The following is a 72,089-nucleotide window of genomic DNA, read 5'->3' as shown; positions in this document are numbered from 1 at the left end:
CTGGGAAGGTGGGCGGAGCCTCACACTCCCTTTGCAACTGGCTGTCCAATGACTGACAGGCACGAGGGAACTGGGAGCATTTCATCCCTGCCTAGGCCCCATTTTCACTGGAGGAGGAACTACAGGCCAATCTTGTTTTGCTTTCAAGGCCTAACGTCAGATCTAAGCATCTCATGGCTAAATCCGGCCTGCGAGCCTTGAGTTTGACACCCTTCTCTAATGGTACTAGATGGGATAATTTATTTTATTTATTTATTAATTGGACTTGTATGCCGCCCCTCTCCGAAGACTTGACATATCACAACATATCAAAAAACAATATACAGTGTTCCCTCAATTTTTGCGGGGGTTGCGTTCTGAGACCACACACAAAAGTCAAATTTCCGCGAAGTAGAGATGCGGAAGTAAATACAGTGATCCCCCGATCATTGCGAGGGTTCCGTTCCAGGACCCCCCGCAATGAGCGGGTTTTCGCGAAGTAGCGCTGCGGAAGTAAAAACACCATCTGCGCATGCGCAGATGGTGTTTTTACTTCCCAGCAGCGAGGAGCCAAAGATTGGGGTTTCCCCGCCGCCCACGCGAACTCCTCGCTGCTGTGTTTTTTTTCTTGCGCAAGGCAAGGAAGGTAGGGGCAGTACAAATTTATTTTATTTTATTTATTTTTATTGTTTTGTATTTATTCATTTGTCCAATACACAAATACATAGGAAGAAAAATAGACATGTAGTAATATATGTAAGGGTAAAGTGAACTTAGAGGAGAGGATATATGAAAGAAAGAAAATATATATGATAAGTGAGAGAAAGGAAAGACAACTGGACAGGGGACGAAAGGCACACCAGTGCACTTATGTACGCCCCTTACTGGCCTCTTAGGAACCTGGAGAGGTCAATCATGGAGAGTCTAAAGGAGAAATGTTGGGGGTTAGGGGTTGACACAATTGAGTCCAGCAATGAGTTCCACGCTTCGATAACTCGATTGTTGAAATCATATTTTTTACAGTCAAGTTTGGAGCGGTTCGTATTAAGTTTGAATCTGTTGCGTGCTCTTGTGTTGTTGCGGTTGAAGCTGAAGTAGTCATTGACAGGTAGGACGTTGCAGCATATGATCTTGTGGGCAATACTCAAATCGTGTTTTAGGCATCGTAGTTCTAGGCTTTCTAGGCCCAGGATTGTTAGTCTATTTTCGTAGGGCATTCTGTTTCGAGTGGAGGATCTCTGGGGGGAGCTGATTCCAGAGGGTCGGAGCCCACACAGAGAAGGCTCTTCCCCTAGGCCCCGCCAAGTAACATTGTCTAGTTGACGGAACCTGGAGAAGGCCAATGCTGTGGGACCTGACCTCTAATTACCTGAACATCCAAGTTTTTTGTTACCCATCTTCCTTGACTGATAACTAGTATTTATGCATATACTGTAGCTTATTTCCAGCTCTGTCCCCCAGCTGCCCTTCTGAATAACAGCTTATGTATAAGTAAAGAATGAGGATAAAGTAATAAAAAGGAATAACATTTAATTTCTAAACCTTCATTTGTTAAATAAAATTTAAACAGCCTTTTTATCCCGGAGAGCTCTTCTTTGCCTGCCAAAAAGCTGTCGAGCAAATGATAAGGAAGATAAAATGAAATTAGATGAGAGGACTTGATGGGAGCTTAAAGCAATATAGCAAGTTAAGCAAATGGAATTAGAAGACTTTAAATAAGATTGTCTGCTTAGGCAGAGGGATTTAAAATGGTAATAGGAGAATATACAAAATAAGCATTGCAATAACTTTAGCAAATAAAGATGTTCGGTCTGGAAAATGTTGTAATTAAAGGTTTTCAGGCTGTTAGTAAGATTGGGGGAAAAAAGGTCTTGAGAACTAGTTTCTTGTACAGAGTTAGTATATTACATTACCAGAAATGGGGAGGCACCAATTTAAATCCTCTCTCGGTCAAGAAAATCTATCTGATGACCTTGCTTAGGCCTTTTTTCCAGCCTAGTCTGAAGATTAGGCAAGTTATTTTTAAATGTATTTTCTGTTTTCCCTTATAAAATAAAGCGTTTTCAAGTTCACAGGATGCAGAACGTAAGATAAAAACAGTCCCAATTATGGAAATCAACTTTATACAGTAATTGTAATTTTGCAGTTTTTAACATGCTATTTATGAACAATATTGAAACCCTAGACATATCTATCTTATTTGAAATTATCGGATGGCATTGCTTTAATTTTTAAATCACAATTCTGCCAACATGTGAAAAAAAATGAAATATTCATTTTTTCAATTAGAAAAAACCTTTGGTGTGACTTGGATTGAAGTGGAGGTTGCATCTAAGTAAACAACTGTAAGATCAAACTAGTCACTGGTGAAATTGACTGTTACAAGTTTCTTTCAATTTCTCGCCTTAGTGAATCTGTCAGTTTCAAATTTTCTCCCTTCCCATATTAGTTGTGATTGTTTTAAAAAAGTTTACATTTCAAGCATATACTTCCCTTTCTATTATACATATACATATATGATATTTTTGTATCATGTTGTTTTATTAAAATATACTTTTCTCTGTAAATTTCCCCATTTTAAATTTATATATATACAATATATATTTATATATATACAATTTACATATATACAATATATATACAATATATATATCAATACACCAGGGTGATTCGACACAAAAATATGTAACCCTTCCCTGGTGCAAAGCTGAAGGGATTGGATACTGTAGACTAGAGCAGTGTTTTTCAACCACTGTGCCGCGGCACACTAGTGTGCCGTGAGACATGGTCAGGTGTGCCGTGGGGAAATTAAACATGGGTCCCCAAACTACCATTCCTGCCAGGATATCCCTTTTGTGTTCATTGAAACAGGCCCAGGTTTCACATTAAGTGAGTATAAATACATTTAGAAATTATATTATTAACTATATGTATGACATGTACTGTGTTAGAGTGTCATTTTGCGTCATTTTGGTTGGTGGCGTGCCCCAGGATTTTGTAAATGTAAAAAATGTGCCGCAGCTCAAAAAAGTTTGAAAATCACTGGACTAGAGGATAATTCCCTGCCTTACAAGGCAAAGGTTGCAGGTTCAAGTCCCAGTGGGTATGGCTAGCTGATGAGGCAAAAATAAGGCCGAAATAGATCTATCCTAGTCTACCTTAATTTTCAAATTCAGCAAAAAAAAAAAATCACCATGTGACACATACAGATAGAATTGTTGGCTATCAATAAAATTAACTGCCATGGAAATGGCCCTGGGTTGGGCCGAGAGGCAAATAAGGAGCTGTGATGTTCCTTCAATACACCAGGGTGATTTGACACAAAAATATGTAACCCTTCCCTGGTGCAGAGCTGAAGGGATTGGATACTGTAGCCTAGAGGATAATTCTCTGCCTTACAAGGCAAAGGTTGCAGGTTCAAGTCCCAGTGGGTATGGCTAGCTGATGAGGCCAAAATAAGGCCGAAATAGATCCCTTAATTTTCAAATTCAGCAAAAAAACATGTGACATATATATATAAAAATTATATATATATATAAATTAAGAGAAATGCAAGTTTTAAAGATTAACTGACCTTCATTTGACTTATGGCTTGAAAAACCTGAAATGAAATTTCATTTTAATGCCAAATAATTGCACTTTTGTCCATCTTTGAAAGAAAAAACCAACTCTATGTACCAAATAAGTTATGTTACCAGTGATGTTATAATTTTTCTTTCCCTTCAGATCACCACTACTATTCTTTTTTTAATGTTTACACACACATATCCACTTTTGGGATACTCTATACAAATAACTCAGAGTTGTTTAAGGTTCTCAGGCATCTTTCTGCTTTAATAGTTGAACCACAACTGTGTCGTCGGTGTTGCTTTCTGAGGAATGTTCTTTTTAATTAAGAGGAGATAATAAATAACCTGTGGCACAACTTTAAAGCACTGCAGCAGATGCTTCCGACCTGCCTCATGATTTTAATTTAATTAATATGCCTTAATATTGCATTACGTTTGCACAGATGCAAAATGGAGTGAATACATATGCTTTAAAGCTGTTTGTTTTAAAATAAATAAATAAATATATAAATTATGAGAAAAGCATTCAGTTTGGAGCTATACATGTGGAGATCATCTCGGCATTCTGTAGACATCCCATGAAAATTACTTTTATTTTTCTTGATGCATAAAAGGGGAAGCTGTATTTCTGAGAATTTATTTCCTTGTAAAATGCTCTTTACAAAAAAAAAAAAATTCAAAATCAAAATACAAGACAAAAATGAAAATATATCAAAAGACTGGCAAGACAAAAACAAAACGTTTCAATTGCACATAAAGGATAGTAAATAAACTATCCTATCTGGGCATGGCTCCAGCTGTCAAAAGACTTTAACCAAAAAAGACCCATCTTCCTTCCTGAGCAACTGCATTATCTTCACTGGTGGAAATCAGAGAACATCTGAAGATGTTCATCACCAATGAGCAGGTAAATGAACTAGAGAGTAAATTTTGTAATATGTACTGTATCTCCCATGCTAATGATTAGATTAGAATTAGAATCCCAGCGACCGATTAGGTCCCACAGAGTGGGCCTTCTCCGGGTCCCGTCAACTAAACAATGTCGGTTGGCGGGCCCCAGGGGAAGAGCCTTCTCTGTGGCGGCCCCGGCCCTCTGGAACCAACTCCCCCCGGAGATTAGAACTGCCCCTACTCTCCCTGCCTTCCGTAAAGCTCTCAAAACCCACCTTTGTCGTCAGGCATGGGGGAACTGAAACACCTCCCCCGGCCACGTACAATTTATGTATGGTATGTTTGTGTGTGTGCTTGTTAATATAGTGGGGTTCTTTTTAAAACTATTTTAAATACTTAAATTTATTGAATTTATTTGGATTTGTACGATTGTTTATATTTTTGTTGTGAGCCGCCCCGAGTTCGCGGAGAGGGGCGGCATACAAATCTAAATAATAAATAAATAAATAAAATAAAATAAATAAATTAGGATTAGGGTTAGGGTTAAGATTGTGGTTGTGATTGTGGTTATGGTTATGGTTATGGTTATGGTTATGGTTGGGGTTGGGGTTGGGGCTGGGGTTGGGATTGGGATTACATTAGAATTCTTTATTGGCCAAGTGTGATTGGGCACACAAGGAATTTGTCATTGGTACATATGCTCTCAGCAACAAGTTACAGTCATACAGTCCTAAGTGGGAGGAGATGAGTGATAGGAACGATGAGAAGATAAATAGTAGTGCAGCCTTAGTGAATAGTTTGACAGTGGTGAGGGAATTATTTGTTTAGCGGAGTGATGGTGTTCAGTGGAAAAACTGTTCTTGTGACTAGTTGTCTTGGTGTGCAGTGTTCTATAGCATCATTTTGAGGGTAGGAGTTGAAACAATTTATGTCCAGAATAATTATGGATTGTATAAAACAATCAACTATTCATAAGGCCAAGGAGCATCGTAGCTCACATGGTTAGGATGCTGGGTTGAATTAGTGAAGCCCACGTTTGAGACCTGTTCTGTCGGGCTCTCTGGTAGACTCCTCCCAAAAATTCACAGGTACAAATTTCAGACACACATACGTTTGAAAATTCAAAACAATGTTCTATATAATGAAAATTCACATAAACTAAGCCCTCTTTTGGTATAGCAGAGAGCACTGGTCTCCAAACAAACTGGTAATTTGTACAAGTCCCTTATCAGTTCTGTGATACTTAGCTTGCAGCTGTGAGGTAATTCACAGTCCTTCTTTCACAAAGTGAAACACACTTTGCTCTGGTTTAGTTTCAAAGTGGGGAAAAATCAGCACACAAAAAGTCAAAGTCAGTAAAGCAGTCACGAAACACAATGATCAGATAATCCTCCACAATGGCCAAACCCACAGGCTGCTATTTATAGCAGCCTCACTAATTACCACAGCGCCACCCAACCACAGGTGGCCTCATTTTCTTTGATAATAATCTCTCAGTTGTTGTTGCCTATGCCTCGCTCTCCTCATGCGTGGCTGTATCATTAACTCTTGTTCTGAATCCAAGGAGGAGCTAGATAATTGATCTCCTTCTGAGCTGTCTGCCACACTCTCCTCCTCCCTGTCACTCCTGTCTTCTTGGTCAGAGGAGCCTTCATCATCAGATTCCACTGGGGGCAAAACAGGCCTGCAGCATGTGGATGTCTCCCCCACATCCACAGTCCTTGGGGCAGGAGCAGGGCCAGAGCTAACCACAACAGAGACCCAAGTGCTGATGTGAGGTTGAGCTCCCGACCTTTACTCTAGAATCCTGCTGGGGATATGAAAAGAGACCCCATCTGGCTGCCCACCAGGCTTCGCTGGTGTTACAGACTAATCCTTTCAACCCAGAAGTGCCTCAGTGTTTCTGACAGAAGTACAATGCAATTCATAAGGCCAGTGTGATTTTGAGCTTTATTATTTAATGGGAATTTCATACCCCTTGATTGGTGATTGAAATTGTACCTAATGCTACCTAACTACTGGATTTAGAGGCTAAATTATAGATTCAATATAGTGCAATGGTTAGATTTAGATTTGGAGATAACTTTTATTTCTAATACCTGGTTTGAGCTCCTACTAAACTCTGAGGTTTCTATTTTACCTGAGGTGATTGCTGACTAAGTGGAGGCAAAAATCAGATCAATTAAAACTAATATCTAAAAAAGCATTATCTTCGTTCACCTGAGCACTATAAACCAAATTTTTAAATCCCACATCTCACTTTTTATTTTAAACTATTGAATGCAGCACACTTGATCCACTTCTAATTACGACCATAAAAGAAAAGAGTATTTAGTCCTGAGTGTTATTATAATAGCATTCCTTCTGCTCCTCCAGATGGAGCAAAATTTATGGGCAAAGAAGGAATGGTTAATCCACCAGTATGAGGTACAAAGGTTTAATGTAATAAAATGTACTTGGAGTCTTTTACTGCGTATTATTATAGCAAGAAAGATCCATTTCCTAGTTTTACAAGGTGGAGATTTGAATGGCAGTGACAACGTATCAGGTTTTATTGACGAAGTATACTTGGTATGTTAGCCATGTTGGGTTTTTTCATTCTGATATCCAGAAAAGGAAGTTTTCTGACTGTGACAAGAAGGTATTGTGACTAAGCAGAATAGAAACATAGAAACATAGAAGATTGACGGCAGAAAAAGACCTCATGGTCCATCTAGTCTGCCCTTATACTATTTTCTGTATTTTATCTTAGGATGGATATATGTTTATCCCAGGCATGTTTAAATTCAGTTTCTGTGGATTTACCAACCACGTCTGCTGGAAGTTTGTTCCAAGGATCTACTACTCTTTCAGTAAAATATTATTTTCTCATGCTGCTTCTGATCTTTCCCCCAAATAACCTCAGATTTTGTCCCCTTGTTCTTGTGTTCACTTTCCTATTAAAAACACTTCCCTCCTGAACTTTATGAGTCCATTAGTCCCTCGCTATACCACGCTTCACCTACTGCGGCTTCACTTCATCGCGGGTTTTCAAGAAATATTAAAGAGAAAAATCATTCGCGGATCTTCGCTGGTTCGCGGGTTTCTGAGGAAGTCGATCGGCAGATTTAAACAGCCCGCGGAACTCGATCGGCAGGTTTTTCAAAAAACATATATCTAAAATTGTAAATACTGTTTTTAAATACTGTATCTAAAATAAATACTCTGTGGTAAGGGTTTATAAACACTTAAAACAATGAAAACTTACCAAACAATTACAATATAAATACTTAAATAAGTACTATCAGTCGATAAATTCCCCATCGCGGATTTCACCTATCGCGGCCGGGTCTGGAACGTAACACCAGCGATAGGTGAGGTCTTACTGTAATGAGTAAAATTTGTAAATGAATATGTAAAATGAATATGAGTAAAATTTAAAAAGAAGGATTAAATGCAACTACAGTGACACCTCTACTTAAGAATTGAATTCGTTCCTTGACCAGGTTCTTAAGTAGAAAGGTTTGTAAGTAGAAGCAATTTTTCCCATAGGAATCAATGTAAAAGCAAATAATGCGTGCAAACTTATTAAGAAAGAAATAAAAGCTCGGAATATGGGTGGGAGGAGGAGGACGAAGAAGAGGAGGAGGACAGTCGCTGCTGAAGGAAGAAGGTGAGGTGAGGAGAATTAAAAAAAATCCAAAATTTAAAGGCTTAAAAAAAAAGAGGTGGCAAAGAGGAGCACACCCCTCCCATATATCTGGGGCGAGGCTGCCAGGGGAGACAGGATAGCAGCGTTCCAATATCTCAGGGGTTGCCACAAAGAAGAAGGAGTTAAGCTATTCTCTAAAGCAGTGTTCGCTGGCTGGGGAATTCTGGGAATTGAAGTCCAAATATCTTCAAGTGGCCAAGGTTGGGAAACACTGCTCTAAAGCACCTGAGGGTAGAACAAGAAGCAATAGGTGGAAGCTGAACAAGGAGAGAAGCAACTTCTGACGGCCGCCCCGAGTCCTCGGAGAGGGGAGGCATAAAAATCCAATTAATAAACAAATAAATTAATAAACTTAGAACTAAGGAGGAATTTCCTGACAGTTAGAACAATTAATCCATGGAACAGCTTGCCTCCAAAAATTGTGAATGCTCCAACACTGGAAGTTTTTAAGAAGATGTTGGATAACTATCTGTCTGAAGTAGTGTAGGGTTTCCTGCCTAAGCAGGGGTTGGACTAGAAGACCTCCAAAGTCCCTTCCAACTCTGATTGGTTTAAAGGTCATGTGACCGGCTTAAAAGTGGCCAACTTGACGTCACTCACATCAAGAGTTAGGGTTAGGGTGCCTGTCCTCTCCTCGCCTCAAAGAGATACAATTTCCCTCTCTATTTACTATTACTGAACATCCAGAATATACTATGTATATATGCCATATGTGTACATACATATTACACACAGGCACACAAAACAAACATTATCTACTATATAAACTGTATCTGCATGTACACACGCACGCACAGCTCTTCTAAAATTATACACATCCAACCTCTTTTACTATGATAGGAAAAACATACCCTGAGCCCAGAAGGGGGGGAAAAAGAAAAAAATTCAAAATTTTTCTACCGGTCCTGCGTACCTGACTGTACCTGTACGAACCCATCACTTTCTATGTGTATATAATCTCACTACAGAAATCATATATTGAAATTATATTTCATGGCTTATTGAAATAACCTTCTATGACTAAATGACTACACAACTTCTCAAGATTGGCTAAGCTATCATTATTATTATTATTATTATTATTATTATTATTATTATTATTATTAATTAGATTTGTATGCCGCCCCTCTCCATAGACTCGGGGCGGCTCACAAGAATAACAAAGACAATGTAAGAACAAATCTAATAATTTTAAAAAACACTAAAACCCCCATTATTAAAAGCAAGCATACACACAAACATACCATGTATAAACTGTATAGGCCCGGGGGAGATGTCTCAGTTCCCCCATGCCTGACGGCAGAGATGGGTCTTAAGAGCTTTACGAAAGGCAAGGAGGGTGGGGGCAGTTCTGATCTCCGGGGGGGAGCTGGTTCCAGAGAGTCGGGGCCGCCACAGAGAAGGCTCTTCTCCTGGGTCCCACCAGACCACATTGTTTAGTCGACGGGACCTGGAGAAGGCCAACTCTGTGGGACCTAACCGGTCGCTGGGATTCGTGTGACAGAAGGCGGTCCCGGAGATATTCTGGTCCGATGCCATGAAGGGCTTTATAGGTCATAACCAACACTTTGAATTGTGATCGGAAATTGATCGGCAACCAATGCAGACTGCGGAGTGTTGGTGTAACATGGGCATACCTTGGGAAGCCCATGATTGCTCTCGCAGCTGCATTCTGCACGATCTGAAGTTTCCGAACACTTTTCAAAGGTAGCCCCATGTATGGAGCATTACATCTTGATATTCTGGATACAAGATCATCTGGAGTACCAAGGGTTTTTCAGTTGCTTTCCAGAAACAATGTAAAGTTGTGTATTTTTAACTGTTAAACAGGGACCAAATCATTTTGGTCATTGTCTTCAGAATTGACTGTCTCAATATTAATTTGACTATTGCGTACATTAAAATCTGGAAGAGAGGATCTTCTGAATGCATTTATGGATAACCAAAGAAGGAGACAACTTTGACAACACTGGATTTCTGACCGAACCTCTTTACTTTTAGAAAGCACATCAACATTTAGATCCAACAGTTTAATGTTGGAGTTCAAGCATCAAATTCTGGTCTAGTCCAAGTATCCCCAAGAACTCAGACGCCATTGTCTTTATTTCTGCAAGTAAAATTACTTGGTGGAGAAGCCTCTGAGATATTTTCAGACAGCTACGTTAGAGTTGAATATTTTATATAATCATTTATATAAGCTAAGCCTTGGTGTTCGGCAAACAAAAGTAAATATACAAGACAGGTTGGAATAACCTGAACCTGGAAGTGTTTAATGAAAAGGCCACTTTAAAATTTGGCTCAGGAGAGCCACTCAAAATATTTATATTATCGGAATGAAAATAGCCCAGAATAAATGAAATGCCAGTGATGATATTATGCAAAGAGTGACTTTGTTTTCAGAATCTGTTATTTGGTGAAGTTTTGTTAAATTAGTAATAGTTTCCTAGAAATGGTTTTAACAGCACTGCGATGCATTTTGTATAAAAGTGATATATACAATTTTTCTTTCCTTCCTTTTCTTGTGCCTTCCTATTCATAATTTATTAAGATGTTTTTCCATACTGGTAGGCAGGGGTGGGCTGCTGCCCAGATGGGGGGGGGGCACAGTGGGGTAGCGAAAATGGAGCTCCACCCCAGAAAACCGAATTTGCACTGATAGATGTTGAAAGAACATGCAGGGCGTCCTGCATAAGCCACGGCCACAGTGTGGTAGTAAAAATTTTGGTAGCCCTTCACTGCTGGTAGGGAACAATTCTCCAAACTTTTAGATAGACTCTCCAGCCTTCTTCTCCGCCCAATTTTAAGGTTTAAAATGTCCGTGTTCCAAGTAATGTATGCATTGAAAGCAGAATTCTGAAGCAGGTAGATTCATCAACGAACATGTTGATTGGACACATCATATCAGCACAGCCAATGAAAACTGACTCTAACAGTTCCCACGGTTTTCACCTAATTAAAAGATTAAAAATCCCCCCTTCCAGGTGTCACCGGTCACATTGTCCAATGAAGATGGATGGCAGGCTCCTCTCCTCCTTCAACCGCAACTTGTTACAATGTGTCACGCTGTGTATTGACAGCCCCCAGAGACATCCAGAGACATTCAGTAGTTAAATAGTTAACTCATGTATGTTAATTTAGCTCCCCCCATTTATGATGTAAACCCTGTCTAGTCACTTCCTCTCTGTTCCGGAAGAGAAGGAAGAATCTATCTTTGAAGGAAAACTTTCTAACTATGTAGACGTGTTTTTCTGAGCCTGTGATCAGGCATTTTGACTTTATACTTTTATACAAATAAAGTAACTTCGTTTTGAAGCTTTTCTCTCATCATATCCATCGACCTCCGCAGTTAGTTTCATTTCAGCTCATGCGAGCTGTGATTGATGATTCTAATCGCATCACAATGACCTTGGTTCCCACAGGAAAACATTTTGCTTTGACCGAAGCCAGTCTATCTATTTCCTCCCTCCCTTCCCCTCTCAGGCTCCGAGGCAGCACAAGATGGCTTCCGGCAGAGTCGCTTCAGAGTTGACATCAAAGAGGAAGGAAAGTGAGCACTCAACTCCATGGACTAATTCAAAATTTGAATTAATGTGATCTAAAACAAAGATCAAATTTCTTCTCTCCCTTCTGCCACTCCACAAGCAATTCCATCAACAGACACATTCAATTTATTCAATTCAATTTATTAGACTGGTATGCCGCCCCTCTCCAAGGACCCAGAGCGGCTCACAACATGCAATATAAACAATATGTATACAAATCTAATTTAAAAAAAACCAATAAACTAAAATCCCATTATATAAAAAACAGTCAGTCTACTCGATCACATCCATACATAACATTTAGCGGTCATACAAGAATGGGCGTGATTTAGCTGCCCCATGCCTGGCGACATAGATGGGGCTTAAGTGTCTTGCGGAAGGCGAGAAGGGTGGGGGCAGTACGAATCTCAGGAAAGAGCTGATTCCAGAGGGATGGAGCCACTACAGAGAAGGTTCTTCCCCTAGGTCCTGCCAGATGACATTGTTTGGTTGAAGGGACCTGCAGAAGGCCAACTCTGCGGGATCTTATTGGCTGCTGGGATTTGTGCGGCTGAAGGTGGTCCTATAAGTCCATTCAGTGAAGCACTGCTGTCTTGAGCACTACCTTCTGCGTACACGCAACAAGCAAAATCTCACATGAGGACATGCGCACGAGTAAGATTTCGGCGATTTTTGCGTATGCACAGAAGCAAAAAATTGGCGAAAATCACCAAAATCTCGCTTGCATGAACGTCTTTGCATGATATTTTGCTTGCTGCGCATGCGCAGGAGCCCAATCTCACACGGGAGCATGTGTGAGATGGCCCCTCCCACAACCAACCCATGCATACCCCCCCCACCAGCAGTTCACCTCCCAATGATGTAATCTCCTTATCAGAAGACCCATCACAAGGCACACTGATATCTTACACTTGACCCATATAAGACCCATCACAAGACCCTCACCTGACACATCCACACCTGAAGCAGCATTGAGTTGCTCCCACGCCAGTTCGGACCAGTTCTTAGAATCGGTAGCAGCAGTGGTGAGAGGCTCTGCCCACCCACCTAGAATAATGATTGAATTTTTTTTCTTTTTTTCCCCTTCTGGACTCTGGATATGTTTTTGCTATCACAGTAAGTGTTCTGATTTCAGGCTGATTCGTATAATACTTAGAATACCTCCGGAACCACCTGCTACCGCATGAATCCCAGTGGCCGATAAGGTCCCATAGAGTTGGCCTTCTCCGGGTCCCGTCGACTAAACAATGTCATCTGGCGGGCCCCAGGGGAAGAGCCTTCTCTGTGGCGGCCCCGGCCCTCTGGAATCAACTCCCCCCAGAGATTAGAACTGCCCCCACCCTCCTTGCCTTTCGTAAACTACTTAAGACCCACCTATACCGCCAGGCATGGGGGATTTGAGACATCTTCCCCCAGGCTCATTATTATTTATGTTTGGTATGTATGTGCTGTTTGGTTTTTAATTATGATAGGGTTTTTAGTTATTTTTAATATTAGATTTGTGCCATTGTAATATTTTTTTTATCATTGTTGTGAGCCGCCCCGAGTCTTCGGAGAGGGGCGGCATACAAATCTAATAAATTGAATTGAATTGAATTGAATAAAGGAATTCTCAATGCATCTCAATATAAAACACATCCTCTTTATTTTCTCCTCTACATTTCAACACTGCACAAGCAGTTTTCTTTCCTCGTCATTTTTATCTCAGCAATTAAGTAGATAAGCTTGGGAGCAACATGAAAGACATTCCACAAGTCATTCTAAAATTTATGGCTAATTAGGGCTAGCCAGGCGTCATAAAGAAACAAATAATAAACCACACATCATGCTTACGCTTCAGACTAAGTTCAGGAGGCAGACATTCTCTTTTTTTGCAAGATTGAACAAATTCAGCGTCTCTTCCGTTTCACACCCAGATTTGATATAATTCATTAATTAATTACTCTCTAATATCTCCACCCTCTTTCTTCCTGGCGTTTCTGCAACCTTTGAAAACGAGCGCCCCTCCATCTGTGATCTCCCCCACTTGAGTCACTCAAACTAATCTCTATGTCATTAGCTCCGTGGTCTACACTAACATTTCTAACTGTCGGTAGAGCAGGGAGATTTATGATCTCTAAATCCCAGTCATCCTCCGAATCTGAAAACTTGTCACGCTGCAAGGGAGTACACACAACAGTTAAGTGAGGTTGAATGTGTATAATTTTAGAAGAGCTATGGGTGTACATACACCTACAGTTTATATAACAGGTAATGTATATTTTCTGTGTGTAATATGGTTTAGGTTTAGGTTTAGGTTTATTGGATTTATATGCCGCCCCTCTCCGCAAACTCGGGGCGGCTCACAACAATAATAAAAAAACAGTACAGTACATAATACCAAATCCAATGCCCACCCATCTAGTTGCAATTTAAATTAATAATCTCATAAAAACAGTATATATAAAAAACAGGCACACAGTCAATCAATCAACAAAACAACATGGGCAAGGGGGAGGTGTTTTAGTTCCCCCATGCCTGACGGCAAAGGTGGGTCTTAAGAGCTTTACGAAAGGCAGGGAGGGTGGGGGCAATCCTAATCTCAGGGGGGAGCTGGTTCCAGAGGGTCGGGGGCCCCACAGAGAAGGCTCTTCCCCTGGGTCCCGCCAGACGACATTGTTTAGTCGACGGGACCCGCAGAAGGCCAACTCTGTGGGACCTAACTGGTCGCTGGGATTCGTGCGGCAGGAGGCGGTCCCGAAGATATTCTGGTCCGGTGCCATGAAGGGCTTTATAGGTCATAACCAACGGGACATTGACGGGACATTGTTTAGTTGACGGGACCCGGAGAAGACCCACTCTGTGGGACCTAACTGGTCGCTGGGATTCGTGCAGCAGAAGGCAGTCCCTGAGATAAATAATCTGGTCCGATGCCATGAAGGGCTTCATAGGTCATAACCAACACTTTGAATTGTGACCGGAAATTGATCGGCAACCAATGCAGACTGTGGAGTGTTGGTGTAACATGGGCATATTTGGGAAATTCTCTAGAATAAATTCAATCTTATGATCATGAAGTTAAGAAATTTCTACTGGATTTTCATTTCTAACCCTCTGTTTCAATTTGAATTGTGACCGGTCACAATTTGAATTGTGGTCAATTTGAATTGTGACCGGTCAATTTGAATTGTGACCGGAAACTGATCGGCAGCCAATGCAGACTGCGGAGTGTTGGAGTGATATGGGCATACTTAGAGCAGCCCATAATTGCTCTCGCAGCTGCATTCTGCACGATCTGAAGTTTCCGAACACTTTTCAAAGGTAGCCCCATGTAGAGAGCGTTACAGAAGTCATATGTACACATATGGCATATATACATAGAATTAAAGAGTCTATTTTGGATGTTCAGTAAATAGATAGGGAAATCTCTCAGAGTCTGCGGAGAGGGGCGGCATACAAATCTAATAAATAAATAAATAATAAATAAATAAATAAATTGTATCTCTTTGAGGCGAGGAGAGGCCAGGCACACTCACCCTAAGCCAAACCCTTGAGGTGAGTGACGTCAAGTTGGCCACCTTTAAGCCAGTCACATGACCTTTAAGCCACCCCCACAGTCACATGATCATCAAGCCACTCCCATCTGGTTACATGGCTGGCAAGCAGCTCCCACAAAATAAGCCACACCCACAGTGTGGTAGTAAAAATTTTTGCAGCCCTTCACTACCTAAACTCTGCTGCCGATGTTACTTTGCCTGGTAATGAAACATTCAGAAACCAGCCCACAAGCTCAGAGAAGGAACTTTCCTTCTTTCTTCTTCTTTCTTTCTTTATTGGATTTGTATGCCGCCCCTCTCTGTAGACTCAGGGCGGCTAACAACAGTAATAAAAACAGCATATAACAATCCAATATTAAAGCAGTTAAAAACCCTTATTATAAAACCAAACATACATACAGACATACCATGCATAAAATTGTAAAGGCCTAGGGGGGGGAAAGTATCTCAGTTCCCCCATGCGTGGCAGCAGAGGTGGGTTTTAAGAAGCTTACGAAAAGCAAGGAGGGTGGGGGCAATTCTAATCTCTGGGGGGAGTTGGTTCCAGAGGGCCGGGGCCGCCACAGAGAAGGCTCTTCATTGTTTAGTTGACGGGACATTGTTTAGTTGACGGGACCCGGAGAAGACCCACTCTGTGGGACCTAACTGGTCGCTGGGATTTGTGCAGCAGAAGGCGGTCCCTGAGATAATCTGGTCCAGTGCCTTGAAGGGCTTTATAGGTCATAACCAACACTTTGAATTGTGACCGGAAATTGATCGGCAACCAATGCAGACTGTGGAGTGTTGGTGTAACATGGGCATATTTGGGAAATTCTCTAGAATAAATTCAATCTTATGATCATGAAGTTAAGAAATTTCTACTGGATTTTCATTTCTAACCCTCTGTTTCAATAGCACTTTGTAATATTTTTTTTCTTTTTGTTTATTAAAAAAATACATGAAAGGGAATTGCCAGTAAAGTCTATTGAAACTGTAATGCATACTTATTAGTACCTGCTAGTAATGGTAGAACGCCAGTGGTACATTATTCTGGGTGTGCAAGTTGCTTAAGTGTGTTGCTGCTTAGTTAAGCTGTGGGTTTGTTTTAAAATAGAACTAAATGGACCATGTGATTCTTAAAATTAAAAAAAAGGCAGAATACTTGTTATGAGGCTTTTAATCAAAGCAGCAGAATGCCTGTTGGTGAAATATGAATGCTGAGAACCCAAAGAAGCCTCGACTAATAGAATAGAATAGAATAGAATAGAATAGAATTTTATTGGCCAAGTGTGATTGGACACACAAGGAATTTGTCTTGGTGCATATGCTCTCAGCGTACATAAAATAAAATATACATTTGTCAAGAATCATGTGGTACGACACTTAATGATTGTCATAGGGGTCAAATAAGCAATGAAGAAGCAATATTAATAAAAATCTTAGGATATAAGCAACAAGTTACAGTCATACAGCCAACATGGGAGGAAATGGGTGAAAGGAATGATGAGAAAAACTAGTAGAATAGAAGTGCAGATTTAGTAGAAAGTCTGACAGTGTTGAGGGAATTATTTGTTTAGTAGAGTGATGGTGTTCGGAAAAAAACTGTTCTCAGGGCGACTTACAACATGTTTGCAATAGCACTTTTTAACAGAGCCAGCCTATTGCCCCCACAATCCGGGTCCTCATTTGACCCACCTCGGAAGGATGGAAAGGCTGAGTCAACCTTCAGCCGGTGATGAGATTTGAACCGCTGACCTGTAGATCTAACAGTCAGCTTTAATGGCCTGGAGTACTGCACTCCACTCACTGTGCCACCTCGACTCATATGTACTGAACAGACGAAGGTTTAAACATTTATAGATAGTTAGGGCAACTGATTCTAACGTCTTTCCATGTGTTTCTCCTTTGCCAAACCTTTCAAGACTGAAGCATTTTACTGATCTGAGATAAAAATAGGCAATGCCATCTAGTGGGCACGAAAGAAGACTCAACCAGGAATTGCCGACAGGCCAATAGTTTTCAACAAAACTGACATTTTCATTATCAGCTGGCAGAACAAATTGGACATTTTAGCCAAACATTTACCACTATGCTCTGTGACGTTGTTCACCTGAACTTTGCTTGTTGTCTGAACCTCGTGTCTTCATTGCATTTATCAATCAGTTGTAAGTTATTTAAATATGTCTCCCGAAGTTAAGCAAACAGGCTCCAGGCATGTAGGGAAATTAAGGAAAACTTTATCCATTCAGCGTGGGAAATATATTTTATTCTGATCCACTTTTAAAATTTGATCTTTCTTAAACGTAGATCCTGGTTGTGGGTGATCTTACTTCTTCTATCATGTCTGTCTCTTGGCCTTACTGATAGGGTTGCAGTGGAAATTGAAATCCACTTTCTGGATATAACAATTTGAACAAAATGGCATCATATTACAATATTTTATACCCAGTGAATTGTTTGTAAGTCCCTGATGATAAAGGATTTTGAAACTAAGCAAATATTTGCCTTCTAAATGTCAAAGATCAGATATTGTTAGGAAGGGAGAGAGGGAGGGAGGGAGGAAGGAAGGAAGAAGGAAGGAAAGAGGCAGGAAGGAAGGAAGGAAGAAGGAAGGAAGGAAGGAAAGAAAGAGGGAGGCAGGCAGGCAGGCAGGAAGGAAGGAAGGAAGGATGGAAGGAAGGAAGGAAGGAAAGAAAGAGGCAGGAAGGAAGGAAGGAAAGAAGGAAGGAAAGAGGCAGGCAAGAAGGAAGGAAGGAATGAAGGAAGGAAGGAAGGAAGGAAGGAAGGAAAGAAAGAGGCAGGCAGGCAGGAAGGAAGGAAGGAAAGAGGCAGGCAGGCAGGCAGGCAGGCAGGCAGGAAGGAAGGAAGGAAGGAAGGAAGGAAGGAAGGAAGGAAGGAAGGAAGGAAGGAGAAATACACACACAAATTCTCTGATAACAATATTTGCTATTTACAGTCTGTATGATAGCTATGGCCACTCTGGAATCCTCAGTGTGAGAAAAATATATGAGATTGAGACATCTTTGTTAATGTATTATGGATATGTTTCAGAGAATAAACCCAACGTCTCAGAAGAGGAGACTCCTGTGGTAGCACAGACAATGAGTGAAATGTAATTAAGTCCTCTGCTAGCAGGGGGAAGATTACTTATTCATCATCTTCAACTGTTTGACAGCCACATCAGATGTTAAGGGAAGTTAGGGACCACTTGAAGTGTCTTCAAATTTGATGGCAGAGCCCCCAGCCAAAAGTGATCAGAGACCCACGTCTTTAAAAAAAAAAAGGATGTTTAGAACTGCTTGCTCCATCGATAGGGGAGGAAGCAAAAGAAAAGTTGTTTATAAAAGAAGAACATTCCCCAACTTTGTCCCAAGATAAAACTCAGTTCTTGAATTGAGATCTCCATCATCTGGGAGAGATTATTTCCTCGCTTCCAAGAAAGCTACCATTGCTACCATTGTTCCTTGCATTCACGTTTTAAAAGTTCAGATTCCAAATCTTAACATCTAGCTAGGTACAGATGGGAAAATGTCTTCTATTTATGGAACTCTCGTGGGCAGCATTAAATTAGGAAACATTTTCAAGGTCCGTCTCAGCCTCCTACGAATGGCATCCAGAGGAGTGAACCTTTCTCATTGCAATGAATTATGCCCCTTAGGAAGCTCTGTTGTCATTTTTAGCCGACTCTGCCCACCCGGAAGCATTTTATTAAATAAGTGCAAGAAGGAAAATATGCGAGCTGCTCTATGAGAAACCATCCTATCACAGTTCTGAAAAAATTACGTGTGCTTTATGCTAAGAGAACACGAAAAAACCTCTGTGGCTGGCTATGACTCTTGGATTCTTTCGTTCTGAAACTTAGCCGATCACCAATTCCTGAGGATAAATCCATTTAAGGTAGGTGGTCCATTATTATCCAGTGGAAGATGCCTGCAACCAAAGACTTTGTAATTTGTCTTCTATACAGTAGTACCTCTAGATACGAGTTTAATTCATTCCAGACCCGAGCTCGTAAGTCGATCAACTCGGATCTCAAACGAATGCCTTTAGACTTTGTTCTTCCGCACCGAGATAACCAGAAGCAAGGATTCTTGCGCCACCTAGTGGAAGCTCGGCTCGTATCCCGAATTTGAGCTTGGGTGTCAAACAGAAATTTCGCTCGTGTCGTGGCTCGTAACTTGGAATACTCGCATGTGGAGCAGCTCGTATCTAGAGATACTACTGTACTTAGAAGGGGGGGAGGGGATCTACTAAAATGACTGTTTCATTTATTCATTTATTTATTTATTAAATTTATATGTTGCCCATACCTCACTGCAGCCAATAAGGGCCCACAGAGTTGGTCTTCTCCAGGTCCTGTCTGCCAAACAATGTCGGCTGGCGGGACCTCGGGGAAGAGCCTTCTCTGTGGTGGCTCTGACCCTTTGGAACCAACTGCCTCCAGAGATCTGCATTATTTCCACCCTACCGGTCTTCCAGAAAGCCATTAAGGCCTGGCTTTTCCAGCAGGCCTGGAATTAGGCTGATTGTAAGTATGTATGTTTTTTTAATATTATTCTTACTATTGATTTTTATTATTAGATTTTAACTGGTTTTTATTGTTGTTGTATTTATTCCGATTGTTAGCTGCTCAGAGTCCTTTTGGAGTGGGCGGCATATAAATACAACAACAGAATAAAATATTAAAAACTGTTGTGGTTGGATCGCAGCTAGGTCCTTTGATAACAGACTTCGAGCCAGATGAACTGGGTCCGTCTGGACATGGTTTGCCTGTGTGGCTGTCAGAGGAGTTGGACAGTGAGGACGAGGGAGAGATGGAATGTGAGGGTCCTGCAGAGATTATAGAACCCCCAACTGGGGCTTTGCCTGGGTCTGATGAGGAAGAGGAGATGAGGGATCCTCTCCTAGACGCAAGAGTGAGAAGGATGTGGGGGAGGCAAGAGCAGTTATGCAGACTCAGAAGGAGGACTTGAGTACAGCTGTGTGCAGTCTATAATCCCAAGGTGTATAATAGCAGAGGAGAGTGGGAGGTTCCCTTTGCAGAAAGTCAACATTTGATCCTTCAAAGGAAAAGAGCATGTTAAGAGTCTTTGCCTTTTGTACAAGCATATCTTTCTGCAGTTCTGAACAATATAGTGTTAAGAAGTCTGTGAGTAATTTTTGCTTTGGAAACTTTGTTTTGAAACCTTGCTTATCAGTTCTGCCACTCAGTTTGAATTTTGGCAGCTGAAGGACATTCCTTTGTTCTAATTTGTGTTTTTCAACAAACTTGATTGTACAATAGACTATTTCGTTTGAAAACCCTGTGTGGGAGCCTTAATTGGAAATTAATTGCTGCTCATTTGCCGTATTAGACAGAACAAAAAACATCTTAAGCATTAAAACAATTAAAACCCATACATAGCATTCCGTGGCCAGATCTCGCCAATTACAACCACAAGCTCAACGGCCCCAGACCTGCCAAAAAAGCCAGGTCTTAACTGCTTTTCAGAAGGCCAAAATTGTGGGGGCAGTCCTGACTTCTGGAAGTAACTGATTCCAGAGATCTGGAGCAACCACAGAGAAGGCCCTCCCCCATGGGCCCATCAGCCGACACTATTTAGCTGAAGGGACCTGGAGAAGACCAACTCTGTGGGATCTCACCATTTGCTGGGAGTTGTGTGGCCAAAGGCGGTCTTGGAGATAACCTGGCCTTAAGCCGTTGAAGTCTTTAAAGGTAATGACCAACACCTTGAATTTTGCTCAGAGACCAATAGGGAGCCAGTGCAGTTCACAGAGGATTGATGCAATGTGGGTGTACCTAGGTGCACCCACAACAGCTCTCACAGCTGCATTCAGGACCAGTTGTGGTCTCCGAGCACTCTTGGAGGGTAACCCCATGTAGAGCACATTGCAATAATCTAATTGTGAGGTGACAAGGGCATTATTGACTGTGAGGATCTCAGTTGGTGCGCTAGATGGACTTGGGCAAAAATCCCTCTAGCAACAACTGTCAAATGTTGATCTCATTTTAGCTGTGAGTCTAGGAGGACCCCCAAATTTCAAACCCATTCTGAGGGGGACAATTTCTCCCCACCCCCATACAACATACAACTCCATCATGATTATCCTACCCTTCACCCAAACAACTATCCAATGAACTTATAAAATAACATTATGAATCATTGGTAAAAGGATGAACAAATTCCAAATGGCAAAATTTAAACTCTTACTCAATTTTAGAAACTCAAAACTTTCATCTATACTGATAGTAAAGGTCTTAAAAGCTGTAGAGTAATCGGGTCAACAGATAAGTTGACACTACTTGAGACATTTATAGATATGAATTTAACTCTTCTTTCTTTCTTCTTCTTTCTTTTTAATTTTTCCTCTTCTCTTTCCTTTCCCTTTTTCCTTCCTTCTTTTTCTCTCTTTTTAGCTTTGTTTCCTTTTATATATGTAAGTATGTATTTTGATTTATAACTGTATACTCTAAATTCATGTACATTTGTACCCATATTCGCATAGCTCTTTTGCTTTATGTATCCCCTCCCCTATTTATCTTCAATAAAGATTATAAATAAATGAACGAATGAACGAATGAACGAATGAACGAATGAACGAATGAACGAATGAACGAATGAACGAATGAAAGAATGAACGAATAAACAAATAAACGAACAAACGAACAAATGAACAAATGAACAAATAAACAAACAAACAAATAAACAAACAAACAAACAAACAAGGGGTATAGGAGTTGATCTTTTTCTTACTATTAACACTGACTGAGATTGACCGGGGGGAAATCACCATAACATGGTGCCTCCTAGTCCCAGAAGGATACCATTATGCTTTCAGTTAAAGAGATTTGTTTGTTTGTTTGTTTTATTATTATTATTATTATTATTATTATTATTATTATTAATTTATTTATTAGATTTGTATGTCGTCCCTCTCCGTAGACTCGTTTGTTTCCTGTCTTTTTTATTTTTGCAAAGTTGGGCTAAGAGAGAATCTCCACACAGGAGCAGAGACAATGCTAACAACCATAGATTTTTTTTTAAAAGTGTGCAGCGAAAGATATCTGGTGACATCTTATTCTGGCAAGTCAGAATAATGATTGGAGCCTCTGTTGACACACAACTGTGAATCTCCTTAGCAGCCGCCTGACAGATTTTGACAGCTACGTCCCACCAGAGATCTGGGAAAAAGCACTTCAGAAAACTGGATAGAGATGAAGTAGTAAATCACAGATGACTTTTCAACATGTTGGCAAGAACCTATCCACTTGTCACTAGTGACACCTGCAGAGATCAGAGATCTGAGGAATGCTCTATGCCAGTGTTTCCCAACCTCGGCAACTTGAAGATATTTGGACTTCAACTCCCAGAATTCCCCAGCCAGCAAATGCTGGCTGGGGAATTCTGGGAGTTGAAGTCCAGATATCTTAAAGTTGCCAAGGCTGGGAAACACTGCTCTATGCTCAAACTCAAGGCTGGGGGTTGGGCAGATCCAGCCCATGGGATACTTAGATCTGGCCCTTGGGGACACCCTGGAAACAATGAAGGACCATTGAGTCCAGCATTCTGTGTCACACAGTGGCCCACCAATTGTCCTTGAAGATCTTGAGCAGAAAGAGAAGGTAAGACCCTCCCTTTCCTGTGACCCCCAACAAATGGTACCCAAGGGAATCCTGCCTGCCTCAACCAACATAGAGACGGCACATGGGCATCCGTTTCAATAACCACCGATACACTTGGCATCCATGAATCTGTCTAATCCTGCCTTGAAGCTATCCAGGCTGACAGCTATCATGACCTCTTCTGGAAGTGAATTCCATAAACCAGTGACCCTGTGGGTAAAGAAATATTTCCCTTGATTTGTCCTCACTTTCTTACCTATGAGCTTTAGGAAGTGCCCCCTTGTCCTAGTATTGTGTGATAGAGAAAATAATTTTCTCTATCCACTTTTTCTATCCCATGCATGATTTTATACACTTCAGACCATCCCGATACATATCGGGATGATATTAGGCCTCCTGCCTTGAGCAGACAGTTGGACTAGAAGATCTCCGAGGTCCCTTCTAGCCTTATGACTGCCACCTGTTGGGCAGATGTGTGTGGTCACCATTGTCGCAGCATTTGCAGCTCTGGCTTTGTGGAGTGCTCGCTTCTCTTCTGCTGTGGTTGTTCTTCCATCCTCAGATGTCTGGCAGCCTTGAGGGATCAGTATGCGCCATGTCGGTCGATCTTATGCCAGGGTTTCCCAGGAGGTGGTGTCGATATTGAGGTTTTTTTTATTTTTTAAATTTATTTTATTTTATTTGTTTGTTTTGTCCAATACACAATAATACACAATGAGGGTTATAGAGGATATAATCAGAATGTATTAAAGGGAGAATAGAGGAGAAAATAAAGGAGTGAAATATAACTATGAGAGAATAGCAGGAAAAGATATAGGGATAGAAGAGAAGATACAGGAGATATAGGAGAGACAATAGGACAGGGGACGGGAGGCACTTGAAGGTGTCTTTCAATCCTTTAGATTGCTCACCATAGAGGAGCTGTTTAGAGATGCTAAACAATATATCATAGAATACAGTGATACCTCATCTTACAATCTTAATTGGTTCTGGGACGAGGTTTGTAAGGTGAAAAGTTTGTAAGATGAAACAATGTTTCCCATAGGAATCAATGGAAAAGAGATTAATGCATGCAAGCCCAAAACTCACCCCTTTTGCCAGCCGAAGCACCCATTTTTGCACTGCTGGGATTCCCCTGAGGCTCCCCTCCATGGGAAACCCCATCTCTGGACTTTCGTGTTTTTGTGATGCTGCAGGGGAATCCTAGCAGGGGAATCCCAGCAGCGCAAAAAACGGGTGCTTCGCTGGCAACGGAAGTCCGGAGGTGGGGTTTCCAGCGAGGGGAGCCTCAGCGAAATTGCAGCATTGCAAAAACACAGAAGTCCTCGAAACCCCACCTCCGGACTTCCGTGTTTTTGTGATGCTGCAATTTCGCTGGGAAACCCCACCTCCAGACTTCCGTTGCCAGCAAAGCGCCCGTTTTTGTGCTGCTGGGTTTTTCCTGCAGCATCGCAAAAACACGGAAGTCCTGAGGTGGTGTTTCCCATGGGGGGGAGCCTCAGGGGAATCCCAGCAGTGCAAAAACAGGCGCTTCGCTGGCAACAGAACTCCAGAGGCGGGGCATCCCAGTGGCAGCAGCTTGGGTTTGTAAGGTGAAAATAGTTTGGAAGAAGAGGCAAAAAAATCTTAAACCCCGGGTTTGTATCTCGAAATGTTTGTATGACGAGGCATTTGTAAGACGAGGTATCACTGTACTTCCAACAGATGGGTTATCCACCCTCTGATTCAACATATCCAACAAATAGGAAGTTACCATATCTTTAGGGCAATCAGTTCCACTGTCAAACTTTTCTATTGTTGGGCCGTTCGCAATTAGTCTCTGCCCTCCTAAAATGTTTGCAATGTATTTATAATTTTCTCATTATAAATAGAAAGTATGACTAAAATAGGGAGTAGAGGAAGTAGTTCAAGCCTGTGAAATATCTCTACCGATCTCTCTAGCCCACATTTTACTTTTTAGGTCCATCAGCATTCTTGGAAATAAAAATAATAGAAAACACTGGCGCTTCGCTTCTCAGTATGGCAACTTTCCAAATTGGGTTTTTTCCCCCCCCCTAGCTGTCTCTCCCTCTCATTAAAACAGTTTAAAAGAAATATAAAGTTCGAGAGACGAGGATATGGCTTCCAGATCACAGTTCATGAATAGCCATGATCGCTCCCAACATTGGTGTTGAAGAATAATAACGTTTTTACGTTTTTCAGCTCCCTGAAGCAAAAACAAGATGATTCTCTCAAATACCACGGTGGAAGAGTTTTTGGCAAAGTGGTCAGTCTCTTCTTCCTATGTGACTACAGCAAAAAAAATCCTGTTTACTTGGGCAATAAAGCCAGTATAAATATAGGCTGAAAGTTGGATGGTAATTAGACTTACTGCTCATGCAGGAACTTTCATCCTATCACCCCTGAAGTCTAATTCATTTTAGAGTTATTCTGGCAAGGGAAGCAACCATGATATTAAATTAGCCCAGGATTGAAATAACTGAAGCTTGCACAAGACAATATCCCTTTGCCAATGTCAATAACCAGCCAAAGTTATGTGCTCTCAGCTTCTATAGGAAGTGACTATGTGCTACAGAAGAGGCCAAAGACGGGCTACAAGAATGGTGGAAGGTCTTAAGCATAAAACGTATCAGGAAAGACTTAATGAACTCAATCTGTATAGTCTGGAGGACAGAAGGAAAAGGGGGGACATGATCGAAACATTTAAATATGTTAAAGGGTTAATTAAGGTTCAGGAGGGAAGTGTTTTTAATAGGAAACTGCAGTTTAATGTTTCCAAATGTAAAATAATGCACTTGGGGAAAAGGAATCCTCAATCTGAGTACTGTATTGTATTGGCAGTTCTGTGCTAGCAAATACTTCAAAAGAAAAGGATTTAGGGGTAGTGATTTCTGACAGTCTCAAAAAGGGTGAGCAGTGCAGTCAGGTGGTAGGGAAAGCAACTAGGATGCTTGGCTGCATAGCTAGAGGTATAACAAGCAGGAAGAGGGAGATTATGATCCCGCTATATAGAATGCTGGTGAGACCACATTTGGAATACTGTGTTCAGTTCTGGAGACCTCACCTACAAAAAGATATTGACAAAATTGAACGGGTCCAAAGACGGGCTACAAGAATGGTGGAAGGCCTTAAGCATAAAACGTATCAGGAAAGACTTAATGAACTCAATCTGTATAGTCTGGAGGGCAGAAGGAAAAGGGGAGACATGATCGAAACATTTAAATATGTTAAAGGGTTAAATAAGGTCCAGGAGGGAAGTGTTTTTAATAGGAAAGTGAACACAAGAACAAGGGGACACAATCTGAAGTTAGTTGCAACATGAGCAACATGAGAAAATATTATTTTACTGAAAGAGTAGTAGATCCTTGGAACAAACTTCCAGCAGACGTGGTAGATAAATCCACAGTAACTGAATTTAAACATGCCTGGGGTAAACATATATCCATCCTAAGATAAAATACAGAAAATAGTATAAGGGCAGAATAGATGGACCATGAGGTCTTTTTCTGCCGTCAGACTTCTATGTTTCTATGTTTCTATGTAGCAAGGGGTCCTTGCAAATTTTAGAAGAGTGACACTGGAAGGAAGGAACAATCTTGCAATTTCCTAAGATTTCTTCTTTTGTGGAAAAGGATTCTGCTTTGTTGTTCTGTTCTCCGAGTTCTTGAATGATGATTTTAAATGTCTCCTGGTGGCAGGCATTATTGTTAGGATTGGCAAAGTTGCCAAGTTGGTCGCCAGACCAATGCTTGAATACAGCTCATCTGTCTGGAACCCGCACTGCATTTCGGACATAAACAGTCTAGAAAATGTCCAGAGATGCTTTACTAGAAGAGCCCTCCACTCCTTCACTCGCAACAGAATACCCTACGCAACTAGACTTACAATCCTAGGTTTAGAACACTTAGAACTAGGTCGCCTTAAACATGACCTAAGCATAGCCTACAAAATCAAATCTAAATAATAAATAAATAAATAAATAAATAAATAAATAAATAAATAAATAAATAAATAAATAAAATCATCTGCTACAATGTTCTTCCTGTCAATGACTACTTCAACTTCAACCACAACATCACATGAGCACATAACAGAAACAAACTTAAAATAAATCGCTCCAAACTCGACTGCAGGAAATATGACTTTAGTAACCGAGTAGGTGATGCATGGAACTCACTACCAGACTTTGTAGTATCATCACCTAACCCCCCAAAACTTTACCCTTAGACTATCTACTGTTGACTTCTCCTGATTCCTAAGCGGTCAGTAAGGGGCGTGCATAAGTGCACCAGAGTGTCTCCCCTTTCCTAGTGTTTCTCTTTTACTAATATCATGAATATAATGTTGGAATGGTGTCTGTCTATCTTTTGAGGCCTACTCCACGGGTGGGGTGGGTTGGTTCGCTTCCTCTGGCGCCTCGTGGCTTCACCTTGTGGGTACACACATACAGTGTGCAAGACATATGTGCAGTGTACATGGAAGGCTGAGTCAACCTTGAGCCTGGTGAGATTCGACCCTCCAAACTGCTGGCAGCCGGAAGAAGTAGCTTGCAGTACTGCATTCTAACCACTGCGGCACCACAGCTTGCAACAGTATGTGGAAAGTGGAAGTAATATATAGAGAGAATACATATACCCAGATACTCAATTGTCATTATATTCCTACATATGAGAGATTCAATGATTTTGGAACACAAACCTTTCATTTCATTTGGATCTATTGGCAGTCACCATCATGTGAACTTCTTAATATGACAAACCAAGATGACTTTATTTATAACCCCCCTTTCTGGTAAATTACTGCTTTCAAAATGATCCACCAGCAATATAAATAGATAAATGATGGTGCTATTCTTAGCAGCAGTTCATCATCACGTACGTTTTTTAAAAATCAGGGAATACATCACAACTAGTATTAATCCATTCTCTTTATCAATCTGTACTTAATTGAGTCATCCAGATGATGTATATTCTACTCCTCAAGCTGGTTTATGGTACATGAGGAGTTATTTAATCCTGAACAGTGCAAAATATGGAAAGGGTCATTTAACTTCAGTAAAAATTAGAATAAATTATTATTATTATTATTATTATTATTATTATTATTATTATTATTATTATTATTATTATTATTATTATTATGTAAGTACAACACAGCAAACGAGATCACTATGCTGGATTTTGTATTTCATCACCAGTCGGGCGCTTCCCAAGCACCTAGGACTGCGTGATGTAGCAGCGAATTATGTTTGCCGATCCCAGTAAAGCAGCCTTTTGCAATTGACAGATGGAGATTTTGTCAATTCCGATGGTTTTCAAATGTCCGCTGAGATCCTTTGGCACTGCGCCCAGCGTGCCAAATACCACTGGGACCACTTTCACTGGCTTATGCCAGAGTCGTTGCAGCTCGATTTTTAGATCTTCGTATTTCACTAATTTCTCTAGCTGCTTCTCCTAAATTCTTCTGTCTCCTGGGATTGCGATGTCGATGATCCATACTTTCTTTTTCTCCACGATCACAATGTCTGGTGTGTTATGCTTCAGAATTCGGTCAGTCTGCAGTCAGAAGTCCCACAGTAGTTTTGCTTGCTCATTTTCGACCACTTTTTCGGGCTTATGATCCCACCAGTTCTTTGCCACATTATTATTATTATTATTATTATTATTATTATTATTATTATTATTATTATTATATTTATTAGATTTGTATGCCACCCCTCTCCAAAGATTCGGGGTGGCTCACAACAATGGTAAACAATATATAACAAATCCAATAATTAAAAACTTAGTCTAAAAACCCGTTTCATTAAAATAATTATATAACCCAATCATACCATACATAAATTCTATTAGCAAAGGGGGTATATCAGTTACCCCATGCCTGGCGACCTAGGTGGATTTTCAGCGACTTGCAAAAGGCGAGGAGGGTGGGGGCAGTTCTAATCTCTGGGGGGAGTTGATTCCAGAAGGCCGGGGCCGCCACAGAGAAGGCTCTTCCCCTGAGTCCCATCAGACAACATTGTTTTGTCGACAGGACATGGAGAAGGCCAACCATCCATCCATCCATCTATCTATCTATCTATCTATCTATCTATCTATCTATCTATCTATCTATCTATCTATCAAACTATCTATCTACTCTATCTATCTATCTATCTACTCTATCTATCAAACTATCTATCTATATATCTATCTATCAAACTATCTATCTACTCTATCCATCAAACTATCTATCTATATATCTATCTATCAAACTATCTATCTATCTATCTATCTATCTATCTATCTATCTATCTATCTATCAAACTATCTACCAAACTATCTATCTATCTATCTATCTATCTATCTATCTATCTATCTATCTATCTATCTATCTATCTCATCTATCTCATCTATCTATCTATCTATCTATCTATCTATCTATCTATCTATCTATCTATCTATCTATCTATCTATCTACATATACATACATAAATACACACACAGAGAGAGACATTCCACATACCTATTTTATGGAGTATAAGACACACTGGAATACAAGACACATCTTAGTGTTGGGGGAGGAAAACAAGAAAAAAAGACCTCTGCCTCCCAGCAATTTGCCAAACAGTGCAGATGACATATACTGTTTGCTGTGTATTTCTGTGCCTGGCCCATAGAAATAGCAAAAGGATTGGAGAAATGTACATTATGGCAGTATATTAATGCCAGAAAGTTTTCTTAAATGTAATCACACTAACTCCTCCCAATTATTTAAATCAATCTACTCCAAACATGACTAAGTCAGGGTTTAACTCAGCTTCATTAACTTAGTACTAAAACATTTCAGATTATACTTTTACAGATCTTTAAAACTTTTTGGAAGTATACATTTTTCTCTATTATTTAAAAGAAGATATAATAGCATTGGGCCTGTTCAAATCAAGCAGTTATTTTAAAAAGCTCTTTATTTTGTTAAGTTGTCTAGAACAATAATAAAGCGGTCTTTAAAAACTAAATCTAATAATTTGAACATTCTATAGACATTTATAGTTATTACTTACTACCTTGAATCCAGATTCCACATACTTCCATATTTACCAGTGTATCCACATTAAGACTGACACAACATATTTGTAATAGCATATATACCCAAAAGGTACATTTGCCATTTATATGGGATGGTTGATCATCTCTGTTTTATTTTCCCATGGTTCAATTCTATGCCCCCTTGTTTAGTTTCTTCTACAAAGGTCAACTGTAGAAAGGAACATTTACCTGATCCTGGGTCACATTAAAATTCAATGAACCTTTAATCTGAATAAACACGCCTAACACCATTCTGCAAATATCTGAAAATAGCAAATTTCACTCTTTGGGAAATATCCAAATAAAGGTTGAGAAAGACTGGTGGACTTTACAAAGGTTGAGTTAACAAAGTTAAAAGAATTTGGAGCTTTGGAACATTCATAAAAATAATATTCTAATATTCATTAATTTCCAACATTTGCTCAACATATTTGACTTGAGGAAATCAAATATTAAATTGTAGGAATGATTTGTTCAGAAGGATTTTGCATCTTCCATTCAAGTCCAAGCAACTGATGCAAACTTTACTTTAATCCTCGGTTTTGAGGAAAATTTGTATGGCAATAAATCCTGGTCTCCAGAATGACCCACTTGTAAATTATGACTCTTGTTGAACTGACATTCCTAGAATCAAAAATCAGCTTTAAATTTTCCAGCAGCTTTGCAGACAAAACATTCAACTCTTATCTCGGTGGACAAAACACAAACAAACAGATTTATTGCTTAAAATAATATTGCTAATAGATGAGGGGAAGGCAGTCATTTGTGGTCATGTAGCAAGAACCAGATCAGTCATTTTTGTCATTCTTATTTGAGACCAGAGCCCAAAATATTTCTCTCAGGCGTTCTGGATTATCAAAACAACGACAACCATAAAATAATATTTTCTTAGACGACCAAGAGGATTCATATAGTCCTATCTCACTGAACACGACCAACATTTGGACTGATTGTACCATCAGTTAGGATCTTACGTGCTTACAAGTTTCAGGTAATTGTTCTGTCAGGCTCTCTGGTAGAATCCTCCCAAAAATTCACAGGTACAAATTTCAGACACACACACGTTTGAAAATTCAAAACAATGTTCTTTATAATGAAAATTCACTTAAACTAAGCCCTCTTTTGGTATAGCAAAGAGCACTCGTCTCCAAACAAACTGGTAATTTATACAAGTCCCTTATCAGTCCTGTGATACTTAGCTTGCAGCTGTGAGGCAATTCACAGTCCTTCTTTCACAAAGTGAAACACACTTTGCTCTGGTTTAGTTTCAAAGCGGGGGGAAATCAGCACACACAAAAAGTCAAAGTCAGTAAAGCAGTCATGAAACACAACGATCAGATAATCCTCCACAATGGCCAAACCCACAGGCTGCTATTTATAGCAGCCTCACTAATTACCACAGCCCCACCCAACCACAGGTGGCCTCATTTTCTTTGATAATAATCTCTCAGTTGTTGTTGCCTATGCATCGCTCTCTGCATGCGTGGCTGTATCATTAACTCTTGTTCTGAATCCAAGGAGGAGCTACATAATTGATCTCCTTCTGAGCTGTCTGCCACACTCTCCTTCTCCCTGTCACTCATGTCTTCTTGGTCAGAGAAGCCTTCATCAGCAGATTCCACCAGGGGCAAAAGAGGCCTGCAGCATGTGGATGTCTCCCCCACACCCACAGTCCTTGGGGCAGGAGCTGGGCCAGAGCTAACCACAACAGGTAATGTAGTCTCCAGAAGATCAAAATTGAGTTGGGAGCTGGTGGTTGAAAGCAGTGGGCAGGAGCTTTCTCAGGGATACGACCTAAATATCTGATGAAAGGAACAAAACAGGATAAAGTGGTGGAGCCATGGTGGCCTAGTGGTTAGAATGCAGTATTGATTGCAGGCTAACACTGCACATTGCCAGGACTTTGATTCTTATTTGTTTGTTTGTCAAGCATGTATAAGGTAACAGATATAAGTATAAATATGATTACGAATACAATGGTACCTCTACCTAAGAATGACTCTACTTACAAACTTTTCTAGATAAGAACCAGGTGTTCAAGATTTTTTTGCCTCTTCTCAAGAACCATTTTCCACTTACGAATCCGAGCCTTCGAAACTGTAACTGGAAAAGGCAGGGAGAAGCCTCCGTGGGGCCTCTCTAGGAATCTCCTGGGGGAAAACAGGGCCAGAAAAGGCAGGGAGAAGCCTCTGTGGGGCCTCTCTAGGAATCTCCTGGGAGGAAACAGGGCCAGAAAAGGCAGAGAGAAGCCTCCGTCGGGCCTCTCTAGGAATCTCCTGGGAGGAAACAGGGCCTCCACCCTTCCTGTGGTTTCCACAATCGCATGCATTATTTGCTTTTTTCATTAATTCCTATGGGGAAAATAGCTTCTTCTTACAAACGTTTCTACTTAAGAACCTGGTCATGGAACGAATTAAGTGCGGGTTCCAGAAAGATGAGCTGTATTCAAGAATTGGTCTAGCAAATGTTTTGTATGCTCTAGTTAGGAGTAAAGTATTGCCAGAGAAGAAGTTATGGAAGATTAGGTGAAAAACCACTTAATGCCTTTTTTTCCAATGTTGTTATAATGCTCTCTGACCAACTCAGTGTTGACTTAGCCTTCCATCCTTCGGGAGGTTGGTAAAATGAGGATCCAGATTGTTGGGGGCAATATGCCAACTCTCTAAATTTCTTAAGAGGAAAAACTTACAAATAAAAAGTCCAAGAGCTTAAGGAGGGTTCATTCAGACAAGAGATATTTATGCAAGTTGAAGCTTTTGACTTATTGGATACTTTATCTTATTCCAATTGATGGGTTTGAATGAAGAAAAATGGAAGAGGAGAAATAGGGGAGGGGTGGGTATGTTGTGTTAAACCGATTTCTGTCAAACCTCCACGGCCCTAATGAAGATTAACTATTCGATTAGTACTCGGTATAAGTGCATAAATCTCTTTTGACATCTTCATGCCCACTTGCAAGGTCAACCAGCAGTTTCACCTTTTGCTGTTACTAGGAATAAAACGAGCCACCAAGGAGCTTAAAAAATGTAATTCAGTCAAGAAAACCATCTGCAGCCTCTTTCTTCAAAGCCTAAACTGGGATCCTGAAGGAGAAGGAAAATAGAATTGAATAGAACCGAGCCAAGGAAAATAGAATAGAATAGAACCGAGCCGAGCCGAGCAGAGCAGAGCAGAGCAGAGCAGAGCAGAGCAGAGCAGAGCAGAGTAGAGTAGAGTAGAGTAGAGTAGAGTAGAGTAGAGTAGAATAGAATAGAATAGAATAGAATAGTTGGAAGGGACCTTGGAGGTCTTCTAGTCCAACCCCCTGCCCAAGCAGGAGACTCTATATAATTTCAGACAAATGGTTATCCAATCTCTTCTTGGCATTGGATCAGAGTACCTCCGGAACCGCCTGCTACCACACAAATCCCAGCGACCGATAAGATCCCACAGAGTTGGCCTTCTCCAGGTCCCGTCGACTAAACAATGTCATTTGGCGGACCCCAGGGGAAGAGCCTTCTCTGTGGGGGGCCCGACCTTCTGGAATCAACTCCCCCCGGAGATTAGAACTGCCCCCACACTCCTTGTCTTTCATAAATTACTCAAGACCCATCTATACCGCCAGGCATGGGGGAGTTGAGACACCTGTCCCCCAGGTTTTTTTATATTTATGTTTGGGTATGTATATGTTGTTTGCTTTTTAAATATGATAGGGTTTTATGTGCTTTTTAATATTAGATTTGTTTTTGCTGGAATATTGTTTTTATTATTGTTGTGAGCCGCCCCGAGTCTTCGGAGAGGGGCGGCATACAAATCTAATAAATCGAATTGAATTGAGTTGAATTTAAAACTTCCAGCGTTAAAGCATTTACAACTTGTGGAGGCAAGTCGCTGCACTGATTAATTGTTTTAACTCCTTAGTTCTAAGTTGCTTTTTCCCCTTGATTAGTTTCCATCCAGTGCTTCTTGTCCTACCCTCAGGTGCTTTGGAGACAGCTTTGTGACAGCTCCTGAGATATTGGAACACTGCTATCATGTCACCCCTAGTTCTTCTTTTCATCAAACTTGGCATACCCAGTTACAGCAACCGTTCTTCATATGTTTTAATCTCCAGTCCCTTAATAATTTTGATTAGGTAGATAAGGTTAGATTAATTCAAATAAGAGCCAAGAAAATTCACAGATGGTTGGATTCTTGTCACAATGCAAGGAGTTTAAACTGATGATGCACTTAACTCTTGTTCCCCCACTCTGCTATGAACATAAGAACATAAGAGCCATGCTGAATCAGGCCAAAGCCCATCGAGTCCAGCATTCTGTGTCACACAGTGGCCCACCAATTGTCCATGGGGATCTTGAGCAGAAGGAGAAGGCAAAACCCTCCCTTTCCCTTGACCCCCAACAAATGGTACCCAAGGGAATCCTGCCTGCTTCAACCAACATAGAGGTGGCACATGGACATCCATTTCAATAACCATCAATACACTTGGCATCCATGTATCTGTCTAATCCTGCCTTGAAGCTATCAAGGTTGACAGCTGTCAGGACCTCTTCTGGAAGTGAATTCCATATACCTTCTGGATGAAGAAATATTTCCCTTGGCCTGGGATAAACATAGATAAAATACAAGAAAGTGCCTTCCGTCCCCTGTCCTATAGTCTCTCCTATATCTTGTATTTCTTCTCTACTATATCCTCTATAACCTTCATTGTGTATTATTGTGTATTGGACAAAATAAATAAATAAATAAAAATAAATAAATAAATAAATAAAAAATAGTATAAGGGCAGACTAGATGGAACATGAGGTCTTTTTCTCCCATCAATCTTGTATGTTTCTATGTTTGTAGAGTTTTAGTTAATTTCTGGATAGTAACCACTGGAAATCTCAGAGTTTTAACCTAGACTGGGAAGTTGAAAGAAAAATAATAAAAGAAGGCATTGACATTAGTGATGGGCGAACTGAACCCGCACAATTCGGGTCCGTACCGAATTTTGCAGTGTTCAGTATGCCAAAAACAAACCTGAAGTTTTTTCAAACTTCGGGCAAAGTTCAGGGTCGTGTTCAGCGTTCGGAGCTTTGACGTCACCGGCAGGTTGCTAAGGACGCCAAGGTGATCACTTCCTGGATTCCATGGAATCCAGGAAGTGATCACCTTGGTGTCCTTAGCAACATTCTGGTGATGTCATAGCTCCACCCCCGGAATCTCTTCATGGGAGGGATTCCCCGTTCGGGTTCGAGTTTGGGTTTGGTTCAGGTTCGGCCGAATTTTGCATAAAGTTTGTCCAAACCTGCCGAACCCGAACACCGTTGGATTCGCCCATCACTAATTGACAGAGTTTTGTATTGTTGCAAAGAAGCTATACAATCATGGATACCAAGAGTCAAATTCAGTGTGAAATAAACATCCTTTAGTACCCTATAGTAGGTTTAGAATAAATGACCTTATAATCTCCTTGGCCCTATTGCTGATGTTCTTGGGTTGTTGGCAACATATCCATGTTCCTTCCTTTTAAAAAAAATGATTGTGTCTGAGAACAATATATAACATTAATGGGCCATAACTTCAATAGCTCTGTCTCTGGAGTTCGTATTTGCTTTCCTCCTGACCAGGGCAGCTATTATTATGTGGGTACTTATTTATGATACCTATTTATGAAGTCAATCTGTCATTTATATGGCTTGGCTCAAGGTTGTGTTAGGTTAGGCTCTGGGAAACACATATCATGGGGGGGGGCAGGGAAGGTGCAAACACTACGATATATTAAGAGCGGAAAAAGAGAAGCGGCTACTGACCAGCATATGGGATTGCAGGTAAACAGCTTTTTAAAAACTGGGTTTAAAGCAAAAGCTCACATTTTGATCCTATAGAAGTGATGGCGAACCTTTTTTTCCTGGGGTGCTGAAAAAGCATGGGTGTGCGCTAATGTGCATGCGTGAGTGCCCACACCCATAATTCATTTGTATGCCACCCCTCTCCAAGGACTTGGAGCAGCTCACAACAACAATACATTATGTACAAATCTAATGCTAAAACCAATTTAAAATCCTTATTATAAAAAGAAAATAATCACACAACCTAATAGACCATACATAAACCATAATAGCTAAGGGTATGTCAGTTTCCGCATGCCTGGCGAAAAGGGTGGATCTTCAGAAGCTTTTGAAAGGCAAGGAGGGTGGGGGCGGTCCTAATCCCTGTGGGGGAGTTGATTCCAGAGGGCCGGGGCCACCACAGAGAAGGCTCTTTCCCTGGGTCCCGCCAGATGGCATTGTATAGTTATTTATACAATTTATTTACTAGATTTGTATGCCGCCCCTCTCCGTAGACTCAGGGCGGCTCACAGCAATAATAAACAATATATAACAAATCTAATAATTTAAAAGAAACGCTAAAAACCCCATTATTAAAAGCAAACATACATACAAGCATACCATACATAACTGTATAGGCCCGGGGGAGATGTTTCAATTCCCCCATGCCTGACGGCAAAGGTGGGTTTTAAGGAGATTACGAAAGGCGAGGAGGTTGGGGGCAGTTCTAATCTCTAGGGGGAGCTGGTTCCAGAGGGTCGGGGCCGCCACAGAGAAGGCTCTTCCCCTGGATCCCGCCAAACAGCATTGTTTAGTTGACGGGACCCGGAGAAGGCCAACTCTATGGGACCTAATCGGTCCCTGAGATTCATACAGCAGAAGACGGTCCCAAAGATATTCTGGTCCGATGCCATGTAGGGCTTTATAGGTCATGACCAACACTTTGAATTGTGACCGGAAATAAGTGGATTGCAATATTTAACAGCAGAAAGCATTTACATGCCACTTCTTAATTCTTTACAGCCCTCTCTAAGTGGTTTACAGAGTCAGCATATCGCCCCCCCCCCCCCAACAATCTGGGTCTTCATTTTACCAACCTCGGAAGGACGGAAGGCTGAGTCAACCTCAAGTCAGTATTTCATAAAACCTTCTGAACCCAGTGTTTTCCAGACGTGGACAGGCTACTTAACAAAAACAGAGAGATCATTTTTGCAGGACAGCAGATTAAGGAAAGCTACTCTAGAAGCCAAGTTGTGTTTTTCTTTTAAAGAAAAACACCATGCACAATAACAACAGCAACCACAGCAACACTTTCCAGGCTCCACGATGCTTAATGTAATAGAATTCTTGTCCAAATTATTACTAGGCTTGGGTAGACACAAGCGTAGAAGCATGTGACTTAAGTCTAAATTGCTGCTTGGATTACACAGAACAGACGCAAAACGTCCAGTGATAAAGAATTCCACAGCTGCACATTTTCCTCCTCCAGATAAACCGGCTTGTGATTCAAAAGCCAGCTGGGAAGACTCCCCTTTAGTTACCACGTTAACTAGTGAGTTGCTGGAAGAAGCTCCTAGGTGCACAGAAGCAGAAGCCACGGATTTAATAGAGGTTCCTGGATAAAATTAAATTCAAAGTGTTGGTTATGACCTATAAAGCCCTTCATGGCATCGGACCAGAATATCTCCGGGACCGCCTTCTGCCACACGAATCCCAGCGACCAGTTAGGTCCCACAGAGTTGGCCTTCTCTGGGTCCCGTCGACTAAACAATGCCACTTGGTGGGACCCAGGGGAAGAGCCTTCTCTGTGGCAGCCCCGACCCTCTGGAACCAACTCCCCCCAGAGATCAGAATTGCCCCCACCCTCCTCGCCTTTCGTAAGCTCCTTAAAACCCACCTTTGTCGTCAGGCATGGGGGAACTGAAATATTCCCTTCCCCCTAGGCCTATACAATTTATGCATGGTATGCTTGTGTGTATGTTTGGGTTTTTTAAATAAGGGTTTTTAAAATTCTTTAAAATATTAGATTTGTTACGTGGTGTTTCATTATTGTTGTTAGCCGCCCCGAGTCTACGGAGAGGGGCGGCATACAAATCTAATAAATAAATGCATATATATAAGTGCATTTGTGACATCTAATATTTGGCAGTAAGAAATTGATGTCCTAGTGAACTACCAGTACAGACCTCCCTAAAGAAATTCTTCCCATAAAAGAAGAGTGGCGGTATCTTTGGAGATTTTATTAAAATCTTTATTTATTTGTTTGTTTGTTTGTTTGTTTGTTTGTTTGTTTGTTTTTTTATTAGATTTGTATGCCGCCCCTCTCCGCAGACTCAGGGCAGCTTTAAAAAGCATATGTTTCTCTAAAAGCTTTCATGAACTCCGGATCATTTGTTCACTCCATACAACCCTGGAAAAGAGTTAAGGTTCACAAAAACCTATGTCTTTTGATAGCAATAGCACTTATATACCGCTTCACAGTGCTTTGCAGCCCTATCTAAGCAGTTTACAGAGTCAGCATATTGCCCCCAACAGTCTGCGTCCTCATTTTACTGATCTCCGAAGGATGGAAAGCTGAGTTGGACTTGAGCCTGGTGAGATTTGAACTGCCAAACTGCAGGCAGCAGGCAGTCAGCAGAAGTAGCCTGCAGTACTGCACTCTAACCACTGCACCACCGTAGTACAGGCTCCGAGTCCTCGGAGAGGGGCGGCATACAAATCTAAATAATAACAATAATAATAATAATAATAATAATAATAATAATAATAATAATAATAATAATAATAATATGGCCAGTTCTTGGAGAAGATTGAAGGCAAAGTGGGTAAAGAAAAGACCTGGTCATGACTTACAAGTGGAACACTCAAAAAGGAGACAGAAGGACTAATACTGGCGGCACAAGAACAGGCCATTAGAACAAATGCTGTCAAAGCCAGAATTGAAAAATCAACAGACAATCCAAAGTGCAGACTCTGTAAAGAAACAGATGAAACAATCGATCATATATTCAGCTGCTGCAAAAAGATCGCATAGACTGACTACAAGCATAGACATGATGCTGTGGCACAGATGATCCACTGGAACCTGTGCTGGAACTACCATTTACCAGTGGAAAAGAACTGGTGAGATCATAAGCCTGAAAAAGTGGTTGAAAATGAGCAAGCAAAACTACTGTGGGACTTCCGACTTCAGACTGACCGAATTCTAAAGCATAACACACCAGACATCCTGATTGTGGAGAAAAAGAAAGTATGGATCATTGACATTGCAATCTCAGGAGACAACAGAATTGAGGAGAAGCAGCTAGAAAAATTAGTGAAATACAAAGATCTAAAAATCGAGCTGCAACGACTCTGGCATAAGCCAGTGAAAGTGGTCCCAGTGGTACTTGGCACGCTGGGCGCAGTGCCAAAGGATCTCAGCGGACATTTGAAAACCATCGGAATTGACAAAATCTCTATCTGTCAATTGCAAAAGGCCGCTTTACTGAGATCGGCAAACATAATTCGCTGCTACATCACGCAGTCCTAGGTGCTTGGGAAGTGCCCGACTGGTGATGAAATACGAAATCCAGCATAGTGATCTCATTTGCTGTGTTGTATTGACATAATAATATTATCATTATCATTATCATCATCATCATCATTATCATTATCATTTGGTATCCTGAAAAGTGCTACAAAACTCCTCTGGGATTTTTGGCAACCATAAATTTACACATCTCTCCTACAATATCTACAGTGGGGAGCACAAGAGGAGGAACTAATTGCTTAAAGCGATTTGGACATATGGGCTGCAGACAAGAGTAGCGGTCAGACATAATTCATATGTTCTTTTGAGAAAAGTATATATTGTAAAATGCAAGTTCCGTCTGCAGCTGGTCAGTAAACCTGTCAGCATTCCACACTGGTCTTACAGCCAATGATTGCATTTCCATATTTAAAACAGCACATGTGGCAGTGGTGGTTGTTCAGTCAACAATACAGACCAACATATAGTAAAGGTATTATTTACAAGATACAGAGCCGGGGTGGCACAGCAGGTAGAGGGCTATACTGCAGGCCACTGAAGCTGACTGTAGATCTGATGGTCAGTAGTTCAAATCTCATCACCGGCTCAAGGTTGACTCAGCCTTCCATCCTTCCAAGGTGGCTAAAATGAGGACCCGGATTGTTGGGGGCAATAGGCTGGCTCTGTTGGAAAGTGCTAGTACTAACATGTTGTAAGCCGCCCTAAGTCTAAAGAGAAGGGCGGCATAAAAATTGAATGAATGAATGAATGAATGGATGGATGGATGGATGGATGGATGGATGGAAATAAATAAATAAATAAATAAATAAATAAATAAATAAATAAATAAATAAATAAATAAATAAATAAATAAATAAACAAACAAACAAACAAACAAACAAACAAACAAACAAATAAATAAATAAAAAGATATGCAATATCTCCATATTACACAGTGTTCTGCCGGGCTCTCTGGTAGAAGCCTCCCGAAAATTCACGGGTACAAATTTCAGACACACACACATTTGAAAATTCAAAACAATATCCTTTATCACAAAATTCAAAAGAAAACAAAGCACCCTTTTTATATTGCAAAGAGCACTCTTCCCCAAAAACAACCTTGTCGGATGTACAAGTGTCTTAATCAGTCCTTAAGTACTTAGCTAGTCACAGCCCTCCTCCTTCCCACGAAGTGAAACACACACACACTTTACTCTGCTTTGATGTCAAAGGCGTGAAAAATCCACAAACAAAGTTCAGAAACAGCGAGGCACGATCCTGAAGAACTGAGATCAGATAATCTTCCACAACGGCCAAACTAGTACGCTGCTATTTATAGCAGCAGCTCCAATTACTGGATCCACACCCAAACACTTGGGTCCACTTGGATCCACACCCAAACACAGGTGGCCTCTCTTATCTCCTGTAATATTTCCTCAATTGGTCTCTTCAATGCATAAGTCTGCGCCTGCGTGGGTCTAACACTTCATCATCCGAATCGACTGAAGATAATGGTGATTGGCTTCCTGGGCTGTGTGCCAAGCCCCCCTCTTCCAAGTCACCCCCACCTTCTTCGTCCAAGGAAACTGTACTCCCTGACTCTGCCGGCAACAAAACAGGCCTAGGACATGTTGACGTTTCCCCTGCCTCCACCTCCACATTCCCTGGGGCAGGAGTAGGGCCAGAGCCAACCACAACACACAGTAATTATAATACAGTGCAATTTTGCGGCTGCATCTGAAGAGGAAGCAAAATCACGCACGGAACCACAGGTGCGCCCATGTTTCACTGAGGTTTTTTGCTTCCGTGCATGCTGAAACATGAGCGCACTTGCAGCTCTGTGTGCAATTTTGCTACCTCCACAGGTGCAGCAGCAAAACCGCACATGTCCCGCAAGGACGTACGAGCCGCAGCAGCGAGTGCAATTTAGCGTTCTGGCTCGTAGCCCACTGCTGGTGAGGCCCCACCAACCCACCCACCAACCCAAGACAGAGTGGCTGTGGGTCTTGCCTCCCAAGGACAATTCCATCTGTCCGTCCATTACCCTGGGGGGGGGGAACTACTGAACCCCTCAGAGAGGGTTCGCAACTTGGGCGTCCTCCTCGATCCACAGCTGACATTGCAACATCATCGTTCGGCTGTGGCGAGGAGGGCGTTTGCCCAGGTTTGCCTGGTGCACCAGTTGCGGCCCAATTTGGACAGGGAGTCATTGCTCACAGTCACTCATGCCCTCATCACCTCGAGGTTCGATTACTGCAATGCTCTCTACATGGGGCTACCTCTGAAAAGTGTTCGGAAACTTCAGATCGTGCAGAACGCAGCCGCGAGAGCCATTGTGGGGCTTCCAAGATTCGCCCACGTTTCTTCAACACTCCGTGGCTTGCATTGGCTGACAATCAGTTTCCGGTCACAATTCAAAGTGTTGGTCATGACTTTTAAAGCCCTACATGGCATTGGACCAGATTACCTCTGGAACCGCCTGCTACCGCATGAATCCCAGCGACCGATAAGGTCCCACAGAGTTGGCCTTCTCCGGGTCCCGTCGACTAAACAATGTCGTTTGGCGGGCCCCAGGGGAAGAGCCTTCTCTGTGGCGGCCCTGGCCCTCTGGAACCAACTCCCCCTGGAGATTAGAACTGCCCCCACCCTCCCTGTCTTTTGTAAACTACTCAAGACTCATTTATACCGCCAGGCATGGGGGAGTTGAGATAGCTGTGTGTATGTTTGGTTTTATAATAGGGGTTTTAGTTGTTTTTTATTATTGGATTGTACATGTTGTTTTTATTATTGTTGTTAGCCGCCCCGAGTCTACGGAGATGGGCGGCATACAAATCCAATAAATTATTATTATTATTATTATTATTATTATTATTATTATTATTATTATATGTCACCCTTTTCTATTTTTTTAACCCTCTGTGCAGAGCATGCCATTGCAAACCGGTAGGGAAGGTAAGTAGATTTCAGCCCTGCCTCCTCTGGTAAGGAAAGTTCCTGGGCATCTATGGAGCTTGATAACCAAATTGAGAAAGAAAAAACAAAGGGCAAGAATTAAGTGGAGGTCTGTTTTGTGTTCCTGTCACCAAGATACAAATGAGAGCATTTCTAGGAAGAATTCCTCTATTCCTCTATTCGTTCGATTTACCCACTTCTGAGCTCATTGGCCGTCAGTAAAACAAACAAACAAAAAACAAGATAAGGCTCCTATCAGCATCACTAACATTTGGCTTCGAGATACAGTATTTCCTTCTAGACTCTGGAATGAAAAATAAGTCAGCTTATTTGCAACTGGCAGCTTCCCAATTTCTTAGAGGTCAATCTCTTATTCAAAAAGGACAATGCTTCTGCTCACCATACACTGGGACAGGGTTCTTCAACCTTCTCTTGGCAAATTTAGGAATTCAACTCCTAGAATTTCTGGATAGGTCAACCGTAGATAATCCAAGGGTAAAGTGTTGGGGGGCTGGGGATGACACTATGGAGTCCGGTAATGAGTTCCACGCTTCGACTACTTGGTTACTGAAGTCATATTTTTTACAGTCAAGTTTGGAGCAGTTAATATTAAGTTTAAATCTGTTGTGTGCTCTTGTGTTGTTGTGGTTGAAGCTGAAGTAGTCGCCGACAGGCAGGACGTTGCAGCATATGATCTTGTGGGCAGTACTTAGATCTTGTTTAAGGCCTCTTAGTTCTAAACTTTCTAGGCCCAGGATTGAAAGTCTAGTCTCGTTGGGTATTCTATTTCGAGTGGAGGAGTGAAGGGCTCTTCTGGTGAAGTATCTTTGCACATTTTCAAGGGTGTTAATGTCTGAGATGCGATATGGGTTCCAAACAGATGAGCTGTATTCGAGGATGGGTCTGGCAAAAGTTTTGTAAGCTCTAGTAAGTAGTGTGAGATTGCCAGAGCAGAAGCTACGTAGGATTAGGTTTATAACACTTGAAGCCTTTTTGGCTATATTGTTGCAGTAAGCTTTGGCACTTAAATCTTTTGTTATTAGTATACCAAGGTCTTTAACCGAGTGGGGATTATCTGTGATAATTTGATTATTCAGTTCGTATTTGGAGTTAAGATTCTTCTTCCCAATTTGTAGGACAGAGCATTTGCTAGTTGAGATTTGGAGTTGCCATGTGTTAGACCACTCAGAAACAGCGTCAAGGTCTTTTTTGGAGAGTAGTTGTGTTATTGGTGGTGTTGAAGAGTTTTACATCGTCGGTGAAGAGGAAGCTGAAGTCCACAAATCTTAAATTTACCCTGTTTCCCCGAAAATAAGTCACTCCCGAAAGTAAGACATAGGAGAGGTTTCGTAGAATTGCCTAATATAAGGCATCCCTCAAAAGTAAGACGTAGGAGAGGTTTCATTTTGCAGCATTCCCGAACGGAACATATATAACACTGCTGTCCATAAATTGCATCTCAAAACCATGCATCCATCAGATTTAAAACACATCCAACACACATCCAACAGGAAGCTGCGTGTTTAGATATGTTTTTGCTGCAGCAGGATACAGGATACAATTCATTGGGGGGGGGGAAATAAGACATCCCCTGAAAATAAGACGTAGCACATCTTTGGGAGCAAAAATTAATATAAGACATTGTCTTATTTTCGGGGAAACACAGTACCAAGGTTGGGTACTCCTGATCTAGATGACTGTTACATTTTGAAGCCCTATGATAGCTGTGATCTAGTCTTTGGGAGGATTTGGAGTCTTGAATTGTCAAAGAAGCCCATATTTTAATTCTGCTTGGCTTCCTGCCTCCAGCGAAAGAACAGTGTCAACAGTCTGTTCTTGTAACATTTTCCAAATAGAATGATTGGGATAAATAAAAGAGACATGGGAACTATGTTTACCACACTTAAGCATGAACGTAATGCAGGAGAAACCATTAATAAATTAAGTCCCATTGCTGTTTCCATGTTGCCTATAAAGAAGATAATAAAGGAATGTGTGGGAAAATGGTCTGAACTTCATACTTAGAAAATTGAAGGCCAAGCATTGATAGAAAAAAATATATACTGCTCAAAAAAATAAAGGGGACACTTCAACAACAGAATATAACTCCAAGTAAATCAAATTTCCGTGAAATCAAACTGTCCACTTAGGAAGCAACACTGATTGACAATCAATTTCATTTTGCTGTCAGCACATTCAACTTTGTACAGAAAAAAGCATTCAATGAGAATATTTCATTCATTCAGATCTAGGATGTGTTTTTTGAGTGGTCCCTTTATTTATTTATTTTGAGCAATGTATTTGCAGCCTAGGGTTGAATTGTAGGGTCCTGAAGGGTGTCTGAGCTTGGTGGTGATTGTTGGGTTTTTTGCAGACATTTCATTACCCAACCAGGTAACATAATCAATTCTATCAAATGTCGGAAGACCCAGTGTTGGAAGTGTCTACTTAGGGCAGTGATGGCCAATCTTTTCTTCCTCGGGGGCCGAAAGAGCTTGGGCGCACGCTATCATGCATGTGCGAGTGCCCACACCCATAATTCAATGCCTGGGGAGGGCAAAAACAGTTTCCCCTGGCCCCCTGGAGGCCCTCTGGAGGCTGGAAACGGCCTGTTTACCAACCTCTGGTAGGCCCAGTAGGCTCGTGTTTAGCCATCTCCAGGCTCCAAAGGCTCCTCTGGAGCTGGGGGAGGAAAAAACCGCCCAACCCCATTCCCTTGGAGGCTCTTTGGAAGCCGAAAACGCCCTCCCAGAGCCTCTGTGTGAGCCAAAAATCAGGTGGCCAGCACACACATGCACATTGGAGCTGAGCAAGGGCAATGGCTCACGTGCCAGCAGATATGACTCCATATGCCACCTGTGGCGCCCGTGCCATAGGTTCTCTATTACTGCCTTAGGGCATCAAGACAGACTTACTGTCCATTTTATGAATCTATGAAGATGGCTGTCCAAATCCCTCTAACAGACATCCAGCGGAGAGAAGGCCCCCTTTTCCTCTTGGGGGCTCTAATTTCCTTCTTGGTAGATTCTCTCTCAAATCCATTTTATTTCCTCTTCTTATCTTCCTTTTTAGCATAACATTAGTAACAGTGAGCCACGCTAGAAGTTCTCCTTCTAAGACAGTGATAGCAAACCTTTTTTTCCTTGGGTGCCGAAAGAGGGTTTGTGGGTGCTATCACCCTCCTTGTCTTTCGCAAATTACTCAAGACCCACCTATATCTCCAGGCATGGGGGAACTGAGACACCTCCCCCAGGCTTTTATATTTTATGTTTGGTATGTATGTGTTGTAGGGTTTTAATTGCAGAGGTTTTGTATATCTTTTTCTTTTAATATTACATTTGCTTTCACTGTTATATTGTCTTTTATTATTGTTGTGAGCTGCCCCGAGTCTTCAGAGAGGGGTGGCATACAAATGTAATAAATAATAATAATAATAATAATTATTATTATTATTACGCATGTGTGAATGCCCACACCCATTATTCAATGCCTGAGTAGAGCGAAAACAGCTTCCTCCACCCCACTGGAGCCCTTCTGAAGGCCAGAAATGGCCTGTTTTCCAACTTCTGGTGGGCCCAGTAGGCTCCTGTTTTGCCCTCCCCAAGGCTCCAAATGCTTCCCTGGAGCCATGGGAGGGTAAAAATGCCCTCCCCCATCCCTCCAGAGGCTCTCTGGAAGCCAAAAACGCCCTCCCAGAAGGCTGTGCAAGCCAAAAATCAGCTGGCTGGCACACATATGGCTGTTGGAGCTGAGCTAGGGCAACAGCTTGCATGCCAGCAGATATGGCTCCGCGTGCCACTTGTGGCACCCGTGCCATAGGTTCGCCATCACTGACAGGACAAATAGGTCAAAAACTATCAGTGTGTCAGAAGCATCTGCAGCAGAGGTGGGTTATTACCGGTTCGCCCTAGTTCGGGCGAACTGGTAGCAGCGGTGGAAGACTCCGTGCACCTATCCGGACATCATCCTATATGATCTACGCATGTGTAGAAGGTTCGGCGCTTGCTGGTGCACACTCATAGTTCTGAACCTGTAGCAAAAGTAAGTGAAACTCACTACTGATCTGCAAACAGTTTATTTATTTTATTTATTAATTGGACTTTTATGCCCCCCTCCTCCAAGGACTCAGGGAGGCTTACAACATATAATAAAGCAAAGTATAACATCCTAATCCAATTAATTAAATATGAATATAAAACATCTAAAAAACTCCAAAACCATATAAAACAATCATTCCCATTCGATCAACTTTCTCCCACACATTCATCAGCCAGGGGGCAAGGGTCTAATGGCCCCAGCCTGGTGGCATAAATGAGACTTAAGACTCTTGTGGAAGGCAAGGAGGGTGGGGGCAGTATGGATCTCTGGGGAGAGCTGATTCCAGAGGGCTGGTGCCCCCACAGAGAAGGCTCTCCCCCTAGGTCCCACCAATCAACATTGTCTAGTAGACAGGACTTGGAGAAGGCCAACTCTGTGGGACCTGACCGGTCAGTGGGATTCATGTGGCAGGAGGCAGTCTCGGAGGTATTCTGGCCCGATGCCATATAGGGCTTTATAGGTCATAACCAATAGTTTTAATTGCATCTGGAAGCAGCCAATGCAGTCCACGGAGTGTTGAAGAAATATGTGTATGTCTGGGCAAGCCCATGACTTCCAGTTGCCAAGATGATAGTTGCCACATTGGCTCTTTTCCTTATAAAAGATTATGTGGCACCTAAAACACAACTTGAGTATTGCCCACAAGATCATATGCTGCAACGTCCTCCTGGTCAATGACTACTTCAGCTTCAACCGCAACAACACAAGAGCACACAACAGATTCAAACTTAATATGAACCGCTCCAAACTTGACTGTAAAAAATATGATTTCAACAATCGAGTTATCGAAGCGTGGAACTCATTACCGGACTCAATTGTGTCAACCCCTAACCCCCAACATTTCTCCCTTAGACTCTCCACGATTGACCTCTCCAGCTTCCTAAGAGGACAGTAAGGGGTGTACATAAGTGCACTAGTGTGCCTTTCATCCCCTGTCCAGTTGTCTTTCCTTTCTCTCCCTTTTCATATATATTTTCTTCCTTTCATATATCCTCTCCTATAAGTTCACTTTTACCCTTATATATATTACTACATGTCTATTTTTCTTCCTATGTATTTATGTATTGGACAAATGAATAAATAAAATAAATAAAATAAAAATAAATGAGCGAGAGAATAGCTTTTCGTCCACTGTTCTGCAGAGGAGACTTCATAAAGTTCACCCGCACAAAAAGCTAAGTTGCCCTTCAAGTTGATCTTGACTCCTGGGTAATTTTCAGGAATCAGAACAGTATCGAACTGGCATTATTGCCTTGTTCCTGGATGTTTTCTCAGCTTCCGAATCTAATCAGGTATGTGCTGGAAATCCCTCCTCAAAGAACTAACCAGCCTACCCTGTTTTTTTCCCAGCACAGACAAGGTCAACAGTCCCTGACAAAGCAAAAAACAAACAAACATTCATTAATAATATCTAAAGCTCCCCAAGGAAGCACAGAGCCAGATTTACAGAATGCAAATAACCTCACCATGTTGCTAACGTTTTATATACTACCAGTGTTGCATGTTGCATGCGGCATACAAATCAAACAAACAAACAAATAAATAAATAAATAAATAAATGTTATCAGAAACAGGAGCCATTCAAGAAAATAGTAGCCTTGTATTAGCACCCAGTAAAAGGCCATGTTTGAGAGAGCCACCTTAGAATAGAATAGAATAGAATAGAATTTTTATTGGCCAAGTGTGATTGGACACACAAGGAATTTGTCTTGGTGCATATGCTCTCAACGTACATAAAATAAAATATACATTTGTCAAGAATCATGTGATACAACACTTAATGATTGTCATAGGGGTCAAATAAGCAATGAAGAAGCAATATTAATACAAATCTTAGGATATAAGCAACAAGTTACAGTCATACAGTCAACATGGGAGGAAATGGGTGATAGGAATGATGAGAAAAACTAGTAGAATAGAAGTGCAGATTTAGTAGAAAGTCTGACAGTTTTGAGGGAATTATTTGTTTAGTAGAGTGATGACGTTCGGGAAAAAACTGTTCTTGTGTCTAGTTGTCTTGGTGTGCAGTACTCTGTAGCGACGTTTTGAGGGTAGGAGTTGAAACAATTTGTGTCCAGGATGCGAGGGGTCAGTAAATATTTTACCCGCCCTCTTTTTGACTCGTGCAGTATACAGGTCCTCAATGGAAGGCAGATTGGCAGCAATTGTTTTTTCTGCAATTCTGATTATCCTCTGAAGTCTGTGTCGGTCCTGTTGAGTTGCAGCACCAAACCAGACAGTTATAGAGGTGCAGATGACAGACTCAACGATTCCTCTGGAGAAGTGTCCTGCTTAAGATAGCAGACTACAAACTATTGGCAGTTCTGTGTTAGCAAAAACTTCAGAAGAGAAGGATTTAGCGGTAGTGATTTCTGACAGTCTCAAAATGGGTGAACAGGTCGGGCAGTAGGGAAAGCAAGTAGAATGGTTGGCTGCATAGCTAGAAGTATAACAAGCAGGAAGAGGGAGATTGTGATCCCGCTGTATAGACCGCTGGTGAGACCACATTTGGAATACTGTGTTCAGTTCTGGAGACCTCGCCCACAAAAAGATATTGATAAAATTGAACAGGCTACAAAAATGGTGGAAGGTCTTAAGCATAAAACGTATCAGGAAAGACTTCATGAACCCAATCTGTCTAGTCTGGAGGACAGAAGGGAAAGGGGGGACATGATAGAAACATTTAAATAAGTTAAAGGGTTAAATAAGGTTCAGGAGGGAAGTGGTTTTAATAGGAAAGTGAACACAAGAACAAGGGGGCAGAATCTGAGGTTGGTTGGGAGAAAGATCAGAAACAAGGTGAGAAAATATTGTTTTACTGAAAGAGTAGTAGATGCTTGACCTCATGGTCCATCTAGACTGCCCTTATACTATTTCCTGTATTTTATCTTAGGATGGATCTATGTTTATCCCAGGCAGGTTTAAATTCAGTTACTGTGGATTTACCGACCACATCCGCTGGAAGTTTGTTCCAAGCATCTACTACTCTTTCAGTAAAATAATTCAGACTATACAGATGGAGTTCGTGAAGTCTTTCCTGATACGTTTTATGCTTAAGACCTTCCACCATTTTTGTAGCCCGTCTTTGGACCCGTTCAATTTTATCCATATCTTTTCATCAATGAGGTCTCCAGAACTGAACCACAATTCCAAATCAGGATGTCCTTGCATGAATTATTGACTCTATATTTCTGATGTAAATGACATAATGTGGTTGCAGAGGTGGGTTCCTCCCGGTTCGGATGGGTTTGCCTGAACTGGTAGCGACCCACTGGTGATGTCACTGAACTTGTTTGGTTGGTGCTGGAACATGGGTGCAGCCATCTTTTTAAAAAATTGTTCAAATTTTTAATATTTTGGAAGTCATTTCCCTGTTCTGCTGCTTGAAAGTGGGGCCTCGCTCTAACCCATCATCCCCGATGCACTCCCGGTGATCGGTGGGGCGCACGTGTGTCCAGAGGTCGGGCATACATTGGTGCGGGATTCGGTTTCTGCTCATGTGCAGGAATCCAAATTTTGCATGAGGATGCTTTCGCGCATGCAAAGAAAATCGGCGAAATCTCATACACACAAGCATCCTCACATGAGATTTGGCTTCCTGAGCATGCCCAGAAGCCAAATCTTGTGCAGGCGCAGGTGCCCGCCCCCTACTGGTCACATGGAGTTGCGTCTCTACTACTCTATAAAGTGGCCCGTACCTATAGGAACCCCTGCATTTATACTGACCTTTATTCCTTCTTCCGAAGTCCACCCCACTCTCCTCATCTCCCCCACGCCTTTCTCCTCTCTTGAGCTCCATGAGCCTTTCCCTGCTGTTTTTGCCCACCCCACTCTGCCCAGCAGAGCACCCGTTTTTGCGATCCTGGGATTCCCCTCCTGGGATTTCCCTACAGCATTGCAAAAACGCGGAAGTCAGGAGGTGGGGTTTCCCATGGAGGGGAGCCTCAGGGGATCCCAAGATCGCAAAAACCTGTGCTTGGCTTGCAACGAAAATCCGGAGGCGGGGCATCTCAGTGGCGGCGGCAGGTTCGTAAGGTGAAAAAAGTTCGTAAGAAGAGGCAAAAAAATTCTGAACCCTGGGTTTGTATCTCGAAAAGTTCGTATGATGACGGGTTTGTATCACGAGGTACCACTGTACTGAGCATGCACTGTAGCAACATTACACGGGAGATGGGTGCAAAACATGCGCTTCCATTGCGATGCGAACCGGTGGGGAAAATAAGTAGAACCCACCCCTGCGTGACTTATACCAGACAACTATGCAGCCACAACAGGAGGAAAAACTAGAAAAGAGGGGGAAAGAAATTGTGTGTGTGTGTAATGCTCAAGTGTGTTTTCCCCGCTCCTGGACCTCTTGCCCGAGTCTCCTGAACTTGGGCAGCACCCCCGTTTTTGAGGCCAACACTTCGAAGAAAGCTTGGGATTCAGATATGATTCATTGTAAGACTCACTGTATTGACTCCATTAACTCGCTTGCCAGAAAAGATAACATTCATAGCTTTTAGAGCTAGGAAATAGTTTAGATGCCTGCCTGTACCACCACCAATTTCTGGAAAGCATTTCGAAATCCTTTTGCCAATATGTACTTTTGGGGGTTTTTTTTAGCCACCTGGAATTTTTCTCTGCATGATTTCTGACCGACGGCATGTGTGAAAAGTGGCAGAAAAGTCTGTTTAGCAACACAATGGTATCCGAGATCTCTGTTTACTCTGATTGACGTCATTAAGGCCACTGATAAATAGTGACCAGCACACAGTGAATAATCTCATATAAGATCATCAGAACTATCCATACACTACCCTACAATAAACGACACTACATATTGTTCTGTCGGGCTCTCTGGTAGAATCCTCCCAAAAATTCACAGGAACAAATTTCAGACACACACATGTTTGAAAATTCAAAACAATGTTCTTTATAATGAAAATTCACTTAAACCAAGCCCTCTTTTGGTATAGCAAAGAGCACTCGTCTCCAAATAAACTGGTAATTTGTACAAGTCCCTTATCAGTTCTGTGATACTTAGCTTGCAGCTGTGAGGCAATTCATAGTCCTTCTTCTTTCACAAAGTGACACACAATTTGCCCTGGTTTAGTTTCAAAGCGGGGGAAAATCAGCACACAAAAAGTCAAAGTCAGTAAAGCAGTCACAAAACACAATGATCAGATAATCCTCCACAATGGCCAAACCCACAGGCTGCTCTTTATAGCAGCTTCACTAATTACTACAGCCCCACCCAACCACAGATGGCCTCATTTTCTTTGATAATAATCTCTCAGTTGTTGTTGCCTATGCATCGCTCTCCGCATGCGTGGCTATATCATTAACTCTTGTTCTGAATCCAAGGAGGAGCTAGATAATTGATCTCCTTCTGAGCTGTCTGCCACACTCTCCTCCTCCCTGTCACTCATGTCTTCTTGGTCAGAGGAGCCTTCATCAGCAGATTCCACCGGGGGCAAAACAGGCCTGTAGCATGTGGATGTCTCCCCCACATCCACAGTCCTTGGGGCAGGAGCAGGTGTTGTACCTTATGAGTCTTGATGAACATATCTTTTCTTTTATGTACACTGAGAGCATATGCACCCAGACAAATTCATTGTGTGTCCAATCTTACTTGGCCAATTAAGAATTCTATTCTATTCTATTCTATTTCTTTTCCACTCTGATAATAATTCAGAGTATTATGAGATTTGGAACAACTGGTATGATTGGATTGGTAATGAATAAAATGTGAAAGGCTGTACTTAAATGGACTATATAAACATGCAATGCAATATATGTATACACAAAGAAGTGATATAAGAAATGTAACAAACATAAGAAATTGGGTATAGAACTGTACTAAATTCTTGAAATATGGTTTTTAAAATTTGGGAAAATTTGACAATTTGATTCTTAAATTTATGAAATTTTGTTTAATGCAATTCTTAAGAACGAAGTGTTTTCTTCAGTAGTTGGAGCGTTGGCCATATGCCTTTTTGTGAAATGGAATGTTTGGAAGAGACCACGAATGACCTCGTGATGATGACAAGCATCAGTTCACATAGAGCAGGGGTAGGGAACGTTGGCTCTTCTATGACATGAGGACTTCAACTCCCAGAAGTCCTGAGCTAGCATGATTGGCTCAGGAATTCTGGGAGTTGAAGTCCATAAGTCATAGAAGAGCCAACGTTCCCTACCCCTGACATAGAGAATGACACCTGCCAGTAGTGAACTGACAGGGCACGCTGTGTTCTCCAAATGGTTGCCTGCCTTGGAGCCAAAAATACTCTTGGCTTGACCAGATCCACCTTGGCCTTTCTCTAATCTTCATTTGCAAGAGGCCCAATTGAAACTCATCTTGTGATCTTGCTCAACTAAAGTGTGACCCTTCACTGTGTCAAACCCCATTGTTTAAAAAATCATACATACAACATGCCATACATAAAACTGCACAGGCAAGGGGAGATATCTCAGTCCCCCCATGCCTGACGGCAGAGGTGGGTTTTAAGGAGTTTACGAAAGGCAAGGAGGGTGGGGGCAATCCTAATCTCTGGGGGGAGCTGGTTCCAGAGGGTTGGGGCCGCCACAGAGAAGGCTCTTCCCCTGGGTCCCGCCAGCCGACGTTGTTTAGTTGACGGGACCCGGAGAAGGCCAACTCCGTGGAACCTAACCGGCCGCTGGGTTTCGTGCATCAGAAGGCAGTCTCGCAGATATTCTGGTCCGATGCCATGAAGGGCTTTATAGGTCATAACCAACACTTTAAATTGTGACCGGAAACTGATCGGCAACCAATGCAGATCAAAGAGACTAATGAGATGAAAGAAAATCTTGAACATTCTTGTTCCTTGCTGTGCACTTGCAGTCTTTGTGCGACATCCTCCTATTAATATTCAAAGCACAAATTTTATTGGAGGTGTGTTGCATAGATATTTGATCTTTCTGGTGAGAGGGAGATAAATGATAGGTAAATGAAAATGTAGATGCATTGATTGTGGAAATGAAACACATGGTAGTATAGATGAAATTCTATCAGTCTTTCTTTCCAGAACAGATTAGTTCCAATCATCCATAAATGATGTTTGCTGCTTTGAAAGTCAATTACGGAATCAATGGATAATTTTCTGCTTTTGCTATTTACTTTTTGTAAAAGCATAACTTATATAAAACAATTATCTACTAACCCGTGGCACACTATTATGGTAGACCACAACCTCTAATGAAGAGGCCTTCATCTTACATTTGGATGGATTCAAGATAATAACAACATAACCTCTTCTGAAATAAAATTATTATAAAACATTTGATGGTATCCTCTCTCGTTTCTTTTCCCTTCTTATTTTTCCTGTCCGTGAGTTCTGTTCAGTAATCCGAATTTAATTTTGTTACGTTGGATAGAAAGACCTTTAACTTAAAAAAACTCCAATAAATAAAATAAAATGGGGGAATAATAGACAGCTATATACTGAAATAGCATCTATGCTTGTTTAGAAAAAGAGAATTTGCTCAGGAAACATTGATTTGCAACCTTGCTATTAATGTTGGGTCTTTGGTGCTCTCTGATGAACAACAAGAGTAACATCAACACCCAAAGATAGCAATAGCATTTAGATTTATATACTGATTCACAGTGCTTTACAGCCCTCTCTAAGCGGTTTACAGAGAGTAAGCATATTGCCTCCAACAATCTGGGTCATAATTTTACCAAACTCCCATGCTACTACCTCTCACAATACTAGACAACACAGTATCAACAGTAGAGACCTTCAAATTTCAAATGTCTCAAGACCTAAAATGGTCACCTAACATCAAAAACAACATCAAAAAAGCACAACAAAGAAGGTTCTTTCTGCACCAGCTCAGGAAGCTCAAATTGCCCAAGGAGCTGCTGATAAAGTTCTACAGATAAATCATTGAGTCTGTCATCTGCACCTCTATAACTGTCTGGTTTGGTTCTGTAACCCAACAAGACCGACACAGACTTCAGAGGAGAATCAGAACTGCAGAAAAAACAATTGCTGCCAACCTGCCTTCCATTGAGGACATGTATGCTGCACGCCTCTTGCATCCTGGACATAAACTGTTTCAACTCCTACCCTCAAATCACTGCACATCAAGACAACAAGACAACTTTTTAACTGTTTTGCTTTTTTTAATCATTGGATTTGTATTTTATATTCCTGTTGTGAGCCACTCCGAATCTTCGGAGAGGGGCGGCATACAAATCTAATAAATAAATAAATAAAACTAGACACAAGAATAGTTTTTCCCCAAATGCCATCACTCTGCTAAACAAACAATTCCCTCAACACTGTCAAACTATTCACTAAGTCTGCACTACTATTACTACTAATTTTTTCTCATCATTCTTAATACCCTTTTCCTCTTACTTATGACTGTATGACTGTAACTTGTTGCTTGTATCCTAAGAATTTTATTAATGTTGATTGTTTCCTCATTGCTTATTTGACCCCTATGACAATCATTAAGTGTTGTACCTCATGATTCTTGACAAACATATCTTTTCTTTTGTGTACACTGAGAGCATCTGCACCAAAGACAAAAATTTCTTGTGTGTCCAATCACAATTGGCCAATAAAGAATTCTATCCTACCAACCTTGAAAGGATGGGAGGCTGAGTCAACCTTGACCCTACTGAGATTCGATCTGCCAAACTGCTGGCAGCCGGTGATCAGCAGAAGTAGCTTGCAGTACAGCACTCTAACCACTGCACCACCAAGGCTCATGGAACTACCAACTCAGACAAACATGCTAACAGTAAACAAAAGCCTAATCAAGATCATGCCCACCAACACTGATACGGCAAGCCACTTGTATATAAACAAAGAGCAAATTCCCTTCTCTTTTAGTACTGAAGACGTTACCTAGTTGGGTAATAAAACGTCTGCAAGAAAACAACCAAGGTCAGAGAGCAGCAAGGACCCCACAGATCAACCCTGAGCCACAGTTCTTCTCTCCCATCAGCTATTAATGTTTCTATTATGGGTTGATATTACCACGGTTCCCATCATCCCCAGTTTACATGATACTGGCTGGTGGGAAATTAAATCAAGCAACAGCTTTGGGAGAACTGTACTCCTTAAGCAGCTCAGGGAGGCAGCACCACTTTCTATCTGGCTACAGTGGTACCTCTACTTAAGAATTTAATTCATTCCGTGACCAGGTTCTTAAGTAGAAAAGTTTGTAAGTAGAAGCAATTTTTCCCATAGGAATCAATGTAAAAGCAAATACTGCGTGCAAACCCATTAGGAAAGAAATAAAAGCTTAGAATTTGGGTGGGAGGAGGAGAAGGAAGAAGAGGAGGAGGACAGTTGCTGCCCAGAGCGAAGGGAGGGTTTCTTTTCTCTGGGCGCTGGCAAAGGTTCATTCCCTCTCCAAGCGCCCAGAGAAAGGAAAATGCTTTGTTCACTCTGGACTGCCAAAGCCTCCTTAAGCTCCACCAAAAGGCTCCTCTGGCAGCCGAGAAAAGCCCGAGATGGCCAGGATTAAAGGGAGAATGGCAGGAAACTGGCTGGGCCTTCGTGCCGCTCTCAAATTTCCTGGGAATTTTTTCCGGGCCCAGGGTCTTAAGTAGAAAATGGTTCTTAAGAAGAAGCAAAAAAATCTTGAACACCTGGTTCTTATCTAGAAAAGTTCTTAAGTAGAGGTGTTCTTAAGTAGAGGTACCACTGTATTTCAGCATCTGAGCGGTGTTGATTCTGCAGCAGGAGAGAGGTGTGTTGAGGATTGAAAAGATGAGAAATACAGTTCTGGCATATTTCTTTCCACCATTGTCGAAAGACTGAAACACAGTCAGGCTGATAAAGAAAAATCTCACATGTGTGACGTCGAGATTTCCCCTTGCAAGCTGTACAAGGAACAAGATTGGTTTGTCAGCCTATCTTATCGAGTAAGCCGTTATCGTTTTGGGAGTGCAAATGCCAGAATTGAAAGACCGAGGCATGCCTGTATCCTAAAGGGAGTATGATCTCATTACTCTTTCAGAAGGCCTCCGTATAAATCTATCGGGCTTCCCATGTCTATCATGCCATACCCTCCAGTGAAATAAATGATGAGCTACTCAGATTCTATCTCATGTTGCGTGGCTCCTCCCCAACTCCATTTCAATTAATAAAACTGGTCAACACACCAAAAAAAATCATCTGCAAAAGTAATATGTCTGTTTTATGGGGTTTGATGTGCTGATTCCAAAAATGGGCTTAGCTTTGTTCTACCACATAAAGTTTATGATATACCTGTAGAAGCATTTTTGTTATTATGTTATTTCTATATTTTCAATGTACAGTGGTACCTCTACTTAAGAACTTAATTCGTTCTGTGACCAGATTCTTAAGTGGAAAAGTTTGTAAGTAGAAGCAATTTTTCCCATAGGAATCAATGTAAAAGCAAATAATGCGTGCAAACCTATTAGGAAAGACATAAAAGCTTGGAATTTGGGTGGGAGGAGGAGGAAGAAGAGGAGGAGGACAGTTGCTGCCCAGAGCAAAGGAAGCGTTTCTTTTCTCTGGGCACTGGCAGAAGTTTATTCCCTCTCCAAGAGCCCAGAGAAAGGAAAATGCTTTGTTCACTCTGGAATGCCAAAGCCTCCTTAAACACCACCAAAAGGCTCCTCTGGCAGCCTAGAAAAGTTCAAGATGGCCAGGATTAAAGGGGGAATGGCAGGAAACTGGCCAGGCTTTCGTGCCACTCTCAAATTTCCTGGGAAATTTTTCTGGGCTTGGGTTCTTAAGTAGAAAATGGTTCTTAAGAAGAGGCAATTTAAAGAAAGCAGGAAGAAAGCTGTTCTGGTTGGCTCTGGGCCAGCTCCTGCTCCAAGGACTATGAGGGTTGATGTGGGAGAATCCTCACATTATCAGAGGCCGGTTTTACTGCCAACAGCTTCCGACAGCAAAGCATCTGTGTCAGGGGAAGATTCTAGTGAAGTAGGATCAACGGAGGAGGTAATTACAGGCAGCCCATTAGCTAATTACCCCATTAGTGAACCATCATCATCATCATCATTGTTAGGTTCCAAAGAGGAGGCATTCACAGATGTTCGCAGGCGCAGGTTGATATCAAGGAAGGAACAACTGCACAAGTATTATAGGAAATAAGGGAGAACACCTGTGGCTGGGGCAATTAGGCTAATGGGGCTGCTGAAAAATTGCCTGCGTTGTTGCCTCTTGGCGTGGGAGTTTATCCGTTTTCAGAGAAAGAGACTTGTGGTTTTGCTTCAGAAATTTACAAAGACTTTTGTGAATGGCTTCAGGATTTACAAGGACTTTGTGGAACAATTCACAGTTTAAGTTTAAGCATGAGGACTCTTGAAGGGGGGCGACTGTGACATCTTCACAGCTGCTTTTTATCTGCTTTGCTTTTGTTTTATGTTTTTCACAGCGTTCAAGGCTTGTTGTGTGGGGAGAGCACTTTGGCTGATTAAAAGTGCATTTTGGACAGTATTTTCCTTTTCATAAACCAACTTTGTTTACTTTACAAACGTGTGTGTTTGAATTGGGGGCTTGTAACATGAAGCCCGGCATAACAAAAGCATGACTTAACATTGTGTTCATTGGTTGTTGTTGGTGGTGGTGGTGAGGTGGGGGAAGGAGGAAAGGCAGTTTTAACAGCATCCCTTTAAATCTACTGGCTTGGTAACCTGGCATGAAGGAAGTTTACTTTTGCAAGCTGCTGTGCATGATAGAACAATACTTAGTAGCTCATAAATCTCTTGACTTTTGCGAAGGCTTTTTCACAATGATCAGATACAAGCAATTGTTTCACTTGAGGGGTTGGTGAAAAATATCTGATTGCTATCTCTGAGCTCTTATTGACTTAAACAAAGGAGTTGGCAGTTTAATCAGTGGCCATTCCTTAGCCTGGATCAGATTCCCAAATCAGTATTTCATCTCCTCGGCTGAGAAATTCAAACAAGGATTAAAATGGCTTTGACTCTCCAACAGAGCCTTAAGGTCTACAGTGGGGTGAAGTGAGGAACCTTTGATGATATTGCTAACGACAGCTCAAGTTTGCTGTTTTCCCTTTTTGGCAAAATTTGGTGGCTGAAGTCCATCAAGTTGCGTCAGCATCAGAGTTGCCAAAACAAAGCTCCGAATAAATAAAGATAGGAAGAAAATAATAATAATTAAAAAAGCAGAGTGGCCCAACATCTACAAAGATCTTGCTTCGAGAATCAAAATCTTGCCAAATGTAGCTATCTCGCAAGAGTGGAAATATTTCTAATTAAAACATAATCTTTGAAAATTGGAAAGTCAATGGTTTGCATTATCTGTGATTGCTTGATTGTTAGCTTCTGCTTTATTAATGTTAGATTTAGCCAAGTTAGGCTCACTACCCAGTGAATGATACATCCCCAATGCTCTCAGTCTGCATCTTATTTATTTATTTATTTATTTATTTATTTGTTTGTTTGTTTGTTTGTTTATTTATTTATTTAAATAAATAGCGGCTCACAACAATAACAAGAACAATGTAAGAACAAATCTAATAATTTAAAAAACACTTAAAAAACCCATTATTAAAAGCAAACAAACACATAAACATTCCATGTATAAACTGTATAGGCCCGGGGGAGATGTGTCAGTTCCCCCATGCGTGACGGCAGAGATGGGTCTTAAGAACTTTATGAAAGGCAAGGAGGGTGGGGGCAGTTCTAATCTTCGAGGGGAGCTATTTCCAGAGGGTCGGGACCACCACAGAGAAGGCTCTTCTCCTAGGTCCCGCCAAACGACATTGTTTAGTCGACGGGACCTGGAGAAGGCCAACTCTGTGGGACCTAACCGGTCGCTGGGATTTGTGCGGCAGAAGGCGGTCCCAGAGGTATTCTGGTCCGATGCCATGCAGGTACACCAATGATGTCAAATTATCCATCTTACCACTACTATTCATTTAGAGACTTTTCAAAGTTATAACAGTACTGAAAAAGGTTACTTACAATTAGTGTTGGGTGAACTGAAATTGTAAAGTTTGGGCTTTTAAAAAAGTTTGGGTAAAGTTTGGGTTCGGCGTTTGCTTGAACACCGTGAAAGGCCACTACCCAGGAGGAGACTACTTCCTGGCCGGCCGAAACGGGGAGGAAGGAGTCTCCGTGACATCAAAGCCCCGCCCCCAGAATTCCTTCGTGGGATTTCCCACCTCTTTTTGCTTGCAGTACCGCTGCAGTGTCCTTTTCTGTAAAAATTAAAAGAAGCAAAAGGAGGTGGGGTTTATTTTTACAGAAAAGGATACTGCAGCGGCTTGCTGCTGTTCGGGTTTGGGTTCAGCGGACACACCCAAAATTCACAGCAAAGTTCGGGTGAGTTCGCCGAACCCGAACTTTGTTGGGTTCGCCCAACACTACTTACAATCAGTCTTTGTACTATGTGAATGGGTTGGCATGGCCAACTTGATGTCACTCACCTTGAGGGATGCTTCACTGGCCTCTACTCACCCCTTCCCTCCAAGCCACTCCGCACCTGCCCGCTTGGGTTTCTTAGGGCTCCAACAAGAAGCAGTTGTTGGAGCTAAGCAGCCACCGTGAGAAAGAGTTGGGAAAACAGCTGGCTCAGTTGAGAAAAAAAACAGAATTATTTTTATTGGGCATTTTTAATAAGAAGTATAAATATGGATATGCTGTCAAGAAAACTAGAAGGAAAGGAGGATTCGGGCTATTATAAAATAAGGGAGAACTTCTATAATTGGCTAAAGGAAGGAAAGAAAGAAAGAAAGAAAGAAAGAAAGAAAGAAGGAAGGAAGGAAGGAAGGAAGGAAATGAAGAATAAAAGTAAAGAAACTATACAGAAAGACACTTTAAAAGATTAAAATTGGTAGAAAAGTAAGCAAATATGTAAATATGCAAAGCAATATGTTAACTAAAATAAGCTAAAAATGTATATATCTCTGAAATTCTGAATGAGAAGGGGATGTAAATATCCCAAATGTATGCTTTATTCATATCTGCTTTCTTTTTTTCTTCCCTCTTTCTTATTTGTTTTCGGCCTTCCTTTTTCTATTCTGTTTTTTTATTTTCTAAGCATTTTTATTTTTTTTTACAAATTTATTGAAAGTTTAATGTGGTTGTTGCTGTTTAGTGTTTTGTGTTTGTTTTTAAAAATTCAATTAAAAAAAACAAAAAAACCAGTTAAAACAGGTTTTTTTAAAAGAGAAAGAGTTGGCAAAACAGCTGGCTCAGTCCAAATTGGATCTGACTAAGAAGGAGGCTTAGCAGAAGCACCTCACTGAGGACTAGGAGCATAGGCTTTCCAAGCAGAGGGAAAACCTGAGAGAGTGCAAGATCAGGTAGCAGCACCTAGAGGCTCAGTGGGCTGAGATGTTAGGCTAGTTCCAAGCCATGATGCAGTCCCTCCAGAACGAGGCTCTCTGGCTCTTCACCATCAGTGGTGCTTTCCTCCAGCCTTCACCCAAAGCCCTACACCAGGGCGCTGAAGCAGCCCCAAGTAGGAATTTCTGCCTCCCTTCAACCCACACCAAAAGACCTCAAATGGGAAGACCCTCTGCAGCAACAGAAGCATTTATTGCATAGGCCGTAGTTTGAGGACCCCTGATAGAATAGAATTCTTTACTGGCCAAGTGTGATTGGACAAACAAGGAATTTGTCTCTGGTGCATATGCTCTCGGTGTACATAAAAGAAAATATAGATTTGTCAAGAATCATACAATACAACACTTAATGATTGTCATGGGGGTCAAATAAGCAATGAAGAAACAATCAATATTAATAAAAATCTTAGGAGACAAGCAACAAGTTACAGTCGTACAGTCCTAAGTGGGAGGAAATGGGTGATAGGAATGATGAGAAAAAACTAGTAGAAATAGAAGTGCAGACTTAGCAAATACTTTGACAGTGTTGAGGGAATTATTTGTATAGCAGAGTGATGGTGTTTGGGGGAAAACTGTTCTTGTGTCTAGTTGTCTTGGTGTGCAGTGCTCTGTAGCGATTTTTTGAGGGTAGGAGTTGAAACTGTTTATGTCCAGGATGTGAGTAAATATTTTCACAGCCCTCTTTTTGACTCATGCAGTTTACAGGTCCTCGGTGGAAAGCAGGTTGGCAGCAATTGTTTTTTTCTTTCTTTTTTTGCAGTTCTGATTCTCCTCTGAAGTCTGTGTTGGACTCTTGTTGGGTTGCAGAACCAAACCAGACAGTTATAGAGGTGCAGATGACAGATTTAGTGCAATATAAAAAATGCAAATAATTTTTCTGCAGACCATCAAAATTTTCTCTCTCTTTTTTTTTAGTAAACTTTATTAATTTTTCATAAAAATTGACATACATACAAACAAACATTTAACATGAAAATTAATCTCATGAACCACAAGTGGTCCATGGACCACCAGTTGATGACCGCTAGATTAGACCAAAAGTGAAAAATGCATCCCTAAAACAATGAAAAATCGCCTTTGTATCTTGCCAAGAAACTGACACGGACATCACCAGGTTGACTCAAAGGAGACTCAAGTCTGAAACGTCTACATTGGCGAAGGTTCTCAGCAAGACATCAGTCCCACAGGGATCCAAAGGAATTTATTTTAGAAGCTTCGTTTTTTTCCCAGGGACCGAACTTAAATTCCTTTCTGATTTCTACAGCATTCTGTTTGTTTGTATACGGTTTAGAGCCCGTGATAGATTTCTTCAGCTTCCTGAAGTTTGCAAAGAATACCGGGAAGTTCTCCCGGAAAAATTCCCTACAATGACATTTTCAAAAAAAAAAAATAGACCTGTTCAAAAACGTCAGCCTGACCTTAGCAATTTCATTAATTGCGTCTCTGACCTTCGTTCGTTGTTGAGTATACACTTAGCCAGTGTTCCTTAAGCTAAATGACCTCTGAAAAGGCAGAGGTGCTAGTTGTGGCTTAAGAACATTTTCAGTTTATTTTATTAGCATGGCTGAGATGGACAGGAAAATGGATGTAAGTTTTCCATAAGCTGGAATTTGTTGATCTGTCTGGAAGCCCATGGAGCCAGACTGGGCATTATTCAAATCTTAGTGCAATTCTGCTAAGGTTTGAGAAAGTATTGCAACTCTGTTCTGACGTAGCTCCCCAAACACAGCAAACCCTTTGTAGTTGAAGCAATGATTTATTTATTTATTTATTCATTCATTCATTCATTCGTTTGTTCGTTCGTTCGTTTATTTATTTATTTTGTCCAATACACAATGAGGGTTTTAGTGGGCATGTATCTATATACACATAGTAAAATACATGATGAAGGTTATAGAGGAGATACTCATAGTAAAATATATCTAAGAAACAATAGAAAAGAAGGTATAGTAATAGAACATATCAATGAAAGAATAGAAGAAGAGATATAGGAATAGAAGAAAGGTATAGGAGATATAGGAGAGCAATAGGACAGGGGACGGAAGGCACTCTAGTGCACTTGTACTCGTCCCTTACTGACCTCTTAGGAATCTGGGTAGGTCAACCGTAGATAATCTAAGGGTAAAGTGTTGGGGGTTTGGGGATGACACTATGGAGTCCGGTAATGAGTTCCACGCTTCTACAACTCGGTTACTGAAGTCATATTTTTTACAGTCAAGTTTGGAGTGGTTAATATTAAGTTTAGATCTGTTGTGTGCTCTTGTGTTGTTGTGGTTGAAACTGAAGTAGTCGCCGACAGGCAGGACGTTGCAGCATATGATCTTGTGGGCAATACGTAGATCTTGTTTAAGGCGTCTTAGTTCTAAACTTTCTAGGCCCAGGATTGAAAGTCTAGTCTCATAGGGTATTCTATTTCGAGTGGAGGAGTGAAGGGCTCTTCTGGTGAAGTATCTTTGGACATTTTCAAGGATGTTAATGTCTGAGATGTGATATGGGTTCCAAACAGATGAGCTGTATTCGAGGATGTGTCTGGCAAAGGTTTTGTAAGCTCTAATAAGTAGCGTGAGATTGCCAGAGCAGAAGCTACATAGGATTAGGTTTACAACTCTTGAAGTCTTCTTGGCTATATTGTTGCAGTGGGCTTTAGCACTTAAATCTTTTGTTATTAGTATACCAAGGTCTTTAACCGAGTGGGGATTATCTGTGATAATTTGATTATTCAGTTCGTATTTGGAGTTCAGATTCTTCTTCCCAATGTGTAGGACAGAGCATTTGCTAGTTGAGATTTGGAGTTGCCATGTGTTAGACCATTCAGAAACAGCGTCAAGGTCTTTTTTGGAGAGTAGTTGTGTTATTAGGAGTGCCAGCAGCCCCAGCAAAACGTTTCTCTCTGACTGCAGGCTAACAAGTCTGTCCAGCAGGGAGATGAATAGTTGTCTGCCACATCTATTCATCTACACCCCCTGCCTTTTATCCCCAAAGCTAGGGTGGGGCTTTGCTAGCAGCGGTGGCTTTTCCATCCCAAGGATCAGCCCATAGATTTCCACTGCTCTCCTCTCCTCTGTATTCTGTGCATCCACGCATCAGGCAATGGGCCCAGCTGTTCCTCCTCTTCCTCACCATCCCCCTCCAGACCGGGAAGCTGTTGACTTTCCACCTGAGGGCTGATGGATGGCCCAGGATCCACTTCTGTCTGTCTGTCTCTCTCTGACAGATCCATTCCCACTTGCCCCTCGGAGCTCCCAGGTTGCCTTGTTGCTGACCTTGACTCCCATGCCTCTTCCTCCTCTGATTTAGCATATAATAATAATAATAATAATAATAATAATAATAATAATAATAATAATAATAATTTATTAGATTTGTATGCCGCCCCTCTCCGAAGACTCGGGGCGGCTCACAACAATAATAAAAACAATATTATAGTAGAACAAATCTAATATTAAAAAAAGCATGTAAAACCCTATCATATTTAAAAAATCCAAACAACACATTCATACCAAACATAAAACAAAATATAAGAAATCCTGGGGGAAAGGTGTTTCAACTCCCCCATGCCTGGCGGTATAAGTGAGTCTTGAGTAGTTTACGAAAGACAGAGAGGGTGGGGGCAGTTCTAATCTCCGGGGGGAGTTGATTCCAGAGGGCCGGGGCCACCACAGAGAAGGCTCTTCCCCTGGGGCCCACCAAACGACATTGTTTGGTCAACGGGACCCGGAGAAGGCCAACTCTGTGGGACCTTATCAGTCGCTGGGATTCGTGCGGTAGCAGGTGGCTCCGGAGGTACTCTGATCCACTGCCATGTAGGGCTTTAAAGGTCATAACCAACACTTTGAATTGTGACCGGAAACTGATCGGCAGCCAGTGCAGGCCACGGAGTGTTGTAGAAACGTGGGCGAATCTGGGAAGCTTGCTAAAGAAAATATGGTTGCAGGAATTGGGTATGTCTCTTTTTACGAATAGAAGGACTAGGGGTGACATGATAGCCGTGTTCCAATATCTCAGGAGCTGCATAGAGAATAAGGGGTCAACTTATTTTCCAAAGCACCAGAAGGCAACACAAGGATCAATGGATGGAAAGTAATCAAGGTGGGAAGCAACCTAGAAAGGAAAAAAATTCCTGAAAGTGAGAAATTAATTATTTGTGAGCACAATTAATCAGCGGAACGACTTGTCTCCAAAAGTTTTGGGAGCTCCATCAATGGAGGTTTTTAAGAACAGATTGGACAACTATGGACTTGAAGACCTCCAAGGTCCCTTCCAACCCTATTATTCTGTAATATGGACATTATTGAAGGTGATTCTTACCCACTTTTGTCCTCTGAAGTGATTCAGGTCAGATTGTTTTGCTCCAGTGGAAAAAAAAACTTTTAATGGCAAAATGCCATGTTCATATTTGCTTCTTTTGCCTCCGATTTGAGCTGGGTTGCTCAGAAAAGAATTGATTGGGAATGCCAGATTAATCCAACGATGTCGAATCTCATTCTTGCGATTCTGACTCCCCCCCCCCCATACTTAAATAAATACTTTTGCATCTTCTTGTCTGACTTTGAGTCTGACTTTTGAGTCGGCACGTACAGCTATCACTGCTTCCTAATCTTGTTTTTGCCTTCTAATCAATCACATTGACGTTATCACCTACTCGGAGTGAGATAAAAACTTTCCCAGGGTATTGTGGCAATAAAGAATTAGAGAAATGATCTAGGCCAAGCGATAAATCCTGTCAGCAAACAACAATGTATCCCAAACCCCCTCACTTCACTATAGATTATCAGGAAAGGAGGAAATAATACGACACAAACAAATATAACATAATTTTTAAAAAAACAAAATATTTTCAGGATTTGCTAGTTTAGTGAAACAAGGGCACTATAATATTTATGCCGTGGCTGAAGTCAAAAGCTTCTCTCAATTAGCAAACTACGAAATTGTATAAAAGACTGATAGAGAAATTTTGTTTTTCACCTGTCTTATTTGCATTGTTGAAAATAAAAACAACAATCATGGCACTACAGCAGTGGGATGCTGCATGGACTGTACACACACAGTCCCAGTTGGGGGGGAAATGGAGACGCCCATGCGAGATTTGGCTTCTGCGCATGCACATGGAGCACAATCTCACACGAGGATGCTTGCATCCATGAGCTTTCGCTGATTTTGGGTGGAAAATCACGGAAAATCGGTCAACTCTTGTGCGCGTGAGTGTCCTCAGGTGAGATTTCACTTCCTGCACATTATTATTATTATTATTATTATTATTATTATTATTATTATTATATTATTATTATTATTATTTTATTTTACTATTTTACTATTTTACTATTTTACTATTTTACTATTTTACTATTTTACTATTTTACTATTTTACTATTTTACTATTTTACTATTTTACTATTTTACTATTTTACTATTTTACTATTTTACTATTTTACTATTTTACTATTTTACTATTTTACTATTTTACTATTTTACTATTTTACTATTTTACTATTTTACTATTTTACTATTTTATTAATTATTTTATTACTGTTATTACTGTTATTATTATTATTTTATTATTGTTATGTTATTTTATTACTATTACTATTATTATTTTATTACTATTACAGTCATACCTCGTCTTACGAACCTAATTGGTTCCAGGGGGAGGTTCGTAAGATGAAAGGTTCATAAGACGAAACATTGTTTCCCATAGGAAACAATGTAAAGTCAATTAATCCGTGCAACCAAAAAAAAAAACCGCAAAAAAAACCGCTGCCGCCCGGCTGTCAACTTTTAAAACAGCCTGGGGGCTTCTCAGCGACCTCCCGAACGCCAAACGCCAAACCCGAACTTCCGGGTTCGGCGTTCGGGAGGCCGCCGAGAAGCCCCCAGGCTGTTTTAAAAGGTGACAGCCGGGCGGCGGGGCTTCCCAGCAGCCTCCGAACGCCGAACGTGGAAGTTTGGGTTTGGCGTTTGGCTTCGGGAGACAGCTGGGAAGCCGCGTGGCTGTTTTAAAAGGTCACAGCCGGGCTGGGGGGGTTGCTGGGAAGCCCCCCAGCCCGGCTGTCACGTTTTAAAACAGCCGCGTGGCTTCCCAGCAGCCTCCGAATGCCAAACACGGAAGTTTCGGTTTGGCGTTTGGCTTCAGGAGATGGCTGGGAAGCCGCGCGGCTGTTTTAAAAGGTGATAATGATACTGCATATGTAAGATTTTTTGTTTATTTGAAGATAATGTATAAATATTATTGTGGTTAGCTCTGGCCCAGCTCCTGCCCCAAGGACTGTGGATGTGGGGGAGACATCCACATGCTGCAGGCCTGTTTTGCCCCCGGTGGAATCTGCTGATGAAGGCTCCTCTGACCAAGAAGACATGAGTGACAGGGAGGAGGAGAGTGTGGCAGACAGCTCAGAAGGAGATCAATTATCTAGCTCCTCCTTGGATTCAGAACAAGAATTAATGATACAGCCATGCATACGGAGAGCGATAGTATGCATAGGCAACAACAACTGAGAGATTATTATAAAAGAAAATGAGGCCACCTGTGGTTGGGTGGGGCTGTGGTAATTAGTGAGGCTGCTATAAATAGCAGCCTGTGGGTTTGGCCATTGTGGAGGATTATCTGATCGTTGTGTTTCGTGACTGCTTTACTGACTTTGACCTTTTGTGTGCTGATTTCCCCCCGCTTTGAAACGAAACCAGAGCAAAGTGTGTTTCACTTTGTGAAAGAAGAAGGACTGTGAATTGCCTCACAGCTGCAAGCTAAGTATCACAGAACTGATAAGGGACTTGTACAAATTACCAGTTTGTTTGGAGACGAGTGCTCTTAGCTATACCGAAAGAGGGCTTGGTTTAAGTGAATTTTCATTATAAATAACATTGTTTTGAATTTTCAAACGTGTGTGTTTCTGAAATTTGTACCTGTGAATTTTTGGGAGGAGTCTACCAGAGAGCCCGACAGAACAAAATATATGTTATGGTATATGTATTGATGTATACATGACGAGTTAAAACATTTTTAAAAATGCAAGAGAAAAAAAGACTGATAGAAACAAGTTGAAATTGCCCGAATCAATCTCTTTCACTGCTTCTTGCAGAAGCAGGCCTGATGGATGGATACCAAGGGGATACTTCAAATCTTCAAATCTTTTTTTTCCCCTTGTTTTTAATCTTACCCTGTTGCTTTTTTTAAAAAAAAGAAGGAGGTTTAGCTTCACATACTGGGCTGAACACCAAATTAGCACAGCTTTGGAAGTGTTTTGACAGACTTTTTTCATCTAAAATAAAAATAACAATAAAAAAACAGCAAATAAAAAATAAACTCTCTTCCTTTGCAGGATTCATAATATGTGCATGAATGGGGTTCCATAGACATTGCTCAGTTGAAGGAAATCCATTATAAACTGAAGAAAACAGAAGAATTAAGATCAAGATGTAATAGTGGAAGATTTAATATTTATTAAATATTTTTGTTTGTTTGTTTGTTTAATTAGACTTCTATGCTGCCCAATCCCAAAGGGATACATAAAAAAAATACAAATACAATAAAAAGAAGTCAAATATAAATATCTAAAACTATAAACCCCAGTTAAAAAACCCACAACTCAAACAATCCAACCAACACAAATATATACCATTCAGTACAATTTGGCCATGAAAGAGGTAAAATTCATGGTCCCCAGGCCTGCCAGCAAAGCCAGGCCTTTGAAACCTTTTGGAAGGCCACTAGGGTGGGAGTAGTAGAGACATCGGGCGGGGGGGAAACTTGGTTCCTTAGAGCCAGGGCAGCCCCAGAGAAGGCCCTTCTCTGTGGCCCCGCCAACCTGCATTGCTTAGTCGATGGGACCTGAAGGACGCCAAACCTGTGTGATTTTATTGGTCCCTGGGAGGTATGCGGCAGGAGACCTCTAAATCCATCTAAAATCCTTCTTTGGATCTTCTGCTGAAATCTTGATGCTCTATACCAGTGATGGTGAGCCAAACTGGAACATTAAATTAAACCAAACCAAGCCAAGCCAAGCCAAGCCAAGCCAAACCAAACCAAACCAAACCAAACCAAACCAAACCAAACCAAACCAAACTAAACCAAACTAAACTAATGCGCTTGCTGGGCTCGTGCGCATCTCCTTCCACAATTTTACTTCTGCACATGCTCAGAGCTTGGAACATAGGACGAGGAGAAGCCATCCCAAATATCGCCAAAAATTATGAAACAAATATGGCAGCAGGGCCGTCACACCAAAACCCACCCCTGGTTTCTAACCACTGCGTGCAATTTTGGTTTACAAAAGAATCACACAAGTTTCTGAAGCAAGGAATCCTGCAGATGCTGAAATGTCCCAGCCAATTCCTTTTCAGCAACCAGAAGATTGAAGGCTCTTTGATTGAAGCTTTTGCCTAATATCTATCTAGACAGAGAAATAGTCATTCCCTACGGCCCGTCTTTTTCTCTTTCTTTCCGATTGGCCCATACGTTCCTCCAAAACGCAGTTAGGAGCAGACAGGCATAAAAATGTTGAATGAGATATATGAAAGCAGACTTTTGGCAGGTGAACCCTGAAGGCTTGTTTGAGAGAAAAATGAAACCATTGTCAGCTCACGGTCAAAGAATGTTGTCAATTTACAGCTTCCAAACTTCTACGATTTGGAAGGCAACTGTAAACTATTAAGCGGGATCTTCACACTACTTGGACTAAGATTGGGAAATTGATTCCGTGGACTGGAAAATAAATTTGCTCGTATTCTGGTTAGCAGAAAAGAAGAATTGGCTTTGTTACGGTAAACAAGAAGTCCTAAGCCGGTCAACAGAAGAAAAGCACAGTGGGAAGTGTTACATTCTCAGACTGAGGCGCATAGGCTTCAGTCAGGTCCTCCATTTTGGAGGGAAAATACTGACTGCTGATTGGCTAGACTAGTGATGGCGAAAATATTTTCCCTCAGATGCCGAAAGAGCATGCGCGTGTGCTATTGTTCATGTGTGAGTGCCCCCACCCATAATTCAATGCTCGGGGAGTGCAAAAACAGCTTCCCCCGCCCTCTGGAGGCTCTCTGGAGGCTGGAAGCAGCCGTTTCACAACTTCTGGTGGGCCTAGTAGGGTCGTGTTTCCCCCTCCCCAGGCTCCAAATGCTTCCCTGGAGCCAGGGGGGAATAAAAAATGCCCTCCCCCATTACCCCGGAGGCTCTCTGGAAGACAAAAACACCCTCCCAAGGTGTTTTTGTCTTCCACTGAGTGGTGGAGAATGATACCACCATTCAGTCAGAACTGAAGAAGCTTCATGGATGAGAAGCAAAACCCAAAGAAAGTCCAGTTGCTTTTTGAAAAGTATCTTTAGGATATTGAAGCACTTAAAAAATAACAGAACAACAGAATATAACAGATTAACAAATTAACAGATCACAGTGTTGTGCTGTAGTTTATTGCATTATGGGAAGCCCAGGAGTTGGTAGAGACCAATGGAATGATCGATCTTGCAGACAGAGATTGAATGGATAAGAAGACATTAAATGTCACCTATTGGATTCATTGAATTTTATCTTGTTTGTTTGTTTGTTTGTTTATTGGTTTTGTCAAGTACATATTGGCAGTATGCAAGGATATAATAATATTCATATGTATGGTAGTAAAAGAGAAACATTAGGACAGGGGATGGAAGGCACTCTATGCACACCCCTTACTGACCTCTTAGGAATTGGGAGAGGTCAACACAGTGGATAGTCTAAGGGTAAACTTTTGGGGGTTTGGTGGTAATACTACAGAGTCAGATAGTGAGTTCCATCCATCAATTACTCAGTTACTAAAGTCGTATTTCCTACAGTCAAGTTTGGAGCGGTTTACATTAGGTTTGTATCTGTTATGTGCTTGCATGTTGTTATGGTTGAAGTTGAAGTAGTCGTTGACAGGAAGAAAGAATAGAAGAGAAGTTATAGGAATAAAATATATCAATGAAAGAATAGAAGAAGAGATATAGGAATGGAAGAAAGCTATAGGAGATATAGGAGAGCAATAGGACAGGGGACTGACCTATTAGGAATCTGGAGAGGTCAACGTGGATAATCTAAGGGTAAAGTGTTGGGGTTTGGGAATGACACTATGGAGTCTGGTAATGAGTTCCACGTTTCGACAACTCAGTTACTGAAGTCGTATTTCCTACAGTCAAGTTTGGAGTGGTTAACATTAAGTTTAAATCTGTTGTGTGTTCTTGTGTTGTTGTGGTTGAAGTTGAAGTAGTCGTTGACAGGAAGGAGGTTGTAGCAGATGATTTTATGGGCTGTGCTTAGGTCTTGTTTAAGATGACATAGTTCCAAGCTTTCAAAACATAGGATTGAAAGTCTAGTTGCGTAGAGTATTCTGTTACGAGTGGAGGAGTGGAGGACTCTTTTGGTAAAGTATCTCTGGACATTTTCTAGAATGTTTATGTCCAAAATGCGGTGTGAGCTATATTCAAGGTTTGGTCTGGCAAAAAATTTCTCCCTAGGTCTCCCACAATGAATGAGACCAAAACTGAAAAAGATAGCATACCCTCTCTACTTCTTTTTTCCAGTACTAGCTGTTACAACTATTAGGAAAAAATAACAGAATAGATCCAGGTTTTCTATTAACTGCAATCCCTCCTACTGGAAGCATTCCAGCATTCTGGACTGAAACTGGAACGCGAGGCCTTGAAAACTCAAGTACATAAGGAAGCCCCAAAGAAAATGTTGTTAAATTAACAGGAAGACACTTATTGATAAGCAGCTAGTGAATTACGCCATGTGAACAACTTCCTGCCTCTGAGTCTCATTTGATTCAAACCCAACTCATTTCCGGCTAATTAGGAACAATTCAATGGATCATCTGAAGACTATTTCCAGGGCAGGAAGCTCTTGTTTATGTGGTTAGACCACAAGCAATGATCTGAAGCCCTTTTGAGAAAATGGATTTCTGCCTCCTTTGTTTCTCACAGCTATACTTTCTTCATATGTGTAATAGTCGGAGGCAGGAGTCGGCAATCAAGTCTTTATTAGAATTCAACACAACAGAAAACAGATGAGAAACAAGCCATAACAAGTGCCGGTGTTTATATACTAACTCTGGCTGAGGTAACAACCAATCGAGTGAGAGAGCTTTGCCGCCCTAGCACCCGACGAACGAACTAGCCAATCACAACAACCTGTAATACTAAGCCTTCCTTTGCTTAGTCTCTGGGCAGGACATAATAATATGCATTAGAGTCAACCTCTGCTCTCTAGTTCTTATTCCCAGCCAATGGGACTTTACCTAAAAGTAAGACCCATCAACCTTTCTTTCTAGAGAGACTCTGGACAGCTGCCACATTCGGTCCTTGAGAATATTAGCGATTGTTGTGAGTGCTCCTTGTCCACTTCTGGTCATGTCAGATTCTGAGGAGGATTAGCCAGGCCCCTCTGGATCCCCTGGGCCAGGGGGGTTGTCAACTGATGTAGAGAGCGAGAGTGACGGAGAAAGTGACCTGAGTGAGCCTGAGGAACCACTAGAGGGTGCTGACGTGACAATGGGGGAGTGGTCCCAGTCAGAGGATGAGGAAGATATTAGAATGGAAAGTC

Source organism: Erythrolamprus reginae, chromosome 6 (assembly GCF_031021105.1).
Source record: "Erythrolamprus reginae isolate rEryReg1 chromosome 6, rEryReg1.hap1, whole genome shotgun sequence".
NCBI classification, from domain to species: Eukaryota; Metazoa; Chordata; class Lepidosauria; order Squamata; family Dipsadidae; genus Erythrolamprus; species Erythrolamprus reginae.
Note: the sequence above shows the minus strand (reverse complement) of the source record.